This window comes from Ambystoma mexicanum, chromosome 9 (genome assembly GCF_040938575.1).
Source record: "Ambystoma mexicanum isolate Mex_15411 chromosome 9, UKY_AmexF1_1, whole genome shotgun sequence".
In the NCBI taxonomy this organism is placed as follows: Eukaryota; Metazoa; Chordata; class Amphibia; order Caudata; family Ambystomatidae; genus Ambystoma; species Ambystoma mexicanum.
Genome location: NC_090931.1, coordinates 1,413,096,962 through 1,413,169,050, shown reverse-complemented (window position 1 = coordinate 1,413,169,050; position 72,089 = coordinate 1,413,096,962).

The window sequence follows — 72,089 nt, the reverse complement described above, 5'->3', positions numbered from 1 at the left end:
CACAAAAATGTTGGAAAACGTATGGGTAAATGACAAAATCTCTAAGGTAGCTGAATGCTTTGTTCAAGAATGTATGATCTGTCTACAGCATAATGTGGGAAAGGGCACGTCAACTCCTAGGGGAAGTTTTGGTCCACCTTCTGTCCCCTTTGAGGTTATACACTTTGATTTTATTGAGATGGAACGGTGTAATAATCTGAAGTATGTGTTAGTTGTCATCTGTGCTCTCAGCAAACGGGTTGAGGCTTTTCCTGTTAAAGACGCTACAGCCATGACTACTGCAAAGACTATGTTAAAAGAGTACTTTCCAAGGTTCGGGCTACCAAGAGTCATCTGGTCGGACAATGGTCCACATTTTATCGCTGCTGTAATTCTGCAGATATGTGCATGATTGCATATCGATAAATGGCTCCATTCGGCCAGACACGCTCAGAGTGCCGGACTAGTAGAAAGACACAACGGCATCATCAAGAACAAGCTCGCTAAGACGTGTGCCGGCACCAAACTAAAATGGCCGGACGCCTTACCGATCGTGTAGTTATGAATGTGTACAACCCCTCAAACTAAGAATGGGCTCTCTCCCTTTGAGGTGGTTATGGGGAGGCCTGCTAATATCTGGAACATTCCAAAATGTTGTTCCTTGAGAAATGTTGAAAATGTACTTCTTTCAGATTGCTGTAGCCAGTTGACAAAAAACTTGTATTTATCTCCAGGTGCGAGAGGCTTTACCTGTACGATACGAGGGCCACGGTCACAGCATACGACCTGGGGAAGTGGGTCCTCGTAAAGTCCTTCGAGCGATCGTCTTGCCTTGCACCTCATTGGCGGGGTCCCATCCCGGTCCTACTGGTCACACAGATGGCGGTGCGAGAGTCAGGCCGGAAAAATTTGATCCATGCGACGCTCACCAAGGAAATTCCACACCCAGTGCCATACGATACAGAAGAAGCAGAACCCCTCATCAGTACTGCAACCAACGAACCCAAAACAGTAACTGGCATCGAAAGTGTGTCAGGGATTCTCGCTGATCCTGTGAGGTCTGGGGAAACAGCCATTCCACCCCACATTCTCCAACCATTTTTTTTCCAGAGGCGACCCACAATTGTGCCTCTAACCTTACTTCCATTCATTCACCGCTTCCAGTGGGAAGTGACGACACATTGTTCACGGATCAATCAGTACCTGTCATGATGCCTACCCCCGGGGATCCAGACCAAGTCCAGCAACCCCGGAAGCAGGCATCAAGTTATTTTGGTCAAGCCCAAAAACCCCTGCTAGGGGCTGTTTGGGTGTGGTCCTGGCACCTATGGCGCCAGGCTCATATGGAGAGTCAGTCCTGGCGCCACAGGTGCCAGGCTCATAGAGTAGAACCTACCTGATGCAGACCATGCTGCAAGCTTACCTGATGCAGACCATGCTGCAAGAGCGGCAAGCCAAATGAAGCTTGGAAGGGACTATTTTACCTAGGGACTATTTTTTACTCGGGCGGGGCTGGGGAGGAATATTTACCTGGGACTACTTTGGAGGCTATTTAAACCACGCCCAAAGAGCAGCACATACTTTGTGTTATTCTGCATCCAGCAGCGTAACGCTCACCGTGCCTGCAAGTCTGCATCCAGCCTTCTGCCACGCCCGCCTCGAGTTTGGAGCTCCTAGAAAAAGGGAGAAAGAAGGAGAAAAGGTTAGAACAAGAGCAATACCTTTGATCCTTACCTGAATTCCCGATCCATCGCGCCTTCGAGCTGGAAGAAAGAAGTTATTTTATGCACGTGGCCTCGCCTGCTGCAGCGCCGTGCTGAACTCACCGGCCTTCGCAGCATCTTCACATTCCACCGCATCCTTCTGCATGTTCCCGCCACATTCCGGCACCTAAGGAGTAGACAAGAACAGCAAGGTTAGCCAAGGGAATACACAGAGGAATATTAGTAACCCCCCCATAGACTTACCTGATTTCACCACCGGGGGTACTATTCCTCTTCACGGGTCGGCGCAGCTTCCACTGCATCTTCGCTGAACCCCGGCCCCTAAGGGGAAACAAAAGGACAGCAAGGTGAAAGAAAGGGACTATCAAGGGGAACCCTCCTCACCACATTAGACTTACCTGATTTTACCGCCGGAGGTATTATTCCCCGAGACTTCATACTTTCTCTCAGTGCCTGAATAAGGGAGAAAGCAACAGGTTACATATTGACATTATTTATCGAACTGTGTTGGAAATACAAATCCTTACCAGAATATTACCGGTTGCCACGAGGAACTCTTCACTAGGGTCAAGCTGCAATCTGCAAGGAATCGGACAAGAGTGAAAGTCAGGCATTTGAACTCTTACGAACTACATACTTTTCAGAGTCAATATTGTTCTGGAACTCACCAATTCCTTCGAGCCAGTGAAGCAACTGGTTATCAACGCGCCCCTGCACTCAATGCAGGATGGAGAGCTCATCTTTTCAAACCATCAGAAGAATATTCCTACAGGCCAAGTGAACGAAGCTAGGTGGGCCAGTCCAGTCCGTCATCTCGGCCCTATGCGTCACATTGGTGGAGACAGCAGCTGTCCAGTTCAGATTGACGCCTCTGTGGGAGCCAGGTGAGTGTAACAGAACACAAAGCCTACCCACAAATTCCCACCCGGGCGTTATGGATACCTCAGAGACTGACCAATTGGCCCAATTACTAGGGGAATTGAGGGCTGAAGTGCATTCCGCCCTTCAATAAACCAATGCTCTTAGGAGAGAACTGATTTTGTCAAAAGAGTGAACTGATGACCTTGCTAGGCAACTATTGCAAAGCCAGGCTGGACAAGCACCCCTACCTGGTTCTGGGGTAAATCCAGCTCCTGTGTTATCGGGTAACCCTGTGCAAATAAACCTACCAGGAAATATTCCATTAGCTCCACCCGAACGCTTTGCCGGAGATCCCAAAAGGTTTGCCGTGTTTATGAACCAATGCTGCTTGCACTTTTTATGCAGACCTGGAGCCTTCCCAAACGATCAAGCCAAGGTAGCCTTTGTATTGTCATATCTCAGCGGCACTGCAGCTGATTGGTCAATTCCACTAGTTACTCAGGATGACCCAATTCTTCGGGATTTTCAGGGCTTTCAAACGAACATGGAAAGACTATTTGCCCGGCACTCCCAATGACAGGCCCTGGATAATGAACTTTTGTCCCTACAACAGGGTAACCAGGACCTTCTATCCTACATTGCAACCTTTAATAGGTTGATAGTGGAAACTGGATGGCCGGAGGTAAAAAGAATCACGTTATTTCATCTAGGGCTTCGAGGAGAACTCAAGGATGTCTTGGCTCAAGTCATGAACCCACATCAAGACTGTGCTGAATATATACTTAGTGGTCCAGTTAGATCACAGACTTCAGAACAGAAAGGCTGATCGAGCCAAGTTTGGTCAAAACCCACGCTAACCCCAAAGGTGCAGATGCTTCAGAACCCATGCAAATCGGAGGGGTTAAAGGACCCTTAACCAGAAGGAAAGAGAAAGGAGGCGTCAAATGCAATTGTGTCTATATTGTGGAACTTCTGGGCATTTTCTACGGGATTGCCCTGTAAAACCACCCAAGAAGGTGGTAGGAGCTGCTGATAAAAGCTATATGGAGTCAGACTCGGGAAACGACCACGCCCGACAAGCGTAGAGGTCCGCTTGCCGAGCTTGAAGAAGGATACTCAGACCTCGCATTTCATCATACCAATGGTCCTCATAGATCCAGGGCAGCCATTGCGTATGCACGCAGTAAGGGCATACATTGATAGCGGGGCCATAGGAAACTATGTGGACTATGAATTGGCTTCCAGGATGAATCTACCTCTCTGCTGAAAAACCACCTCAGATGTCATCACCACAGTCGATGGAACTGAAATTGCCTTTGGGCCTGTAACTCATTCCACCACAGAGATGACACTATTGGGTCAGGATGGGCATCGAGAGACTGTTGTGTTTGATCTAATCAAAGCCCCACAGTTCCAAATAATACTGGGGATACCTTGGTTGGAAACACATAATCCTTGTATTGATTTGCGAGAGAAGAGACTAACTTTACCGGATTGTGCAAAAACCTCTTACCCAAAGAAAAATCAGAACGCAGGCCTGGCCACAGTAACCACAGCAGTCATGCAACTACCTCCAGAATACCATGACTTCCAGGATGTCTTCCAAAAAGAACAGGCAAACTCCTTAGCTCCTCACAGATCGTACGATTGTGAAATCGATCTCATACCCGGTGCACAACCCCCTTGTAGCAGGATTTATGCCCTTACGGAACCTGAGAACCTTCACCTACGACAATACTTAGACCAGTACCTTGCCAATGGCTTTATTCGCCCATCCAAGTCCCCTGCATCTTCAGCTTTGTTCTTTGTGCCCAAAAAGGAAGGTGACCTCAGAACGTACATAGACTACCGTGCATTGACCAGATAACTGTTAAGAACCGATACCCATTGCATCTGATCTCTGAACTACTAGACCAAGTGAAGGACGCTTGTATATACACTAAATTAGATCTCCGGGGGGCATACCATCTGGTACGTGTAAATGAGGGCGAAGAATGGAAGACTGCTTTTCGCACTAAGTATGGGTTATTCGAATACCAGGTGATGCCTTTCGGGTTGTGCAATGCACCAGCAGCCTTCCAATACTTCATGAACGATGTCCTACGTTAACTCATTGACGTTTGTGTTGTCGTATGTATCGATGATATTCCAGTATACTCCTCTTCAGAATCTGACCATATGAAGCACGTCCGAGCAGTCCTTGAGAAATTGCGCCAGCACAAACTATATGCAAAACTAGAAAAATGCATTTTTCATGCCACAGAAGTTGAATTCCTTGGGTGTATCCTGACCCCAAAGGGAGTCCGAATGGACTCACGAAAGGTGGATGCAATCCTTAAGTGGCCATCACCAAGTTCAGTTAAAGGAGTACAAAGCATGCTCGGCTTTGCCAATTTCTACCGCAGATTCATCCCAGATTTTTCACATGTCGTAAATCCCATCACAGCACTCTTGCGAAAAAATAAACGCTTTATGTGGACTGAAAAAGCTGAAAATGCCTTCCAAGAGCTGAAAGCGAAATTCACGTCTGCACCTGTATTAAAGCACCTGCGCCCTGACCTTCCATACATTGTGGAAACTGATGCATCCACTCTAGCCATGGTAGCTGTCCTGTCTCAAATGGACCCTGAAACTGGCCAGCTTCACCCAGTAGCATTTTGGTCCAGAAAGTTCTCGGCACCAGAGTTAAACTATGCAGTTACCAACAAGGAGTTATTAGCCAGTAAATCCGCCTTCCATGCTTGGCGGCACTACCTTCTCGGTACCAGGCATACCATTACTGTGATCACCGATCACCAGAACTTACAGTATTTAAAAACAGCCAAGGCCCAATCGTCACGTCTACTCCGATGGGCATTGTTCTTTGCCGAGTTCGATTTTGTGATAACCTATCGACCAGGTTGTAAGAATGGTAAAGCAGACGCCTTATCCCGAATAGGGATGGGAGAGGCAGAAGTGAACCCAGAATCAGTACCTATAATTTCTGAACAAAGGATTCTTGGCATGACTACTCTACAGACACTAGAGGACATTCAGATAAATATCCAGCAACTCTTTGATCCTACAGCCCTGCAGGACTGGGTAAAAAAAGGCCCGGACTACTCTGTCACCAATGATCTGCCTTATTACCAAGGGCGGCTATTTCTGCCACACAAAGAACTACAAGAGCTAGTCATATCCCGTTATCATGATACCCTAATGGAGGGGCACCCAGGTATTGCAAAAACTAAGCTAAAATTAAAAGACAATTCTGGTGGCCCATCTGGCGAAAGGATATTAAATCATGTGTGATGTCTTGTGGCATTTGCACCCAAAACAAAAGTCAAAAGAAAAAAACAGCTGGACTCTTACAACCTTTAGACATTCCGCCTACACCATGGCACACCTTATCGTTAGACTTTATTACTGATCTACCTCCTTGTAATGGATTTAACACCATTCTAGTTATTGTGGATCTTTTTTCCAAGATGGCCCACTTTATTCCTTTAAAAGGATTACCTTCAGCCTCAATCCTGGCCAAAGAATTCCTCTAAAACATTGTTCGCATACATGGATTTCCGTCTACTTTTGGTCTTGCTGATCATCTTAGCAATTCTGTTGCTCCTTTGTTGCTGTATACAATGCCTTCCTGGTATATGTTCGATGTTAGGAGGATGTTGCGCGCAGGCGATGGGTACATTAGGATGCAAGGTATACGCCCCAGACAAGAACTCCAATGAATATGTGCTGAAAGAAATTCTAGTGTCCATATAATGTCAATTGATATCTCCGATGGTGATTCAGGGTGTATGGACATTGGGACGTGGAGTTATTCGTAAAGTGACTAGAAGTAGTTTAGCGACTGGCTTAGGCCAAAAGGAGGGTTTTTCGAACGGGAAATCATATCATGCCTCCTTTATTGTATATATTGGCCTAAGCCCAGTCGCTCTGCAAAGAAATCCGTGTTGCAAGGTCCTGACCTTAGATCTGTGTTAGCCGTCATTTTAGGTTCATCCGCCATTTTAGATTATCACTTTAAAGTCACCTGTGTTCTAAGATGGTGGACAGTGTCGTTTTGAATGTAACACGGCCGTCTTGACCTCTGTTTACAAGTTAATGTGTAAACTGCCTGCAGGCCAAATGTTAGGGTCATGTACTGAGACCTTGTCCTTCGTTGACCTGTGTATCGAGGATTACCTGTGCCAACGATACTAATCCATGAACATATATTGTACACAATATATGTTTGAGCATCTAATGTGAACACTTGTTTAACTATATTGTATAAATGTGTACGAAGGCTCAATATGACATCCAAAGACACACTGTTGCTATTGTAACTTGTTGGAGAATGTATTAAGGATAATCCATAAATGTACAGATGCATAAATTAGAAGTGAACTCGGCACGAACCCTAGATCCGAGATTCATTAACTTACAAGTGGGTTGGACATCATGTTTTGGATTGCATAAAAGGTCTGACTAGTCTGATGTACAGTCCCACTCACTGAACACACCAAACAGGGCTGGTATTTGCTGTGTTGTACTGAGGGCCTGATAACTATCTGTTGCTTTGTCCTTTGAAACTGTTCAGTCACAGAATAAAGATCTGTGTATCTTTTGAACCCGCGTTTGGTGTATTTCCTCTTGGGGTACTCAGCCTCGATATCTTCTTTTTGCTTTCACAAGCGGACATCAAGTACAACCCAAAATAGTTGTCCAGTGGAGGTAAATGAGGGCATTAACCGGTTACGAATCAATGAACATCATATATGCATGTTGAGTAATCGGCTAAAGGAAGGAGCAACAACAATTGCCGATAAGCAAAATTACACACCCTTATTGATGCAATTCTGCATTAAAAAACAAAAAAATATGTTTACAGTCTACAGGTCAACCAGGAGAAAAAACAAATGCATAAGAACATAAGACAAATAAAAAGGAAAAAAAGCTTACAAGCTGACACAGTAGGAGCCATCAAGAAATGCAAAATGAAATATCGAAATTTGTTAAAATCCTTTAAAATAATAAGAGAGCAAGAACGAGCAGAACTAATGCTTGGACTGATTGTCCAACACAATTCCTGAGAGATCTGGAAAATTCTAAATATGAACAACAGCCATGAGACAAGATTGGCTAATGGAATTTCCATGATAACCTGGGAAAATCATTTAAAAAATGTCTTCAATGATTCGACGGAACATGTTGAGTTAGATCTTTCACCCTGCATTGAAAATTGGGACGTATGTGAACCCTGAGACAAAATCATCACATTGATAAAACAGCTTAAAAAACTCTCATGCTGCAGGGCCCGATGGGTTGACCAATGTAATGTTAAAAGACAAAAAGCAGCGATGAGTTGTTTGGTCTAATATCACGGTCCAAAAAAATCCCAAGCTCATGGAAATCTACAGTAATCATTCCCATTTTCAAGAAGGGCAATGGGGACAATCCTGCCAACTATCACCCTATTGCCCTATTGCCCTATTGGACGTAATAGGTAAAATATTTGCCACCTGTTTACAATGGAAAATTGTGGCTTGGGCATCTGTTAACAATCTACTGGACTGCTGCCAAACAGGCTTCACTAAAGAGGTCGGCACTGAAGTAAATCTTCTAATTGTTACTCTCCTGAAACTTGAAGCAATGAAGTCGAAAAATAAATTATTTATGGCCTTCATAGATATGAAACAGGCTTTTGACAGAATTAACCACACAAAACTCTGCAATAAACTGTCAACATGGTCCTGTCCACCCTCTCTACTCCAACCTCTTATGGCCTTGCATGATGAAACATCCATCAAAGTGCGTATTGATAACATCGGTTATCTGACAAATTAAGTATTAACAACACAAGGTGTAAAACAAGGCTGCCCTTTGGCAGCTCTTCTGTTCAAGTTGTATATTGCCGACATTCCAGAAGCCTTGAAGCATGTCCGTTGCTTTCCACCTAAATGAAATGAACAGATGATCAGCTGGGCTATTTATGCTGACGATATTGTGTTGGTTGACCAAACTGAGATTGGTCTACAACGACTTTTGAACTCCTTAGTACACTATCTACAAGCCAACGATCTTGAAATCAATGTAGGGAAATCTAAGATCTTAGCGTTTGGCATAAAACAAAAGTCAACGATCAATTCATTCAAATGGTCAGCAGCTGGTGAAATAATCAAGTCTGTCACATCCATTCGTTATCTAGGTGTGCAAATAAATAAATCCATTAGAAACATTGGCAAATTCACCTTGATCATAATTAAGACTTTTTATTTACAGAAAATAATCCCTGCATTAACACATGGGGCTGAGGCTGGCCTAAACATTGACAATTCTATTTGGGCAACATTAGAAGGCCATTTCTGGAGAGGGGTACCTCTAATTTTTCTATTGTAGCCATAAGACATGAATTAGGCCTAGAGCCTCTAAATGGGATCATCCAATGGAAATCAATTGCACTATTACGCAAAATGAACATTAGCAATGTTGAACCTGCATATGAAATATTCAAAGCATCAGAGGATAATCCATATACTGGAATTCTAGGCATTTGGGCAATGAAAATCAGAAAGAGTCTAGCAATCACCGACATTTCTTGGGCCACAGTAATGGGCATGCCTCAAATCACCAAAAAGAAGTTAAGACGGTGGTACTGGATAAAAGCAACGAATTGCGGGATGCGATGCCAACTTTGCTCAACTTAAGTGTAACCTGCAATAGCCTAGATAATTTACCAAAATACCTTGCGAGATTTCCATCAAGGATACATCGTAACAAGTTCCTGAGGCTTCGTCTCAATGCTTACAAAACAAAAGCGATGATGTGGCTGACACACTATAAAGATATAACGAACAACACATGCAGGTTTTGAAATAATGCATTAGAATCTCTAAAACACATAATCACTGAATGCAGCAATGTATCCACCCAGCGATAATTTTTTCTAGAACATATTTCATCGGTCCATCAACAGACTGAAGATTGGTGATATACCTTAACATCTGGTAATAATGTTGCAATAACATGTGCTTTGGTAGACTTTCTTGAAAACATCTTAGAAGGAGAATCAATTGAGAGATAATGAACCAATCCTATATATTATCCAAATTCCGGTTATGAACCACTATGGATTTACAACTGAGAAGGTGTTAGATGAACTTGTGTTTGTAATTAAAGTTGTGTATATAACTAATTGTTACAATAAAAAAAAATAACATCAGTTTACATTTGCAATGCTGTACAATTTCCATTTTCCTGCATGCTTAATTAATAGCAGTAAATAAACACAGTGATTTAGCAGTGGGTTTTTCAGACCACCCGTACATTGGTCTGTGTCGGGGAAGTCTGACAGAAAAATTTGGATGATGTAACAATTTGGATGTCAGACCCCCTCCACTATAAGGTCCGTGTTGAGGAAGCTGGATGGTAAAAATTGGGATCATTTGAGAATTTTGTATGTCAGACCCCCCTCCACCTAAAGGCCTGTGATGCGGAAGCTGGATGGTAGAAATTGGGCAAAAATCAAACTGAGGGGCTATAGGGCTGTGAACATTTACCTCTCTGGAGCCCTAATCATATCATGAAAACACTACTGAGAGAGGAATTTTAACTTTATTTAGTAAGCAAATAGCTAGCTGTCCGTGCACAGACCCTAACTTTCCCTGCGTGTGAGAGTGTACTATCCCTGATCGGCGGTGGTGAGCTACTTATCTACGTGAAAGACAGGGAAAGGTTGCCCCTATCTAAACTGCTTCTAAATATTTTATTAATTCACAACTGCTCTGTTATCATCCTTTCTTCATCACTGTTGTATCAATCATTGTTAAAAAAACAAAATACAAAATTAATGTTAGAGTTTGCATAGAGAGGAAATAAACGTAATAAAAGGAAACAAGATGAATCATTGACAAGAGAAGAGGGATGCAAGTGGGTAAGAGCCTTCACTTGAAATTCTATTTTCTCAGCTATTTAGCTGGTGTGTGTTTTGTACCTTTCACAGAACCATTTGAGAATTTTGGATTTCAGACCACCCTCAATTTAAAGGGCTGTATTGGGGAAGCTGAACAGAAAGATTACCCAATTAAATTACAGACTATAATTTTCTGCGCATACTGGTAATGGGCTTTGTTAATTTTGAAATTTAACAACAATTACCCAGTGTTGTTGTGCCAGGGGGAATTCATTAAATTCATATGTTTAGTTAAATAGGCTAAGGATCTACACATAGCCCCCCCCTGCCCTCTATTAAGGCCAGCAGATGCCCCCACCTTTGGGTTGCAAATGATTCATGTCTACTTACATTGAAATCCTCTGTTTAATGTTCAGGAAAGCCAGCTGTATTTCAGCACCCTCTATAAGGACAGGGCAGGGATCTGGTCACTACACTCTCAAGGATGTTCCCCAGCTCTCCACCATAGGATCCAGTCAGCTTTTAGGCCTTCTCAGAAATGGACAGCTCAAATCAGATGCACTCTCAGCAATCTCCTCTGTTATTTCCTTGAAGCTGTCGGATGCTAAGTTTTAGAAGCTCCTTTCACAATGGTAATATCAGGAGCTCCTCTCCTTCCTCATAGTGCATGCACTTTATAAAGTAGCGATGACAGCATCAAGTTTACAATCTTGGGCAGTACCATGCAGGAGTTCTCACAAATAGGATTGTACAATTATCCTTCTCTATCCTCCCAAATCCAGCCTCTCTCAATGGACCAGTTTTGGAGCCTGGTACAGACATATGGCAACTTCCATTTGTAATCCCCTTTTGTTTCCATATTATTTTTTGACAAAAATAAGCTATGTTTTAAACACTTAGTGAGTTACTAGTAACTGCCATCATGTTTATATTTTCCCTTTCAGCTAATCACAGGCATTTAAATAAAATGACTGCCAGGTCCTTACCATTTTCCATTGCAGTTTGGCACATTTTCTGCAGTTTTTACAAAAAGCATAATGTAATTTATTACCCATATCCCTAACTTTACCCTCCACCAGCACACCAACTCTCACATTCAGGGCATGTTAAAAACAGTCCGGAACATATGTTAGAATGGCATTGCAATTCCCTAGTTGCAAGTACATGAATTTTACAACAACAAAATTGCCTGGAAATTATTGAGAAAATTACACATATATCAAGAAAGTTTGACTTAAGGTTGCTGAGAAAAAGGCCTAAATGACAAAGGTCCTTTTAAATGAATAGGAAATATTTGGGATATGCATAAATAGAGCACAGTAGAAGAATGGATTTTTAAATTATTTATCACAATTGCTATAGGAAAGAACTGAAGGGAAGGGGAATTGTTCTGATTAACGGCAGGGCTTTAAAGATTATCAGTCAGCACACAATGGGAAATCAGATTTTGAAAGGTAAACCGATTTTGGGACGTTTAGCACAATTTCAATGGGGAATGAAAAATGCAAATGGGAGTTTGTTTTTACTTCACAATGGGGAATTAGGAACAGAATGGGAAAGTTGATTTGTGATGATGAGCACAATTTAGGTGGGGAAAGAAAAATGCAAACGGGAATTCGTTTTTACCTTACAATGGGGAAGTAGGAACAGAATGAAAAAATTGGAACAATTTTGTTTTTCCTTAAATGTGACACACATGTAAACAGGGCTTTTTGAATTCAATTCCTTTGAAAATCTTTAGGACTATACCAGCTCACAAAACACTGGGAAAAGATTGTTGGTTTTGAATTCCACCAATACAGATCGTGTGGATCTTACTGCTGGGATGTTTCTCCAGATTTTGACACCAGTTCACCTCAGGGGTTAATGGAAATAGCCCTGCTCTGAGGCGGGCTTACTAAGTTATAGCGCAAATGATATCCTTAATGTGTCATAGTTCCTGCAGAAGGGATTGGTTACTGCTCCAGTGCCCCACTCTCGCCTGTGTGCTGATAGATCCAGAAAATGTAGGAGTGCTTTGACAGATACAAATGCATTTTTTAAATAATCCTTGTCAGGTGTCTGTACATCATTCCTGTGCAAAGATACTGTTTTTCTTCATTTACTCTAGAATTACATCAGTGAAAAATATGGCCCTTGGTGGGCGGAATATGAATCATACTGGACCTGCTTTAATCAACGTTGTATATCTCTTAACTTCATAAGGAGGACCACATGACGTTTTCATGAATAACTTTAGCTGTGTTGATCGAACAAAAATTGGTTTGGGAAAACCAGAAAGGGTTGACACCTTTCCAGAAAACCCACAACAACTATTGTGGGATACATATTATTGATTTTATACAATGAAATGCATTTCTCCTATTTTACACAATGGGCAGTCAAAACCACTCCTTGGCTCTGACCCCCACCTTCCTGGAGCACATGACATCAGCAGAGATGTCTGTGCTTAGATTATCCTGCTCATTCCAAGGACTAATGACCACTAATGATTTTTTATGGGTTTGCATCACCTGAAGTTCATAAATGCTGGGGATCCAGAACTTTCTTATCTTGTCCAGCCCATGGATTCGATTTCAGAGCCTCGTATTCTTTGTATTTTTAAGGAAAGGCCCTTATGTTTGAAGTTACAGGCCTCTCTAGGTCTCCAGGACAACCAAAGGAAGGAATGCAGTGCAAATAAATTACAAGCAGCCCACGGCCTTCCCACACTCAGTCAAAATTGCCTGTTAACTCACATTTTACCTTTAAATAAGATTTTTAGAATGCACAAAGTTACAATGATATGATATGATATGATTTGGCATTTGTAACGCGCCTATACACAAGTGTTTCAAGGCGCGACGAGGCAGGGGGGGAAAGGGGAGACAGACAACGATCCTACCAGGCCAGGTGTCAATCAGATCGCGTAAGGGTAGAGGGGACTGGGAAAAGTACAAGGGGAAGGGGGAGGGGGAAACTGCTGTACGTGGTTAGTAGAATACAAGATAAATAATAGGGCCTGCTGGTGGCAAGTGCAAGGAAAGTGCAGTACATGGTTAGTAGAATACAAGATAAATAATAGGGCCAGCTGGTGGCAAGTGCAAGGTAAGTGCCGAAAGAAGGGGCTGTAGGATACAGAGACAGTCCCGTAGTGCAGGTAGGCAGTGCAGGGAAGAGTGGCTGGGCCAAGGACCGAGATCGGTGAGTGGCCCAGTCGCAGATTCAGTGCAGGTTCAGTGATTTTAGCAGGGGAGAGAGGGAGAGAAAGCAGAGGCAAAGAGGAAGGTTTTGAGGTGCATCTGGAACCGGAGATGGTTCTCCTCAAGTTTCAGGGAGGCAGGAAGGCTGTTCCAGAGGGAGGCCCCTGCTGCAGAGAGAGATCTACCCCCAGCTCGTTGCCTGGAGAAGCGGCTGACCCTGAGGTAGTTGGAGGTGGATGAGCGAAGAGCTCGAGAAGGAAGATATTTCGGAAGAGAGAGTTGAACGTATTTTGGCCGAAGGCCCCAGAAGGCCTTGTGGACAATGCAGAGGGTTTTGAACTTAATCCTCGCAGCCACTGGGAGCCAGTGTAGTGATTTCAGTCCTGGAGAGATACGGTCCCTGGGCTTGAGGCCCAGGACAAGTCTCACAGTCCTGTTCTGGATGAGTTGCAAAGGGCGGAGAGTAGAGGCAGGAAGATTTAGATAGAGGTTGTTACAGTAGTCCAGCTTCGAGAGAACCAGGGCTCTGGAGACAGTGAGCTTCTGGGGGAAGGAGAGGAAAGGAAGGATACCTCTGAGGAGGTGTAGCTGTTGACAAACAACATCGGCTATACGCACGTGTCATGTTAACCCCAAATACATAGTATTTGAAAGGGATACAAAATTGACTACATGGAGGAATTTCTCGAATGACCATTGCGGTCTCAGGGCGCGAGTGTGCACATTTACAACACATATAAGGGTATACATGCTGTCAAGGAAGACATCATAATTATATTTTTTAGGGCCTTGATGAACATCTTGCTTTAAAGATTTTCAATTTGAGGCAGAACAACATATTCAGTCTTCTAATTCAATATAAAATCCCCTATAGAGGCTGTACACAGCTACACTGCCAGAAACCATTTGTGATAACTAGGCTATGGAAATTAATCTAAAGGAAACTGTAACTATGGTATGCCATAATAAATACAACACAAATGTCCCATTCATATTTAAAGGCACTATATATAGACAAATCAAACATTGTTACTAGGTTCAAGGCTGACCAGCACTGGTTCCTGGGCTAATCAGACAGAACGGAACAGTTGTATTGTAAGGCAACAAGCTGGAGCAGTCGTAGGGTTCCCTAATGAATGTGGAGAAAATGTATCAATGCAATCAATTACAGTATATACATGTCAGGCAGTCTCATCAGTACCATGTATGGAGTGGAGCTTTGGAGAAATGTACTAAGTAAAATTGAACTGTGAGAAAAAAGATGCTTAAAAGGGTTACTCTGCTTGGGGAGGTGATCCGTAGAGGGTACCCTCTGTAGGTCTCCTCTCCTCACTCTCTTGTGAGGCAAAAAACCTTGGTGTCATCTTTCACTCTTCACTCTCCTCCCTCCTCACATAGTGGACCTTGCCAAGAAGGCTTTCCCCCAGAAACTCAATGTCTCCAGAGCTCTGGTCCTCTCTAGACTTGACTACCTCAACCGCCTCTTCCTCAATCTTCCTTCATCCTCTCTTCACCCCATTCAACTAATCCTGAATAGGACTGCAAGACGTATCCTTGGCCTCAAGCCCAGAGACTGCATCTGTCCAGCCCTAATGTCTCTCCACTGTCTCCCAGTGACTGATAGGATCAATTTCAAAACCCCCTGCATCATCCACAAGGCATTATGGGGCCTGGGACCCGCTACATCAAACTCTCTCCCTCTAAATACCTCCCTGCTGGAGCCCTTCTTTCTGGTAACCCTAACTCTCTGCAGATCAGACGCTTCTCTAAGCAAAGAATGGGGGTAGATCTCTCTGCTCCACAGCAGCCTCCCTCTGGAATGGTCTCCCTGCCCCTCTCAGGCTTAAGCTGGATATCTTTAAGTTGCAGAAGCTCCTCAAGACCCTCCATTTGTCCTGCTCCTTCACTCTACCACTCCCCTGCTAACACCTTCTTCCTGCCGCAGTGACTAGCTTCTTGGCTTCCTCTGAGTAATACAGGGCTCTATGCTCCCCCCTTCCGGTCAACCCCCATTCCTCAAACTTAGAATGTGGACCCTCATCCCTGCAATCCCTGGCAGTTGCCCTCTGGCCTCCCATTAGCACTTGCACATCTCCTCTTCACCCTTTTCCCTCCCACCTTAGCACTTCACTTTTGCGTAGAACAAAACTTCCTCCCACCCAATCCCTTAAACTTTTTATTCTGCATTTGCACGTTCTGTTTGTTTGTTTATTCATTTATATTGCACGCCTGACCCGAGGGTATAAGGGTGCAGGAGCAACAAGGTTATTCTCAGCTTGGTTACAGTGCTGTACAATAATTAGAGTGTCTACATAGGTTAAAGCAATTGCAGTTGTAGCGGCAGGTTCTAAATGTCACAAGGCCTAGTAGGGCCGTTATTGCATCTGTTTTCCCTTGTTCCCCAGCCCTTTTTCGTCTGGTGACACCTTAAAACACTATCTGCCTCATCACGAGTTTGGCAGTGACCCTTAAATGCGGGGGTAACACTATTACTGCTGCATTTAAGGGTCCACCAAATCACAGGTTTGGCAGGATATGCCCCTAGCATTAAGCTGGGGCCAAATCCGCTGCGATTTTGCTGATTTTCAGCATTAATAGCGCTGAAAATTCCCCATTGGGCCCAATGGGGAATGGGGAATTCCCGAATGGGCCCAATGGGGAATGGGGATTTACCGTCTGCCAAACCCATGATCTGGCGCTAATAGCGCAGCGGGGGTTTGGCAGTAACGCTAATAGCCCCAGCGGTAATACCACCAGGGATACCACCCAACTCGTGATGAGGCCCTGTGTTGTATAGGTGCCTTACAAATATCCAATAAAACAAAAATAAATAAATACCCAGGAGTCCTCTCACAAGCCCTCTATATTGTGAGGTGGGCTAATTACCAATACAATATCAAATATGGATCAGACGTTTACACTTCTGGTTCTGTTTAACTATAAAGGAGGAACTAATATTGCATAAAACATCAGTATGGAATTGAGTGGCCAAAAAGAAGGGAGACATTGTAAATGGCCCCATTTTATTAAATGGTTACTGAAAGAGTTAAATCTGGTCCATTTATGGATGAGGGAGAGTTGTCAATGCAGAGCGCTTTATAATTCCAACAGGAAGACATTTAAGGTGTGGGCTTTGGGGCATGTTACTTCTAGTGCAAGACTGGACCCTTTTATGCATTGTGTATCTCTGCCTGAATACATGATTTGGGCTATGAACCTTATTCAGAGTGGATTACCTGCACAAGCAATAGAGCTTTGTATACTAATTGTTGATTACATCTCTTACCTCTAGCAGGAACGGATGTAAATTGGGACAAGATAAAATCAGATGTATGTTATTTTTGTAAAACTACAAAAGATTCCTTAAACCATTTTCTCTTCTGCTGTCCTGCATACACAGAAAACATACAGAAACTCCTACCCCCACCAGGAGTACCCTATGGCCCCAGGAGTTCTAATGCAGCTACTGTATATTTTAAGTGATCAAATTAGTAAGAAGTGATTTTAGAGTGTATGTTTTAGATGCCACTTGGTGCAAGAGGGAAATCCTGATCAAATGTTTCCAAGAATTTAAATCTTCCGTAATAGTGCCATGTATGTGCATTAGAGTAATTCATGAAACTCAGTTTTAATTTGAAAGTTTGTAAATTTTTTTAGGTGATTGATGAATTTATGTCTTAGTGATTAGGCGTTGCTTATTAATTATGAAATTAGTCTGTTGTTGTATTGTGATTAGACACTTTTCTGGATATATACATTGGGCCTCCTTCTAAGTAGTGCTACCAGCGCTGTTGCTACCGTACCGCCCTACTATGAGCTGTGCTTGCGGGTCTCGCTCTGCCCGCCAGGTCGGACCTGGCATGGCATTGCAGCACCCGCGAGCACAACTCGTGGATGCATCGGCACTGTTATGAACATTGCCGGTGCATCCAAGCTCCCCATTCCCATTCAGCCCTATTGGGCCGAATGGGGATGGAGAGTCCCTTATTGCCGGCACCCGCGAATGGGCAATTACCGGGTCCGCCAAACTCGGCATGACTCGGTAATTGCCCATTCCCGGGTGCTAGATTTTATTGCAAGTTTGGAGGTAGCCTGCCTGTATTACATCAGTGATGTCATCAATGACATTTGTGATGTCATCCTTCATGTCATGGGTGTTAGTCTTAGCAGTGCACGGTGGTGGCACGAGTTATGGTTGCTTAGCTTACCATAACTAGTGAATTTCTGGGGGTTTTCGGTTTTACATGTAACCACAATAATGATTGGTTGACATTACTACAGAGTAACTGTAGTGGGGCAACTAAACTATAATGTCCCTTAATTTATTTTTATTTATTTTATTCTAATGTGATACAGTTTTATAAAATAAAACTTTGCACATTTAAACACACATTATCATGAATAAAACATTTGTTACAGTTAATAAGTAAACAACAATGACTCAATTAATCAAATAATGATCCTTTCATATACATATCAAATTCATATATAACTAATAATATACTAATTATTGACAGAAAAACCATACACAGTACAGAAAAGAAGAAGAACACTTTACAGCTAACAGACGAATCACCCGAGGGTAATGTCCTATTAGTCCCAGTTTAACTCCTAGAGCTGTGTCTTTATTCACTGTCCTCCTCTAAGTTAGAACTTGGATACATTCTGTTAAAAATTCCATCATTTTGACTTGCATACCATCCTGAGGGTTTCCAGACTAAAGGTTTCAGAAATTGCCCAATATTAACTCTTTTCACCAGAGCCAGAGGCTGATAATTCCTCCTACTACCCTCAAATGCACATTTGTTTTTCTGCAATCAATCATATTCTAAAAAGTGCTATATGTAGCTTAGGGTTAAGTGTGTTGATAGAATAATACTAAAACTCAATAGACCCCATATGATCCGATTTGTGAACGTAACTCCTGAGATGTTTATTGTAGTGATTAATCATCTTGGGGCATAAGGTTAACACATGCCTTGCCATTTCAAGTGTAGACGAGTCACCACATAGTCTACAGTTTTTTCAGGTTCTGGAGTGGCAGAACACCGTAATCGCGTCACTAATATGGGGAGGTGATTAATACACATTAGCAGAATGAAGCTTCTCAGCGCTGCGGAGGGACACAAATTAAGATACAGTTGGCTCCTTTTAAAGGTATAGAGAACATAGGACACAAAGGGGTACATTTTTAAGGTTGCCAAGTGCACATAATTATTCTGCCAATCCCATAGAGCTATGGACTTCTGTAGATGATATAGCATATTTTGGTTATCTTGGCCCCATTGCGGGGTCCACCCACTTGCCTCACTCAAAATTGCCATAACTCTCTCCATGTTGGATTGCTTAGTGACTCCCATAGCTTCTTTAACACACCTCTGTAAAGGATTGGATGGATTATTCTTGATCTTAATATATAGCTCCGCTCTCTTACATAGCACAACAGATTTGAGGGAGAGAATCCCTAACTCAAGCCTCAGGATTGCCACAGGTATACATTGTGGAAGCCCCAGAATGCGTCTCCAAAATGTCCCCTCCAAAAGCTGCAGCCAATCTAAGTTCATGTCGATCAAAGATTCTAGGCCATAGGTGACCATGGGTACAAAGCATTGTATGTAAAGTTGCAGTGCACCCCATATTGAATAGCCACTCTGGTCTTGCGTAAACCTGCATATCAATGCCGTTAATTGAGCTGCTTTTACTTTACGTGCCTGCATGCAAAGTATATAGTTCCCCCTATTTTCAAACTCCAGTCCAAGATATTTATGTATAGGAGTGCGTGTAGTTAATTTCGAGGATACCTATATGCATGGAGGGGCGTGCTACTTTACTAGCAGTGTACAGGAGTACTTCAGTTTTATTATGGTTGATAACCAATTTGTTTACCTCTGCATACTGCCAGAGTTTTTCAGCCGTCCTCTTGAGTCCACTAAAAGTTTGATCAAAAATCACAATGTCATCTGCATATGCCAAAATCACACACTGGGTCTTACCCACTTTCAGAGGGAAATTCCATGTTCCCCGGAGGTATTCGGGTAAATCTGAAACAAAAAGGTTATAAAGCAGGGGAGCCGTAACACATCCCTGCTTTACACCTCTCAGCTGCATAACTGGACGTGTTAAGTTGCCAGCATTGTCCAAGCACAGCTGCACCGCGGTGTTTGTGGTAAAAAGCTCCAGATAGTAAACAAGAGCAGATGGACAGGACCAGCTTTTGAGTTTACGCCAAAGGAGAGCTCTATTGACAGTATCAAAAGCTGCCCTAAAATTGAAATAAAGTGCATAAAGAAGGCGGTTGTTAGGTTGCAGTGCCTTACTCCTAAGCAAATCCATGATAAGTAAATTGTGTGCTGTTGAGTATCCGGTCCTAAAACCACTCTGAAAGTGATCTAGGATCCCTATTTTATCCACCCATGCTTGTAGAACTTTTAACAAGAGGGAGGCAAACATTTTCCCGGCACTGTGCAGCATAGAGACGAGACGATAGTTGGCGGGGTCCAATTTGTTACCCTTTTTGAAAACTGGGTCCAAAATGACCCTTTTCCATGTTGTTGGTATCCTACCATCCACTAGGACTTTTTCAAATAGTACCTTCATGAGATTCGCCCAGAACTGCAGATTATTTTTTATAACTGCATTAGAGAGACCTTTAGTACCCGGTGCACGAGACGCTTTTAATTTCTTCATTTTGCTTATTAACTCCTCAGTTGTAGTGTCCCTTAGACAATGTTTGTTCATTGAATTTGATAGGTCTTCAGTAGTGTAACTTAACCATAATGTCCCTTTAACAACATTTTTTCACTGAATTTCATAGGTTTTTAACAGGTTACCCTTAGTTTGTAAACATGTACCGTACAACATACTGAACCCACTGCCACTACGTTAATGCGCACAGCAGTCGCTTAGTATGCGTCTGGTCGCAGACATCGGGTGGCATCCAATCTGCTTAGAAAGGCACAGGTTCTCATACATAGTGGTACCATTCAACAAACACAAGGATCATATACAAACAGCACCATGTACGTGAATTGCAAGGGAAAATAGAGCAGGTCTGGAAACTGTGTACTCTTGAAAGAAACAGAACAAAGGCATCAGTAGTGCACCATAATGTAATGCACCAATAAAAGAAGTGACGTCTGACTTCAACAATCTTACTGCACTGCTGCTTTACATAGGAACAAAGAGCGAATGGCCACAGCAAGGACTGGAAAGTACTAAGCCCAGAACATCACTACAATTTAGTAAGGACACTAAACTTTATCTGATAATTGCACAGGTGGTGCAGTATTCAATTGTAGATGAGCATAACGTTTCTTTTTGTACACATCAATGGCAAGCACCTTAGAGTGGCTGGAAAATAATTTCCCTCATGACAAATCACTTACGCTAGTAACCCCATTGGTACTCGCCGCAGTCTGAAATGTGAAATATTTAATATGTATTGCTTCATGTACACCTAACAGATTTATTTTCTTTAAGAGATCATATTGGAAAGAAAAGCAATGCAGCACAAGCGGCACCCCTTCCACAACAACATACGGACACAGGAAATGAAAGAAACTCTGTAGATACCAAACTGGACAGCCTGGGAGCCAAAATGGAAGAATTGGTGAACAATTTTGCTGCCTTAAAATATTATGTACACAGACATAATATCAACAAAATAAAATACCACTGCCCGACTTGCACGTGTACTCATTTCATAGCCCGTCATCCTCTCAAAATCTGTGTGATCAAAGACGTTACAATGATACTTCAATCCTTTGAAATCCTCTCATGACTCAGTGGCGCGCAGTACTGGTGGCAATGACCGCAATTAAGCAAAAGGGAAGTGTCCCATGGACACCGCACCTGCCTGGCCTATCCGAAATCACAATGGAGGCATCTGTACTATGCCAGTATGAACTGCATGTCCGCATCTTGTCAACCACCTATAATTAGTTGTGGGAGCGGACGTTTGTCCGTTGCACAAGTACGCACATGCGTATCTCTTCCTCTATCTTCTGGTAAGACCGCCCCTGTCCAGCATATGCAAAGAAACTTGTGACAAACTTTAAGTAGTTCGAGGCACCCACCCACGTCCTACAGGTAGCTGTACACATAAACATCCCACCTCCTATACCCTACAAACACCCAGCATGTCCCAAAATGGTCGGCGCATGTGTGTCGCACTATTAATCAGTGCAGAGATCCCAAAAGTATGCATAGGACATCTATGCACATGCACACAAAGTATTCTGCCCAAAACATGTCCTGCAGACAGCCGTCGAAATCGAGAACATGTGAGACATCACCATGGGACCGCACCCATGCTGTGAGTGGGCGCTTATGTCGTGGACACAAACCGGACCCTCGAACAGTGGAAAAGTGGAATAGTGCAATGTTCTGCGATCTATGGAGTGTTATTGGGAAATTACATGCTTACAAACTTCTGACAATGTGCCATTGCACATGTATGTATTTGGTTCACGAAGTAGGCCTCTTTGCCGGTTGCAAGGTCTCTGCAGCAGCCCCACAAAAAGTCACTTCCCAGATCTGCTCGGCTTTCTGTTTCTAGCTTTTCAGAACAGAGTAGCGGCCCACATAACTTTGAGCTTTAACTGAGTTTTGAACAATTTCTGCTATGCTACATTACCTTTGAAAGTAATGGCAATCATGTCAGCCCAGCTCACAATGCACAGCAATGGAGAGAAATATGAATGCCCCTTCCTGTGAACCACACCCTCAGTACCGATAATGCCCACTGCCCCATTCCCATGGGCAGCATCCTGACAACGCTAGTGTGTGGCACATGCGCTTCCCCAAGTACCGTGAGGGCCGTGCCCCAGTAAAGCTGTAACAGCCCTTCTTCCCTTTCCACTATCTTCTTTCCAGCACCCCCTCATTCGGTACTGATAAATAGTCACACATGCATCCACCAATCACAGTAAAGAGCTCTCCATGTAACCCTATCAGTTCTGAACAACATTCCTCTGCGCGGACACCACACCCAGAAATGTTATTGCGCAATCCCTTATCCTCCACAGTCCAAGTTCCATGCCCGCCATCCTCAAGAGCCCCAGATGTGGCTTTCGTGCTGTGTGCTGGCGTGGGGGAATACATTGCAACCAGGGTAGGGGATTTCATCTTCAGTGGTGGCTCTGAAAAGACCTATTTTTAGATGCTTCTAGAGAAACACCTTTATTTTCGTTTTTTATATGGTTTTCTATTTTCTTTGCCTCCTCACTTTCTTACAGTAAACTTTTCAATGCCTCCTGTATATGGGCAAACAAAAGAGCATCACCAATGCTGGATAAAGAAATGTAATTTGCATGGCAACACACAGCTTTTCGAGAATGAATACTGTCATTGTTGCAGAAGAACATCCAACAAGCGGACAAAAAATCACACATGCTTCTGTTGATGAGGCCCTTTTCAGCCTCTGGCTGGGAACAACATACATTAGGATAGTCCCATACTCTTCTTGGTGTTATGGCAGAGAAAATTATCTGAGCAGTGGGAAAAAGCCTCTTCACTGTCTTCAACAACCTCTTCAATTGATGGAACAAAAGTAAACAAGGCATGTAACCCTAATGCATGCCGCCATACAGGCTGAGGTCGCAGCCCGGCAATGGCACTTAGGTTCCAACCTAGGGATGGACCACAATAGAATAGTCACTCTCTTTTGCCGACCGTCCATAGGCATTTACAATGGAGGCCTGCTCCTAGGGTGCTAGTGGTCCGCCTAGACCACAGAATCAAGGACGACACCTGTTTTACTGCCTGTTTACTGCCGTGACTGCCTACTGCCAGACCACCTGGCCGTTTGTGTTCGTCCTACCACAAGGTAACATCGGCTACCTTTCTCTGCATTGTCGCCAAACACTTATGACATGGGTCAATACTCACCATCACCATTATTGCCTCTAACTGCACATGTTAAAATCACACTCTGACTGCCCGCAACTCCGCACTGCACAGACCTGCACTGATTTAATGTAGTGATTTAATGCTCTGTCATCCTGTGTGAATACGTTAATTTCAACCTTACTGGATAAAACGACACTTAGAGTGCCTGAAATCTGGCCAACTCTTAAATGCTTATCCATGCATATTAGCCAAAACGCCATATTCCGCAAACTTAGCTGTTCACCTTCTGCCTTACTGCCCCATATTGAACTTAGCGGCTTGCTCATGTATTTTAGCCAAATTGTGGAATTTCGAACCTAGCTGCTAACCCTATGCATTCTAGCATTACTGCCTTATATTGAATTTAGCGGCTTGCTCATGTATTTTAGCCAAATTGTGGAATTTCGAACCTAGCTGCTCACCCTTTGTATTCTAGCATTACTGCCTATATTGAACTTAGTGGCTTGCTCATGTATTTTAGCCAAATTGTGAAATTTCGAACCTAGCTGCTCACCCTTTGTATTCTAGCATTATTGCCTATATTGAACTTAGCGGCTTGCTCATGTATTTTAGCCAAATTGTGGAATTTCAAACCTAGCTGCTCACCCTTTGTATTCTAGCATTACTGCCTTATATTAAACTTAGCGGCTTGCTCATGTATTTTAGCCAAATTGTGGAATTTCGAACCTAGCTGCCCACCCTTTGTATTCTAGCATTATTGCCTATATTGAATTTAGCGGCTTGCTCATGTATTTTAGCCAAATTGTGGAATTTCAAACCTAGCTGCTCACCCTTTGTATTCTAGCATTACTGCCTTATATTGAACTTAGCGGCTTGCTCATGTATATCAGCCAAATCACGGAATTTTGAACATAGCTACTCTACCTTTGCTTCTGGGTTAACTGCCACACTTCAAAGTTAGTTATTTTCCCAGGTACTGCGCCCAATCCGCCCGGCCTCATTTAAGCACTAACTCAATGTATGCTGACCTCACCATCTAGCATGTCTCTATTCATTACTAATATGGTTGTCTACCTCCTGATTAGCCTCAATCTTGCATTACCAACCAAGATGGCTCCATACTTATCCAACTTGCCAGCCTCTTCCAGGCCTATTACCCAAGTACCATACCTAGACCAAAACGACCCTCAGCCACTGTTTCTACCCAATCACCCACACACCACTCTAGAAAGGAACCTAGGACTCAGAGCCAGACTAGCAAAAATCCATGAGCCGCTCGCCCGCTCATTGCCCTTCACACAAAATTCTAGAACGTCATCTCTCCGACTCAATCCCCCCACACAAATTAGTAACCCATTACAAAACCTCTACTCCTCACCTATCCATAACTCCTCCACCCAGAGCACTCCTCATGGACCTACACATGACAAGCGCCATTCCACCATTTCAAAATATTCAGTCAGTACCCCGAAAAACCCAGCCTGCCCTAAAATTAAGGGACCCTTAATCAATGCAAGATCGCTAGTAGCTCATGCTATAGAAATTGCAGACTTAATCCTTACTGAAGACCTTGACTTCCTGGCCGTCACTGAGACCTGGTTACACCCAGCAGCAGTTCCTATGCTCATGCTGGCAGTCCCAGACAATTACTCTATCCTAAGACAGGACCGCCCCAATTCCAGAGAAGGTGGTGTCGCCATCATCCATAAGTGCAGTCTCGCCATGAGACTAGCTACCTTTACTGATGCCCCCTTGTGTGAAACACTAGCAGTTAAACTACCACTCACTAACACCCAAACTCTCAACATCTACCTTATCTACCGCCCACCAGGCCCTATTGGCACCTTTGAGGAATATCTTAACCGTATACTATCGAATAACCTCAAAAGCTCCACCCAAGTTCTCACATTAGGGGACTTCAACCTGGGCTACAACGACCCGAATGACCATCTTGCCAGCGCCACAGCTAACACGCTTACTGAACTAGGCTTCGTGCAAAGATGCCTGACACCTACGCACATAAAAGGCAGAACCCTCGACTGGGTGGCTGACTACAACTGTCTAGTGAATCTCATAAATACTTCACCCTTAGCCTGGACAGACCACCACCTGGTATCATTCATGCTCTCCACTGACAGACCTCCACCCACACCCATCACCAAGGCCCCACTCACTCTCACCAGAAACAAGAAGAACATGACAGTAGAAAGACTTATCCCTAACTTACTTCCCTCACTTAACACACTTCCTGACAGCCTGGATCCCGAATCCCTGGTCGAAGAATATAACAAGATCATGGCCACCTCGCTGGACCGCATCGCCCCCCTTAAACTTAGATCTAGCAAACCAAAAACGCACCTCAACAAATGGTTCACACCGTTCCTTAAAAGTCTTAGGCAGCAAAAAAGAAACTGCGAGGCCATTTGGAAAAATTCCCCGTCAATCTCTAACAAAACCAAATTCTCCAAACTAGTTGCACTCTACAAAAAAGAAATTTACCTGGCCAAACGAGCGTCCTTTGACTCTCGCATATCTCAAGCTAAATCCAACACAAAAGAACTTTTTTCCATCCTTAAAGAAATAGAAACCCCCATAGCACCCCTTGACACGTGCATCAAAGACAAAAACTGGTGCTCAGAAATACAAAGTGCCCTAGCGAATAAGATCGTGACTCTTCAAAGTAAAATCGCCAGTAAAAGAGCTACCCTAAATGACACCCTCAACTCAAAAATTCCGGATAAGCCCATGCCCATAGACTCTACCCACTTAAAATTCTCTAAAGTCAACATACTGGAAGTCGAAAAAATGATCTTGTCCTTGAAACCGTCTAACTGCCAGGGCGATCTGTGCCCTGCACAGTTTATTAAAGATGCTGCCCGTGATCTCTCCCCTTTCATCACTAAATTAATAAACGCCTCCTTCGCCACTGGATCCGTCCCCTCCAATCTAAAACAATCTTGGGTACTCCCACTACTGAAAAAACCTACACTTGACCCAGCCATACCCACAAACTACCGTCCTATAACAACTGTTCCCGTCTTACTTAAAATTCTGGACAAGATTGCCTACGTACAAATACAGAAGCACTTGGAAGAACACAACCTCCTAGGATCCAGACAATCTGAATTCCGTCCCCAACATGGGACCGAAACTGCCCTCATTGACCTGAAAGCACAGATCGATCTGCTCAGAGACAATGGACAAGCGGCTCTACTCCTCCTCCTCGACCTATCTGCAGCTTTTGATTTGGTCGATCACTCTATCCTATGCTCACACCTCCGCACCTCAGCTCACTTTTCCACTGAAGCCATCACCTGGATTACATCCTTCCTTAATGGTAGGACCATGAGGGTCTTTTCTCCCACAGCGGCAGCTGACCCTATACCCATCACCTGCGGTGTTCCTCAGGGCTCTTGTGTCTCCCCTACACTATACAACATATTTACCAAGCCCCTTTCCTATGATTTGGATCATCTTGGTATCACCTACACTAACTATGCAGATGATACCCAGATCCTCCTTCCGCTTTCAGGAGATTATGGAAAGGATTTGGCCTTGATAAATAGGGTGTACATCATCATCCAGGCATGGATGGCCACTCATGGACTATGCCTGAATGATGATAAAACTGAGCTCATCATCTTAGGCACCACATTCAGTATTTAGAAACTTGGCCCTGCCTATAATTCCTTCATGATTGATGGGAACAACATCAAAGTCGGACAGGAGGTCAAAACTCTGGGGTTCTACCTAGACTCTTCTCTTTCCCTCAAAAGACAAGTGAGCTCTCTTGCATCCGCCACAGCTTATATGTGTAAATTAATCTGCACAGCCAAACCTTTCCTATCTAACTCCAGCTGCCTGACACTTGCCAGAGCCCTCATATTGTCTCGCCTCGACTATTGCAATGCCATGTATTTGGGGTCCAGCAAGGCCACCACCAGTAAACTGCAAACCCTCCAGAACAACGCTCTCACAGCAGCACTGGGCATCTCCAGAAGAGAGCACATCACAGGATTCAGCCAACAGAAAAACTGGCTCTCCACTAGAGATAAAAATTCTCTTAAAAACGGTATCTCTCACCCACAAGTCCCTCAATAATGCTGTCCCTATCTACCTGATCAATAGATTCCACAGACAATCCTCCTTAAGACCTGTCAGAACTATCTATAAAGATTGTTTAGCTGTTCCCCACTACAAAGGGGCCACCACAGGGGGTAACAGTTTCCCGGTAAGAGCTGTCAAGCTTTGGAACTCGCTGCCCCCAAACCTTAGAGCAGACCTACCCTATCAGAACTTCCGATCCAAGGTTGTCTCCTGGCTGAAATGAGGGTCCCACTAGGATATGAAATGCCCAGCGCTACCTGCACACACTGTAACCACGTGTGCCTTCTTGCTCACTTGTACATTACGGTCCTATAATATGACTGCTGATTTGATTTGATTTGTATATAACTTTATGTACCTACTTTTGTATCATGTATATTCTCTGTGTATTGTAACCAAGCTTTGAAATTTCTTAAATGCTGCGCCCTGATACCTGTTCACTAGCACATTATAAATAAACAAACAAACAAACAAACAAACAAACATGGTGCACGACAACAATGTGCACTTTAGCAAAACTGGCCACTTGTCTGCAAAGGTCAAGCATAACACCGAAACTGCGGACATGGACAGCGCACCACAATGCGTCCACTCCTTCCAAACCAAAATCGCCATCAACATGTCTTTCCTGGGCATTCTTGTGCAGATATACCACAAAGGCACCACCCAAAACCAACACAATGTGTTTCTCCATGTCAGTCGTCCTCACTACGCAGAGTAATGAAAAATAGTATTACCTCCCTTTCCTGTGAACCACACCCTCAGTACCTGATTGGATAATCCCCACAGTCCCATGTCCATTGGCCCACTTGATGAGTAGCACAGACTGCGGCACGTGCGCTTCCCCAAGTACCGCGAGGACCGCACTCCAGTAAAGCAGGAGCAGTCCTTCTTCTCATTCCACAATTTTTTACCCAACACTACCTCATTTGGTACTGTTAAATAGTCACACACACATCCACACACATCCACCAATCACATTGAAGATGCCAGCATGTAATACTGTCAGTTCTCTACAACACTTCATATATACCGTTACACAATCAGAGTGCAAGTGGCGTGTGATTCGAAAGCACCTCCAGTAGAATGTTCTGTAAAACTATCCAAGATTTCTGCATCCACATTCATCCACTTGGCCACCCATTACCGCAAAGTACAGGTAGAAATATTTTCTGTACACTATTTTTACAACTCTGTTAAAAGTGGCTCTGAGCAGGCTGTCTGCCACTGAACGTCCACAACGTACTTACAAGACATACTGTTCTTTCTCTCATCACCTACCATCTAGTGCCACTGCAAAGGAACATGCTTTCAACGTTTTCATTTACCCATATTAGCCATTCTAATATCCAAACAGTAACTGTATTCTTACCTTTCGACAATGCTACACATTATGTTCCGCACTTACCCATCTCCTGCAAATTCGTAAAAATATTGCACAAAAGCAGCATTCAATGTTTCTTAGCAACGTACGAACAAGAGCATACAGTGCATGTATACAGACAGGATGCCTTCCCCTTACCTTGCACACTTCAACCATATCCTTCTGCAGTTCTCTGTACAAATAGACTTTCTGCCACAGTTTTTGTGTACACACCACAACCAGAAATCTTATTGAGCAATGTGTTAACCTCCACAGTCCAATTTCCGTGGCTACCATCCTGAAAAAGGCCGGATGTGGCATGTGCAATCCTGAAACTACCATGGAATCTGTGGAGTTACCCTGCTAGGAAAGGGAGAGGGGACAAGAAATTTGAAACAGGGTAGGGGATTGGGTCTGTTTTACGTGCTTGCAAACAACCATTTTTTTCTCTTTATATGAGTTTCTGTTTGCTTCTCCTCGTTACATTTTTACTGAATTTTGGTCAACGCTTCTTGCATAGTGTAAAAGAAAATAGCATTGCCAATGCAGGTCAAATAAATGCAATTTTTATGGAACAAGTGCATATTTTGCAACCTCATAATCTCATAGTGGGTGGAGAACATCCCAGCAGTGCACATACATTCACACATGCTTCTCTTTATAAAACACCTTCCAAACTCTAGCTGGGGACAAATTACAATGCCATGGTCCCATATTCACCTTGGTGTTATGCATGAGAAAATGACCATGGCAGTGGGAAAAAGCTGCATCACTGCATTCAGCCACTTCGTCATGTGACGGGGCAAAAGTCCACAGGACATGTAACCCAATTATAGACTTTCATAATGCACCGCAACAACATAAACAGTAGCCACAGAGGCCACATATCTGCAAAGGCCAACCATTCCACGGAAACTGCTCTGAGAGAGACTGCCCCACAAAGCGTTCACTCCTTCCAACCTGGAAATGTGCAGCAACGCCTCTTTGCACGGCACACCTGTGCAGATGCTGCACAAAGGTATCGCCAACGATCAGCACTGTGCGTCTCTCCATCTCTACCAACCTCACTACACAGAGTATTGGTGAAAAATAGTACCACCCCTTCCTGCTAACCACACCCTGAACACCTGATTGGAATCCCCACAGTTCCATTTCCATGCCCGCCATGCTCAGAATGGCAGGATGTGGCACATGCACTTTCCCAGCCAAAGTGAGGGCTACACCCCAGTAAAGCAGGCCCAGTACTTCTCCCTCATTGGGTACTGTGAAATATTCACACACGCAGGCACCAATGACATCCGAGACCTCTGTATCCAACACTTTCATTTTTGTATAGCACTCCATATTTACAGTTAAACACTCCGAGTGCATGCCGTGTGTGCTTCCAAAGCCCCTCCAGTAGAAAGTTCTGCAAAAGAATTCATGATTTCAGCATCCAAAATCATCCAGAGCTGCACCCATCAGAGCCTAGGCCTTGCCCACACCCAGCACAACATAATGGAGCCATGCATGCAAACATTTGGCCTGATACCACAATCCACAAATGTAGCATAGCCAGTGGCACTTCTACCCAACCCCCTCACCATAACACAATGATGCATGGAAACATGTAACAGTTAGCAGAATCCACAAGCATACCACAGCCTCCAGCCATACACCGAAAACCGTAGGATGTTCTAACAATGACCACACCAATGGAACCAACAAGCCTACAGCCTTTGGCCATGCACCCGATAGGCTAGGCCTTGGACACACCCACCGCAATGTAAGGCAACAATGCATGCCAACATGTGAACCAGTACCACAATTTCCACAAACGTACCGCAGCCACCTACACTCCTACCCAACCTCCCACCGTGCTACTGCTATACATCTAAACATACAACAGTTACCAGACTCTACAAACATAACACAACCTCTGGCAGCCCTACCCACTTTAATTCACATACTATTTTGTTACTGGCAACCGAACCAAGAAATTGTTCCCAGCAGTGGCCCTGCTCCCAACACTCTATTCAGTGCACAAAACCAATACTTCACAGTGCAGTACAGTAGTCAGCACTCCGCACAATGGACACTACCCAAGCACATACAATATGCAGTTCAACACTATCCACTTCTATGCACACACTATTAGAACATTGCACCGCGATGACACACTGAAGTATCCAAGCACATAGAAGATGCACTTCAACCTTACCCTCTTCTATACTGACAGTATTCCAACACTGCACCCAGTGGGCGAACTGCAGGACTTGTCACTGCACCATCTCCAGCCATTCACTGAAAACTGTAGGATGTGCTAACAATGACCACACCCATGGAACCAACAATATACGCATGTCAGCTCGCTTCTGGTGCTCCCATCAAACCAACAATGTATGCAATGCTGACAAACCACACACACAAGGCAACAATGTCAAACCTACCTGCACCAGGGCCCATAGTTGTTGGTGCAAGGCCTCCAGCCATGCATGTAAGGTGCTACAGGTTTACCAGACACAATACAACATAGCACATGCTATTTTAGAAAGTTTATTTCATGTGCAATGCACTCCCCTTCTGCAATTGAGCTGCCACCAGTCACCACGGTAAGAGTTTGAGGCAAAAGCTATCGTGCCATAATGAAGGCTGCCTGCATTGACCACACATAGAAGTCGCCTGTGGAGGGACCCGCTAAATTGGCGCAGTATGCCCGGATACTGCAGGCACACCACCGTCTTCTTCCACCTAATAACATATCACAGATGAACCACTTCTCACTCCCCCACCCTTTGCATCCCTTCTTCCCACCACTACATGGCATAAAGTATGTTCGCCAGGCTCTTTCGACGCCACATTGTCCTCCGATACACCATGGCGGCGTTTCCCAAAAATGTTGACACACCGCACGCTTCCCGCCAGCCAACCACCAACCGCTTCCAATGTTTGCCGACATCACAGCGTACTGCAAGCCAATTAGACCTTTGTCCATGTACCAAACAGGGAAATGGGTCCACAGAGCAGAGCCAGATACCACACATTTTTTGAGATGTACATTTCAGTTCTCTGCAACACAAATACTGGTCGGATTTCCACCAAACACACAAAAGCACATTTTTGGAACCAAGCCCCCACTCCTGCTGCAAACTTGGTTAAAATCCATCCAGCCTTCAGCCTGTAGGCGTGCGCAAAGTTTTTGCCCATTCAGTCTATGGAAAACAAAATTGGGATCCCCTGTAACTTTGCCCCCCGTACACCTCCATGAAACCTCACACAGCGGGTCAAATATTTTTTGTTGCAAAGTTTGGTAAGGATTGGTGCAGGGGGAGCAAAGTTATAAACCGCCCAAAAAGTGGTCTTCCTATGAGTTTAGCAACTTAACCGTAGCTACACGGCCACTACCGCGGGCCATTGTCATTTGTGAAAGAGTTGAAGAACACATGTTACCTGTACTATATTCTATTAGATGCAGATCTTGATGAAACTGGAAATAGAAATCTTTGACAGCTGTTAGAGTACTTTTTTAATGCAAGAGTTGACGTGTACACAGGGTTAGGAGTAGAGGTTTTGGATGTGGTTGGTTGATGGATATCTGACTCTTTGAAAGCAGCCAATGAGGAAGTGTTGATAACAGAAAAGTTGAAAGGGTAGAAGGGCTGCCCCTGTGATACGGGATCCGCAGAAACCGTGGTAGACCACGGATGGCACGTGCCACGTCTGGGTCTTTTGAGGATGCCTGGCATGGAAAGGGGACTGTGGGATTAGTCAATCAGGTTTGCTGGGTGTGGTGTACAGGAAGTGAGGGTAGTGGGAGTCTTGTTTGCAGGAGTGTGAGAGTAGTGACAATGGCTATGGCTATGTGTTGGAGAAGGCATACTGTGTGGATTATGGGGAACTCTTCAATTCAGTCATTCAAGGTGTATGCTGATTATTATGGCATCCTTGGAAATATTGGAATTACAGAAGTGGAAGTTTTTGGGCATGCAGTTTGTGGCTTAAACTGAGCAAGCTTGCTTTCATTCTGTGAGAATATGGCTCACGTTAAATGCCCAGAAATTGTGATTGTGCATTGTGGAGAGGACAGTTTGGGGTTTGTGACTCCAGTGCCTTTGCAAGTTGTGCTGTAGGATTTCTTTAAAAGCCTAATGAACTGTTTCTTGCTGCGCGCATGGAGAAGTCCAACACACTGTTTCAGTCCTTAAATTGAAGAATCAAGGCAGATTGTCAATAAAGGTGTAACTGCTTTTGTATATGCTGCAGTAATGTCATCTTTTGAAAATGATAAGTAATCATGGTTTGTATATTTTTTTTGTCCAGGTGGAGTTCACTTCACAGATGTCAGAAATACAAGTTTCCTTTACAATCTTAGGAATGCATTGAAGAAATTCCTTTAAGGAAATTGTAAAGGAAGGTGTAGAGTGTACAGTACCACTGTACATAAAAGCAAACAAAGGAAAAAGTATTTGTTAACAAACCCAAAAAACAAATGTTCTTTTCAGAGCCACCACTAATAATTAAATAATGTATATTGTGTTTAAATCCCCACCCCCCGTGACTTGCTGCAATGTTCGCAGACCCAACTGTAGTCTGCGGACACTGTGGTCTGCCACATACGGCACGTGTCACATCCATATCTTTTAAGGTTGCCTGGCATGGAAAGGTGACTGTGGGGATTAGCCAATGAGGTGCTTTGGTTGTGGTTTACAGGAAGAGAGGGCAGTACGTGTTTGATTGTTGTGTGTAGGGAAGTTTGCTGTTGCTAGTGATCAAGAAAAGCTCATTGTGTGGATCATGGGAGATTGTTGGGTGAATAATTTGAAAAGGTATACTGAGTTGTGTGGCATCTCTGGTACTATTGGTTTCGAGGAAGTGGAAGTTTACTGGTTTACAGTGTCTGGGCTAATCTGGGTGAGTCTACTATCGTTTAGTAATACTATGGCTCACTTTCAATGCCCACATGTTATTGCTCTTCATTGTGGAGGAAATAGTTTGGAGTAAGTTACTCCACGTTATCTGCAGGTTGCATTAAATATATATATTCCGATGCTTATTGGAACTATTTCCATGTGCATGTTTTGTTTTCAGAAATGCATCCAAGGGAAGTGTGGAGATGCCCAAATGTGTTTTGTGCACAAACTAGAAGAAGGTAGGCACCTTGTAAATACAAGTGTATGTATTTTTTTGAATGCTGTGGGCATGATATCTTTTGAAAATGAAAACATCAAGGTGAATGCTGCAAACAATTTTCTGAGTGATGGGGAGAATTGTACTGATTATGGGAATCAGATGTTCCTTCTGAATATTCAAAATGCACTGAGAAAGTGTATGTCAAAAAGATGTACAGTGACACAGTGCTGCTATACATGCACATATGCATTTCTATCTTTCATCACAATGCTTGTAAATAGAAACATTTTGAAGTGCAGAGAATTGTAATTGTTTGCTGCTTCATGTGAGCAGGTGATGAATGCTGCAATGCATGTAGTTTGCTAGAGTGGTTAACAAATAAATTATGCTTATTGAGAAGCTTATTACAGGGTAATGCCAATGTCTTTCAGCAGGCAGAGTGTTTTGATTTTGTAGGACTCTTGGGTCCATTGGTTGAAGGTGTATGTTGAGCATTGTGGAATTGGAAAACCTTTGGATTCCCTGAATTAGATGTTTTCTGGTATGGAGTACAAGCCATGAAATGGGTGGACCTGCTCCCAGTAAATATAGTTGAATTGAAACATCTGGACATCATTATTGTTCATTGTGGAGGGAACAGTTTGGGGAACATGACTGGAATTTCATTGCAGTTTGCAAAGAAGGAGACACTGGGAAATTTGATGGAAATGTTCGCTTGTTCGAAATGTATGTTTGCATACATTGCCCAGAGACAGATGTGTATCCACTCAAGTTCATTTGGTCTGCAAACGGAAAAGGCAAGTCGCAACATCAATTTGTATTTGTATTTATTTATTTGTAAAGCGCATCCAGGCCCAGATGCATACGGGCGCATAGGTTAGATCTGGTTACAGTTACAATTTTAGTGTTCCATAATTTAGAGGCTTGTACAGGGAAGCTGGTACCACCCGAGTTGTGAAGTTTGAATATCGGTATGGACAATGTTGTTAGCTTGTGCTGCTCTAAGTGGTCTTGAAGAGGTGTGAGGTGTGAGTTGGTTGGTGAGGTAGGCTGGTGCGAGGTTGGCCCTAGCTTTGTGAGTAAGGGCCAGAGATTTAAGAGAGATTCTGTGCTTGACCGGGAGCCAACGTAGTTTGCGTCTGGTCTCAGAGATGTGCAGCTTTTTAGGGATGTTGAGGGCGGCCCTGATGGCATTGTTTTGTATTATTTGCAGTTTGTTTATATTTTTGTGGCTAGTGCCTAAATAAAGGGCATTACAATAGTCTATCTTGGATAGGACTAATGCTCTAGCAAGAGTAATGCAATTGGGTGAGGAGATGAACGGCCTACATGCAGTGATCATCTTACAGGTGTAAGCGGCTGATGATGCTACTGCATTAGTTTGTTTGGTGAAGGATAAGGTGGCATCGATGTACACACCAAGGATTTTGGTGTTATTTGACACAGGGATGAGATTGCCATCTATGGTGAAGGATTTAAATGCGGGATTGAGTTTTTTGAGTTTGGCGTGAGTGCCAAGGATGATCAACTCGGTCTTTTCGTCATTGAGACAGAGTCCATGATGTGCCATCCATGCTTGGATTACTGAGTAGATTTCATTAAGAGTTTTGCTGTCTGTTTCATAGTTGCCCGAGATAGGAATTGGTATCTTGGTTTCGTCCGCGTAATTGGTATACATGACACCCAGATAGTCAAGGATATCAAAGAGGGTCTTTGTGAATATATTATAGAGTGTCGGGGACACGCACAAGCCTTGCGGGACTCCACAGGGTACTGGTGAGGGTTCAGCAGAATCAGTGGGAGAGAAGACCCTCATGGTTCTGTTCGCCAAGAAGGAACTGATCCAAGCCGTGGCTGCGTCTGAAAAGTGTGCTGCAGTTTTCAGATGGTGACAGAGTGTTTGATGGCTGACCAAGTCAAAAGCTGCTGACAGGTCAAGCAGTAAGAGGAGTGCAAGTTTGCCATTGTCTTTCAGGATTTGGATCTGGGTAGTGAGATCAATTAATGCAGGTTCCGTGCCGTGTCTCGGTAGGAAACCTGATTGCCTAAGTCCTAGGAGATTGTTAGATTCTAAGTAGGCCTGTATTTGTAAATAGGCTGCTCTGTCCAGTATTTTTAAAAGGAAAGGAACCGTTGTTATCGGCCTATAATTAGACGGGTTAACTGGGTCAAGAGTCGTTTTTTTAAGGAGTGGGATGACCCACGCATCTTTTAGGTTATCAGGTACTACTCCAGTTTTGAAGGAGGCATTGATGAGTTTGGTTATGAATGGTGCCAGATCGTGCGCAGCAGCTTTGAGGATCGGTGCAGGGCAGGCATCACCTTGGCAATTTGAGGGTTTAAGTTTCCTGATGATGTTTTCTACTTCCCAGATTGAGAGGTGTGAGAAGCTGAAAGGTTTACAGATTGATTTGAAAGTTGGTGATTTATTAGGCAGTTGTTTATAGTCCGGATCAGCTAGTAGTAGGGATTTTTTGCATTGATTTTAGATTGTAGACAAGCTATTTTGTCAAGTAGAGCCTTCTGGATATTACTACACCATAGTGCATCTGTAACACATTTGTCTATGGGCACAATGGGGGATTCTAGTTCTTTCAAAATCTTAAAAAGTTCCTTAGTATTGGATTCCTCTTGTGTAATCCTTTTATTGTATGTGTCTTTTTTAGCAAGAAAGATGGCTTCTTTGTAACTAGAGGAGGCTATGGTTAGCTCAGTCTTATTGGATGCTGTGGGGTGTTTTTTCCAATGTGCCTCTGCGGTTCTCTTGGATTTGCATAGTTCTCTTAACTGCGGCGTGAACCAGGTGTTAAGGTGACGCTGTGGTTTGGGTTTCCGCAATTCTAGAGGGGCAATGGTGTACAGTGCTTTGAGTATAGCCTGGTTGTAGATATCCAATAAGACTGTGGGGTAAGCATCTGAGTCGATATTGTTCAGGATGGGAAGTAATATGGGTAAGAGTTTATCAGGTGTAATATCTTTCTTATTTCTCGTGCTGGTGGCTGGGGCATTGATAGGCGCCAGGTGAGGTGTGTTGGCTTTGATGGAGAATGTTATTTTGTGAGGATCCGACCAAATGCATGGGTCGTTGGATAGGAGGTCAATAGAGCAATTGAGGTGAGTGAGCCAGTCCAGTGTTCTGCCTTTGATATGAGTGGGCTCGTGAATAATGTGCGTGTGACCCAAGTCAGATAAGGTGTTGGCTAGGTCATGGGCGTTAGTGTTCTTAGGGTCGTTAAAACCAAGGTTAAAGTCCCCAAGTAAGATGGTTTGAGAGTTGGGTTTGGTATCTGTGGTTATGAGTGATGCAATGTCCTCTATAAATGAGGAGATGGGACCTGGTGGTCGGTAATTAAGGTGCATAGTTGCTGTATGGTTGGGAGATAGAGGTAGCTTGATAGACAAGGATTCAGCAGAGGGGATTTGAGTGTCCTGGATGACTTTAATGTCGAATGTTTTTCTGAATATGAGGGCGAGTCCACCTCCCTTAGTTTGAGAAGTGTTTCTGTCACATCTAATAATAGCATAATCATTGGGTATAGCAAGGGCAAGAGATGGACCGGAGGCAGCATTAATCCAGGTTTCCGTGGCTGCAAAGAGATCGAGCTTTTCATGAGATATAAAGTCAGCGATGTCGAGAGCATGGGCAGGAAGAGACTTAGCATTCACCAAGGCTGCTTTAATGAGTTTGTCTTTTTGTGGATATTTTTCGAGTGGTATAGGTAGGTCATGCAAATGGATCTGGGCTAACTTGTCTGGGTCAGTGGTCGAATTGGCAAGGTTGTGGTCAATATGCGAGTGTTTCATACTGCGGGCTCTTAATCTAAAGTTTCTAGTTAAGATGCTAGGGTGGAAAGGGATCTGGAGTTCAGTCTAATGTTTCTGTTATAAGTGCTAGGGTGGTGTGAGCATGGAATGAACGGTATGCTAGTTCTAGAATTCAATCTAGTGTTTCTGATAGCAATAGTACAAGGTTGGTTAGGTGTAGGTCTAGTGGCAAAGTGGCATATCTAGAGTGCTGGATCATCCAAATACAGGTTAGCAGGTGTCATGGTGCTAGGCCACGAAGTGAGGGTGGTGGTTATCATACGTGAACAGATGTAAATGTCTGGATTAGGATATGGAATCGGTTGACTAGTCCAGCGTCTAGTGTGGATATACAGTAGGTGGATGAGAGTAGGTAAGCACCAATACATGATGTGGGTGGTGTTGCTAATAGGCAAGGGTTGCAGGTGTGGTCTATTAGCGACCATAAGGCACAACACAGGTCAATCAAATGTGGTCTGGAGACCATGAGGCACGATACAATCAATCAAATGTGGTCTGTAAGTGACCAAGTGGCGTAGTATACTAATTGTGTAGGTACAATCACCAGTAGGCGACCATGAGGCACAACACAAATCAGTCAAGTGTGGTCTGTAGATCAAAGGCACAATACAGTCAAACACATGTGGTCTATAAGCGACCATGAGGCACAGCACAAATCAGTCAAGTGTGGTCTGTAGACCATAAGGCACAATACAATCAGACAAATGTGGTCTATAGGCGACCATGAGGCACAGCTCAAATCAGTCAAGTGTGGTCTGTAGACCATGAGGCACAGCACAAATCAGTCAAGTGTGGTCTGTAGACCATAAGGCACAATACAATCAGACAAATGTGGTCTATAGACGACCATGAGGCACAGCTCAAATCAGTCAAGTGTGGTCTGTAGACCATGAGGCACAGCACAAATCAGTCAAGTGTGGTCTGTAGACCATAAGGCACAATACAATCAATCAAATGTGGTCTACAGGCGCCCATAAGGCGTGCATTGCAGTGAGCAGAGACTGGTGAGGACGGTGATGAGCGCTCTAAACATACTTAGTTTACATGGCCAAGTATTCAGGCAATAAATCTGTGTGTGATTTTGTGCAAGATCTTGGCATGACATTGTTTGATAATGAGAACATTAAATGTGATAGTGACAAAATGTTTTGGGGAGATGGAGTCCATGTAACTGATGTGGGTAATCAGATTTTTGTGGAAAACATTTAAAATGCTTTGAAGCAGTTTTTTGTGAAAGTGAGAAGAAATAATTACATTCAGTAAAATGTTTTCTTAGTTCAGTTTGTAAAACCAAAAATTTAACAAAAAATATAAAAGCCAAAAACACAAAATAAAGGTTCTTTTAAGAGCCACCTTTTTTTTTACACAAAACAATTAAAATAATTTCAACTGTCCCACCCCACACCTGGAATCTTTTAGATGTCCGCAGACTACCTGCGGACTACGCAGGCTGCACAGTGGCCCGTGACCTTTTTCATCACGTCTTTTTTTTTAACTGTGATAGGTGGCTCCTAAAGCAACGTTTTTTTGTGTGTTTTTTCAATTCTGTATTTTATTTGAGAGGGGCACGACCCACCGGGATGAAGGGGAAGGTGGAGAATGGAAGATGTTGGGCGGGCCTTAATCAGGTTGGTAGTAGTGTTTCTCATGCTCCTTGACTGCAGCCTCGAAAGAACTCTGAAACTGCACCCCCTACTGATCGGTGCTTCACAGTACATACATAGCACTGTGACCCGTGAAAGGTTAGGGTCAACAGCATTCTGTATGGTGTGTGAATCCTCTGCTGGGATCCTCTACCCCAAAGGAGTATCCTTTGTCGTGACATGAGCAGATGAAGATGATCGAGTGGATGAAGTCAACCTGCTCTTACCTGAGAAAGGTAGTGCTTTTCTCAGAGCAGTCGGGTGACTCGATTTGGTGTGGAGCCTCATGGAAGTAGTCCCATAGGAATACAAGCAAGGTTTCTCCCGACTGAGTACAACTTTGTACTCAGTGCATCAAACGTTGCTTGCATGAGCCTTTGGGACATTTCCAATTGTCATAGAAAATTGCCACACCCAGGACTCACTCCGAGTACTGGTGACATGGACTTCCTCCACCTCATCCTCTTGATTCTCCTCTTCTACCTCACAGTGCCTGTTCCACTCTCCAGTCCCTCCAGATGATGATGATGGTGGTGGTGCTGGGGGGGTTGGGAAGTAGCGATAGCCATAAGAAATTCCATGACTCCAACAACAACTTCTGCAAAACAAATCTACACAGCAATGAAGCAGGTGCTCTCTCCCGGATAGCCAGATTGAGAATGAGGAAAATAAATGGATGTTTCCTTTTAGAGGAATTATCTCCGGACAGTTGTAATGTCTGTGGACTACCGAGTCACAAACAGGCCTTGAAAAGTTGTAAAAAGTTGCCAGATCAACGCAGAATGGGACTGGGAGGTGTGCAAGGGTAGACATTCTGCTTGAAACACCCCAGATTGAATGTAAAAGCACCTTTAAACTGTCCGCAGCCACGGACACTGTTCGCGGGCACCGTGTCACGCTGCACAGGTGCAGTCACATGTTGACCTCCGCAGCCGCCCCAGACAGTTGTAGTGTCCGCGGACTCATAAAGGGGTTAAAAAAAAATCACACAACAATGAACAAAGCATTTATAATAATAACATATATATATATATATATATATTTGTTTTATTTTTTTTAATTTTTTTTAATTTGTGTTAGAAAAGATGAGGTATCAGAATGTGAAACATACATGAGGGGAGGAAAGAAGTGACGTTTCTTCGAAGGGTCTTTGATTACAATTTTTAGAATTTGATGGGGATGATTGCTGGGGACAAGGGGGGCACGTGCAAGAAGCACAGTGATAGGGAACATTTTTCTTGTCATGAATTTTGACCTACTGTAAACATTCATTAAAATCTTTACTCAGTTCAGCCAATATTTTAGACAAGTTCATAATTTTATTATTTACAGTTCAGGATAGGACTTCTGTTTGTAATTCTTGGGATTGTGTATAATTACATGGGGGTGTGGTTTCTTCATGAAAATGATGTACTGTAAGAAAAATAGAAATAATTATTTTAGTAAAGTGTGTACAAAATACATTAGTTGTTTATATTCAAATATGTATTGTATACCGTTGAAGATGTTATCATCACTCATTTTTTTTCTTTTGGGAAGATCTAATCTAACCACTTAAGTATGCTTGCCATTTCTGTGAGAAAAAAAAATGTCTTCCGTCTTATACCACATGTTTATATAATAAAAGCTAATAATAGAGAAATCAATACTATTTTTTTTTTTTTTTTTTTTTTTTTTTTTACTTAGTTTAATAATAAACTTTTTGAAATACACTATTTCTTAATCGTTTCCCTAATCTAAAGCTTCAGAATACAAATCCCCAAGTCCGGCCTGAGATCTTATACATCGAGCATGTCGATAAAGTTTATCACTGAACAAGTTAAAAATACGGAGCTCCCACTCAGTATTCTTAGCCACCATTCCTCCATGTTTCCATTAGTCGGAGCATATTTGCTCAGATGTTTCGATCTAATTGAATTCCGTTTGGTGCAGCCAATTATCAGATGTTTTATGGTTTCGGTTTCCTTTAGACAAAATCTGCACCAATTGTCACAGATCAAAGGGGCTTTTCGTCTTAATAGGACTTCTTTTGTTCGTAACGCGTTCATTCGCAAATAGAGAAAACGGTCACGATGATGTCTTGAAGGGAACTGAATGAGATATCTCGGCATCTTATTTATTGTGTTAATAGTAGGTCCCAATTTGGGTGCCGACACCATTTTTTCCAGACGCTCGATGTTTTGTGTCCAAGCCCATTCTTTTAGTTTTTTCTTTGCGAGTTGAGGCCATTTTACCAGCGTTCCGTTGCTTATGTTGGCTGCTCGCATGATGTCGTGAATTCTTGTGGCCCAGATGTTTAGGATCGTCTTAGGCGGGCACACGACGTCTGTTGATAAGATTTCGTAGGCGGGTTCTTTCTCTGTTATTATCATCTTTCTTAGTAGTGCTATTGATTTCCAGACTTTCGGGCGCGCGCTGATGACCTGTAGCTCTCGCGTTTGCAGCTAAAAAAACGACATTTGAAATGGAAAATACACTCAAAAGTGGGGAAAACTCACTGCAAAAAGGTTTCATTCAGTGAACAGACTAAGCCTGTATCTTCTTCATGCAAAGCTTCTGGAAAATCGACGGGAGCTGCCTCTTCGCGGTATAGGAGTACAAGGGGAGAGAAATAGGGGACTCGATTCCTTGGTTCCATGAAGAAGGCTGTGACCCATTAAGGCCGAAACGTCCTGGGACTCCCTTACCCGTGAGGTGTGGTGGGGTCCCCCATAGATCAAAGTAGAGATTTACTTCAGGGACGTCGATCAACTATAATTCTTGGTCACCCTTTAGCCTGGCTTAGTTAGACCTATCCAAGGACTTTTACCTTTGAGGATATCTTTCTACGATTAGAAAAATGAAATATAGTAGCAGCAACAGAATGACGTTATACTCCTGTTAGCATGCACATGTATGACTTTGTCCTATCTTTTGCTACATGTCTTTTCTCTCTTTTCTACAATTTTTTCTAATTTAGTTCCATATTTGTTTATATTTTGTATGTGTGATTTTGGTGGAAAAATGTACACCTGTATATTTTGTATTTATAATTTCTTTACAAAAAATATGTAAAAGAATAAGGACAGCCACTTAATAAAAGCTGTTCTTTTACAAGACTAACGGTCTAGCACAAGTGGATTATTATGGTTCTCTTATGTACTGCTATCCTTGGTAAATACACAACTGGTGATATCCAAGGATAACATATTGTCGTTAAATCTAGGCTGCAAGCAATAAGTAGCAGCCGGCTCAGACCTCTCCAGTCAGGACACCCCTACTTCTTGTACACAATTGATTTCCAGACAACTATTGTGTGTAGAGCATCCAAGGCAAGTTCATGCCTTATTATTGCCATTGAGAAGCATTTTGGTAGCTTTAAGACACGTCGCCAGAAATAGCCTTCCAGTTTTGCCCATACGTTGTAGTCAAGATTCCAACCGGCCTCTGTTCCATAAGTGACACAAGGAATTACTTTTTGCAAGTAAAATATTCGAATAGGGATCATGGAAAATTTGCCAAAGAGGTTATGTATTCTGGATCCTTGGCAGGCCAGGATGTTCATTCGACATCTTAACTGTCTTGACCAGCTCTTCTCACCTATCGAGGAGGATATCATTATGCCTAGGTATCTAAATTCATTTACTTCCTCAAGAATCGTATTTCCAATTTGCCACTTAAAACATTTTTTCTTAGTTCCTTTTTGCGTTCCAATTTTCATGATTTTTGTTTTTGACGTATTTATCCTCAGATGATTTATATTCATGTATTGGTATAATTTGTGTAGTAGACGTTGGAGGCCGATTGGCGTGGAGTCTATTAAAATTATGTCGTCTGCATATATTAAGCAGTTTAGGTGGTATCCATTCAGTTTTGGTGGAAAACAACGCACCTCTTTCAGTGCTAATGGAATATCCGCAATGAATAATTTAAACAGGCAGGCTGCAATCGGACATCCCTGTTTTACACCTCTCTGGGTCTTCATTTTGTCCGATAAAGTCCCGGCTTCATTTAGCCTTATCTGGAGGGTGGTGGCTGTGTGTAATGCAATGATGGGGAACAAAATCTCCTCTGGGCAATTCCAGTTGATTAGTTTGGCCCACAAGGTTTCCCGATCAATGCAGTCAAACGCTTGATGCAGATCAATGAATGCTATAAATAACTGTGTTTTTTTTTCTATAGCATTCAGCTTGAGTATGTTTAACAGGGTTAGGTTGTTTTCAGTTCCCACGCCTTTTGTAAAGCCTGTTTGTCTGGGATCGGTGATTCCTCTCGTGTCGGCCCACTTCATTATTTTTTTTTGCAGAAAGTTCGCAAAGACTTTGCCGATGGTGTCCAGTAAGGCGATAGGACGATAGTTTGCCGGAACAGCTCGATCGCCTTTCTTGAATATGGGAACTATAATTGCAGATGTCCACGAAGCCGGTAACTCTCTAAGTTTTTTAATGTTGGCAAATAAAGTTTCAATTAATGTTGCCCATTCCGCTTTATGTTGTTTAAGCATAACGTTGGAAATGCCATCAGGCCCAGCAGCTCTCGAGTTGTTCAATTTGCCAATGGCGGCTAGGATGTCGTCCTTGGTTTCGGAACAGTCCCAATTTACAGACCTTAGGTTTCTTTGTTTGCTATCTATTTCATTATCACCTGAGAAAACCTTGTGAAAATGTTTGTTCCACTCCTCTTCGGTGACCACGTTTGCCATTTTGGTCGCTTGGTCGGCTGTACATTCGTTTATAGTTTGCCAGATGTCTCTGCATTTATATGATCTTATCATGGACAGCATGACTTCGCCTCTTTCTTGGTCACGTTGGAATTTGAATGCCTTAGACCAATTTCGATATATTTGAGACCTTTTTTTTATTAGGTTGGCGCTGTTTATACCTCCTTGTGCTTTCAGCTTTCGTATATCACTCTTTAGACGCTTTTTTTCTTCATTGACTCTTGTGCTCCATTCATGGATATGTTTTTTCTCGGAATTTTTCTTCCACAAGGTCGGTAGACTTTTCAGTGGTAACAGAGCTACATAATCTACATTGCACATAGACATGCGGTCTACAGCATCCAGTTTCACATTTAGGCTGATTATCTGAGCAGTAGATAATCTTAACCTATTTTTCCCATTATTTACTTCCAGAACTTGAGTCACTGTTGACTTATTTGTTCCTAGTTGTATCTTCAGATGTAATACTAACGGGTCATGGTCACTAGTTTTTGTAGGGGTTACCTTCAGTTCATGAAGAGAGTTCCAGGCATGTTTTGAGGCCCATATATAGTCCAAGACCTTTGTAGAGCCCATGTTCTGCCACGTATTTTTGGGGGGCCTGTCTCCATCAATTTGACCGTTGACCATGTCGCAATCATACGCCTCCATGATATTGTCCCAGATGCTCCTTCTTTCTTGATTTGAGGGGCTATTGGCACAGTCATTAGATATTCGCGCGCCCTTCTCTGAAAACCACGACAAGTTCATGTCGCCGCATATAAGAAGTATGGTATTATTCTTCTTGTGCATGTACTTATCCAATAGCTTTATTACAGTGCCTGTAAATCGTTTGGTGGTGATCATCGCCGGATTCCAGTATACATTTAATACTAGGAGTTGTTGTGGATGGTTCCCGTCGCGACTTTTTTGTTGCATCAGCGTACATTGCACAAACAGATTTGGGTTTTCGCTTTTAAGCACCTTCCAGTCACATCCGATTTTCAGCATGGTTATCAAGCCGGAGAAAGGGCGTCCACGAGAATTTTTTCCTGCCGGATTCAGCATTGTGGCATAGCCATCTTTAGCAGGAGCACGTCTTAGCCATGTTTCCTGTAGACAAATTATAAGATTATCACTCAGCTCGATCGGGAAGCTTTCATAAAGATGACGGAAGCCTCTCGTGTTCCAGGAGATCAAGGAGGTTAGTTTCATCTCTTTATCGCAGACTAGTTATTTAGAGCCTGCCCCAAGTTTATAGGTTTCCTCAGATTGGCGCATGGGCGGTTCAGGTCTTAGTTGTTTTCTTAGTTCACTCCTCCGTTGTTCTTGCGAGGACACTTTAGGGCCGAAGCTGTTAGACGGATGCTTTGTGTTGGCTGATCTATGACTTGCAGGGTCAGACAATACTTCCCTTTTCTCAAAGCCATACTGCAAAATTTCATCCTTTGCTGCCAGGATTGTGTTGCGCACTGCTTTGGAGGATATGTGGAGATATACTTTGTCAGCGTATCTCTCAGACATATATTCGATGATAGCAATGTCATTAGATGTTACAATTCTTAGAGCCGGTATCGAGTTTAGAAGGCGCATTACGTTCCTTCTGTTTAAGTTCACATCAGTATCATCTTTATGGATGTTCGTGATTGCAATTCGTGGGTTTCCATCGACCTTTGATTCCTGGATTTTAGGCCGCGTCTTCACCGCCTGATGTAATCTTTGACTGGCTGTACATTTGGGATTTAAACTTCTCATGTTAAGGGGACTTCCACCAGAACGATGGGTTGAGGATCCCACATCTGACAAGTCGCCTCTGGGCATTTTTTGGTTTTTACAGTCCGGTTTTGGCCGTTGCACAGGGGCCTTCGAGCGAGGTTTGGCTTTTAGTGTCCAAGGGTTTCCCGCCCTTTTTCCATCGAATATAAAGGATTCGTTTTGGTCGGAAATGAGGGACTCATTTGTTTCCAGGCTACTTGTCGAGTTATTTGAAACATTTGGATTGTTTGTCTCGCAGTCATCTTCTATTGAATACGTAGATAGATTGCACAGATCAATAGACGAGGTTTGAGCAGGGCTTCCGGCTTCTTCCGTTTCCACTCTTTGGCGTTTTTTGGGGTTACCCTTTTCAGCTATAGCTTCTCCGCCGTCTTTGCTCATACTGGCGGTCTCTTTGGACGGCATTAGTGCCGTTTTTTTTTGGGTTCTTGAAAAGAAATTCGGTTTGACTGGTGACGTCAGATTGCGTATAAATTTTCTAGATTTGTTGGTTTGATTGCGGGGTTCGCAATGTTTTTTCTTTTCTTTCTGTTTCTTTGGGGTGTTATCAATGGCCGGGAGCTTTTTTGATTTCTCAATATTGACTTTCTCCACGGTAAGATTTTTTCCAATTCCTTTAAAAAATGTTGCTGCTCCTGTGAAAATCCCGAAGGATGAGCTTGGGCGGGCTTGGGTAGCACATTTTGAGGTGTCTTGGGACTTGGGTGCACTTTCATCTTGTCCTGACTTGGAGTTAGAGGGTAAGGGAGGCAGCTCCATGGTCTCTGCTAGTAATGCTACCTCATTGGTCACGACTGGTTCATTCGGCGTCAAGTCTATTGTATCGGGAAGAGGTGTTCCCGTGGTTTCTTTTGCTTTAGGAGTCGGTGTTGTAGGCTCCATTAGACGCATCAAACTCATTAAGATGATTGACTGTTTTAGACAGGCAGCAATCGATGTTATCAAATCATTCTTCTCCTGCTTTCCTTGCGCCATGCCTTCATTTATTTGTTTTTGTATCTCAGACAGCGCTGTTTTTTCGTATTCACGGTGAGCTTGCAACTGTGCAATTTGTTGTTCTTGTTTAACTAATTTTTCCACAATGTGGGATAGTAGTCCTCCATTTGATTGCAACGCCTCATGTAGGTTTTCGTATAATTTGGTAAAAGGTAATAAGGCAACCGAAGATGCAGCCAGGACATTGTTGTGAATTTGGAGCGCGGCAGCAGCTGACAGATTTGATTTGTAAGCTGCGGCTGCATCACCGTCTGTGTTGCCGTCAAACAGGATCAGTGGGTCCTTTTGTTTCTTTTGCCCCAATTCTCCAGGTCCGATCCTTTTGTTACTCGTGGGTTTGTAGTTTAGCGGGGTTCTCGGAGTGGAACATGTAGATACACTCTTCGTCGATGAGTTTTGATTTTTGCTGGGGGCGCAGTCACCCCCTAGGTTCTCTAGCCGTGTGAGTCTATTTCTCTGGGGAGGGGAGTCTATTGTGGCATTGTAGGGGCCGACGGTGCGCGGCTTTCTGATGTGGATGTCTAGGGTCTCCATTTCTGTTCTTGAAGGGCCAATAGACAATCGTTCTTTCATAGTTTCAAAATCGGCTTTCAGGCGTTCGGCGAGTCTGGCTTCACGTCCTGCTAGATCTAACACCTGAGTTGAGTTTAAGCTACATGCAGGTGAGTATGCAAGTGAGTTTTGCAACTCAGCAGTGGCACATCTCTCTTTCCAAATTGCCTTGGCTTTGATCAAGTTTATCGCAATTTCAGCGCTTGACCTTGGTAATGTGTTCGAATCTTTGTTTAAATCGGGACGTAATCTCACTTCCATGTCGTCAGAGGGTTCAGGGCTCAATGCGACCTCAGATGTTTGCTGGTTGCAAATATTTGCCAAAGTCGTTAGATCGTATATTTCAGCATCAGAGGCGCCCAACACCATTTCTTTCTCATGCTCAATGAGTTCAAGGTCTGTCACATCGCGTTCGTGCAGCGGCCTTTCCCTTAATTCTTCGTTCGCATAGTGAGGGGTATTCATGACAGGGACGGAGGCATTTGTCTTCAGTTTGTTGTGATCGTTGATTTTGGAGGCAGCCCCGACATCGTCATGCGTGGTTTCCTTCCATCCGATCATGGGGACAAGTGGATCTGCCGCGGACAAAGCCGTCGCTGACGGTGTATGTGACACAGTCGGGTGAGGAGTTTCAGCCACTTCGAGTTCTGATGGCGACACTGGGGGGCTGCTTTGGGGCACAGGCGCCAAGTCGGGAGCCGAGGACTGGCACCGTACCTCAGCGGCGCAAGGACCACAAGAGGAGCCACGGGAGCCGCCTGTCGTCAACGGATCGGGCAAAGAAAGGGAGCATGAAGCACCCGGTGGACTGGAGGAAGAGGCCCCTGGCACGGGAACTGAGACTGGACCACGGAGTACTCTGCCCACCATTCCAGGCCCGCTCTGCCTCAGCTGCTCACAGCCGTGACTCCTCAAGGGGCCATCTGACGGACATACCTTAGGCCCACAGTTTCTCAGGGGGGGGGACACAATCAATGGAATCACATCCCGCGAGACCGCCACATCCATAGACGCGGTCTCAGCTGAATCGGCGGACGGGGAGCCCTCCGCTCTAGGGGAGTCCGTCTTGCCATCAAGTTGTGATGTCTGTCTAGACATAGCGCGAGTCAGGGGCCTCAACTCGGCCATGGGGCAGTTTCCTTACCTTCTCTCCGGTGGGGCTCCCACTTCACCTCAGCGGCGTACGGCGGCGTACGGCTGCGGACTGCCGCAGACTGAACTCAGCTCGAACTCCGCGCGCGCTCCGCGCTCTGGATGAGTTTTTAAAGGGAGTTGCGCTTCTTTTTTCTTAAAGAAAGAGTTTATCCAAAATAGGATCTCCAAACACTGGGTGTAGCAGCAGCTCCTCACAGCATCCAACAGCGACCAGTGACTGCCGCAGACTGAACTCAGCTCGAACTCCGAATCAATACTATACACTTACTCTTTAGTGAGAATATGTTGTTCAATAAGCACCTAGGGTTTCTCATTCTGTATGCAGAGTTGTAGTGAGGAGATTATGTGACAGGTACAGTTACGGTTTGTGATTGGCGGATTCCATTGTAATGTGTGCTAAATAAAAAATAATTAGAATTTTTTTAACCTAAGTGTTTGTACAAAAAGGTATATTTGCATGTTGTAAACATTAGTTGTGATTGTATGTACATCTGTTTGTTGTTTGATGGGTACGGACTCCATATCTGCCACATTGGGGGGGGGAGTATATTATAATGGACTTGTAGGAGATTAAAGGTGCACTAGTAAAAGCCCATGAAATTCACTGAAAACACTTAGTTAAAGGGACGTTATGGTTACAAGTAAAACCAAAAAACCTCAGAAATTCACCAGTTATGGTATGTTAAACTGCCATAACGCACGCCACCGCCGTGCACTGATAAGACTAACACCCAGGACATCAAAGATGACATAAAAAATGTTATTAATGACATCACATATGAAATGAATTAGTACTTGTGTGTGAAATGTATGTGGTGTACCCATTAACCCCCCTTTCCACCTCTAGATAGAGCCTGATATATATGACATAACTAAAGTCAGACCACAGAACCTAAAGAGATTCTCCCTAACAACCATCTAGCCTGGAACTCTCCTGAGGAAAGAGTGGGGAGACTGAAGCTTTGGTTTCTCTCATTTGAATGGTAAGGGTGAAAGGGCCCTAAAAGGTTGGACAGCCCAGAGAAGTGAGGAATACCAGGTTCATTCACAGCTGTAATGGCACTAGCCTAAGAATCAGGGGAACTCCCATAAATTCAAAATAATAATGGCAAATAGCTGGAGCAATCAGGACCCACAAACCTGGGTTCACATAGGATGAACCTGGGTGCTTGGCCACAAGCCTTCATTATTTTTGGAATGTGTGCTGCAAGTATAATTTCTTCCACCGAGGCCGCTGCCATTAACTTGTTCCAAGGCAAGATGAAAATCGTACTGATATCCACAGATGTACATTTAGTAGTCTAATTCTGACAAATTTACCTTCCCATTTATCAAGATATCCTCTTGGATAACTTTCAGTTGTCCTCAAACCACAAGTTATGCCCAGTCATCCTCGCACCCAGTTCCTACCCATAAGGTATGTTGTCAGAAGTTCTAGAAATTATTCAGTGCAAACAACTGCTGGTGGCACAGATGAAAGAGACTGAAAAATCTCGAAGACTAAAGATGTAACCACCCCTTGTTGTGTTGCTTTTAAAAGCATAACGATAAACTGGGATTAAGAAACAGAGTGTATTAGGAAAACATGATACAACCCACGAAGAAAGATGTTTTTGAAACTTAGGATAGTTAACCCTCTACCTCTTCAGTATTTACAATAAACATATGCCAGGCTTGCTCTCCTGTCATCCCATTGCAATGAAACATTAAAATGAACAAAAAAATTATTATTATTATTATTATTATTATTATTATTATTATTATTATTATTATTTAATTTTTACTACAGTCCTTGGTTGATTACACACCTTTTACATACCATTAATAATATGTAATAATACATCACAATAATTTACAATATGATAAAACTTGATGAACATTCATTAAAACAACAGTACATTTTTTGCAAGATTGCCCAATACAGTTTAAAACATTTCACATCAATACCATAACTAACAATATGTTCCCTACCCCACAACTGCTATTTAAGTGATGTTACTGTAAGCATGTCTTCCAAAAACTGTATTAAGGCAAAGATCAAAGACAAATGTTCCCCAGCCAAATATATAAAGCACCATTCTTCTGCTGATAAACAACTTGCCCTTACAAAAAATGTCCCAAATATTGAGGTCTCAGTTCCGTCAGACCTTTGCGAAAAACCATAATATGTTTTAGTGTTTCCATCTCTTGTTTATCGAAACAAAACCTAGATGTTGTATCCACCACTCCACCTTGCCTACAGGCCATTAAAACCTCCTTCGTTAGATACAGATTCATGTGAAAATGCAAAAATTGATTGCGGTAATGACTACTAGGACATTTAGATAAATACGAGGAATCACATTATATGGCCTCTTTTCCTTAGTATTTTATCCTTTCCACTTGTGTTTGACTCCAATCCAACCGCCCCATTTTCAATTTTACACATACCGGATTGGACACCAGGTTCTCGTCCGTTGTTTCTAATACATTTAATATCACTCTGCAATTAGATTTCCATTGGTCAATAATCCACTCACAACCACTGTCAGGTGTTTTCTTAAATAATTGGAAAACCAAAGGGGCTTCATCCATTATGCATTTACAATATGTTTTAGGCAACTAGGCACTGAAACTTAAAAAGATGGTTACAGGTTTTTTTTAAGGCCTCCATAGAAAATGCATATACATAGTAAGAACATAAATCTGTTACACAAGAGAGTTACATACAGAGAACAGCTACCGTTATGATGGCTAAGTATACTTGGTATTTGTCCTGGTGGCAGTGGGTTCATCAATATGGACGCTGATAACTGAAGGGCATGGTCTCTGTAAAGGGAGGTCAGACCGAAATAATAGGGTTTATAAGTTTTTCCTGAATGACCAAAAGGATGTGTCGTTTCTAAATTGAGTGGGGAGCGTGTTCCACAGTTTTGGTCCAATCACCAGAAAACTTGAGCCTCCCGCTTTCTGTCTTCTATATCTCCGGGGTGATAAGCAGGTTATTGTAACAAGACCAAGTAGGTCTATTGGATTGATATTTACTGATCAGGTTGCTAAGGTAGGCAGGTGCCTTGTTCGAGATACATTTGTGTGTGAGAATGAGAATTTTAAATTTGATCCTGTCTTGGACTGGGAGCCAGTGGATATTTCTCCTAGTGGACAAAATGTGTTAGTTGATAGGGATATTCAGGGCTGCTCTGATGGTGTTCTTTTGTACAGTTTGTAGTTTATTGATATTTCTAATGCTGGTTCCAGCAAATAGTGAGTTACAATAATCAATCCTGGAGAGTATCAATGCTCTGGCCAGGGTAATAGAATTGTCTGGGGAAAGGAATGGTCTGCTGGTTCTTATCAGTTTAGCTGTGTAGGCATCAGAGGATACTATGGCGTTGACCTGTCTATTTAAGGTGAGGGATGAGTCATTGGCGACCATGGTGGTATTGCCATTGATGTTGAATGATGTATACTCTTGTGGGAGATTGCTTAGTTTATTTATTTATTTATTTATTTTGCATTTGTAAAGCGCTCACACAGCCTGTGGGCATCGAGGCACTGTTACAGGAATTGTGTTTTTTTTTGGTTGCGTAAATGTTTTTTTATCTTAGTTGCACATTTATAACATGCTTAAATACCCAGAGGTTTCTAAGCGCGGACCCAGAGATCGAACCTGTGTTGCTTCGTGTCGTCTTGCTTCCTAGGCGAGAACATTGCTGCTGAGCTATCCTCCTGAGATAGTTAGTTTTGTTTCCGATTATGATCAACTTGGTCTTGTCGTCATTAAGACACAATTCATTGAGAGCCATCCAGACCTGGATTGCAAGGTACATTTTCTTTAATGTTTCGAATCTCTGTCATAACATCCAGTAATTGGAATGAGTATTTGTGTATCATCCGCATAATTTGTATACGTGATACCCATTTTGTCAAGGTTGTCTAAGAGACGCTTAGTGTATGTGTTGTACCGTGTTGGTGACACTCAAGATCCGCATGGTACGCCGCAGGTCACAGAAACAGGGGTGGCTGCTGAGGTATCAGAAAAAACTCTCATTGTCTGATTGGAACGAAAGGATTTGATCCATTTAATGACTTCAGGAGAAAAGTGGGCCACCGTTTCAAGGTGTTGGCATAGGATATCGTGATTGACCAAATCAAAAGCTGCAGAGAGATCTAGCAGAAGGAGGATACACAGGTCGACTTTGTCTTTATATTGATATATCTGTGTTTTCAAATCTAGTAGGGCTGTTTCCGTTCCGTGACCTGGTCTGAAGCCTCATTGTCTTAAACCCAATAGATAGTTGCATTCCAAATTTCTTTTGATCTGCAGATAGGCGGCATGGTCCAGAATCTTTTGTAAACATGGTACTGTGGTGATAGGGCAGAAATTAGTAGGGACTTTGGGGGGCTTTTAAGTAATGGTAAAACCCAGACCATCTTTAAGTCTTTCAGGATAGTGATAGTGACAAATGGGCTATTGATAAGGTTGGTAATGAAGGGTGCAATTTCAGTTACACATTCTTTTACCAATGTTGCAGAACAGGTATCAACCTTGCATCTAGAAGGTTTAAGGCCTTTGATAATATTACTGGTGTCTAAGATAGACAGTCGAGTGAAGGCAAATGTATTATCCTTGAGGCGTTCCGATGAAGGAGGTGTCATTGGGACAGGGGGATTGAGATTGAGTTTAATTTTTTTTATAACTATTTTTTGTTGTAGTAAAGATACTTTGTCTTCTAAGGCGTTTTGGATATTGGAGCACCATTGTTCATTTTTGATGGTATGGTCTGGGGTAGGTGCTAGGGATTCTAATTCTCTGAGAATTGGAAATAGTTCTCTGGTATTGGACTGGACATTTGAAATTCTTTTGTTGTAGTCTTCGCTCTTTACTTTAATGATCTCCTTTTTGTAGTTATTAGCTAGTGTCTGGAAGAGGGCTTTATTCGCCAGTGTTGGGAACTTTAGCCAGTTGTTTTCTGCCGATCTGTTGTTTACACGCTTAATATGGAGTTCAGGGGTAAGTATGAATTCAAGGTCTTCCTGACCACCAGACGTAAAGATAACTTGAATTGGGACCCCATTTGCAAGCGACGGCACTCATCTCCAAAATATGCCCTCCAAGGTTGGCCATATGTCACATGAGAGGGTAAGCGATGCCTCTTCACCATAGGCCAACATTGAAACAACTTTCTATTTATAAAATGTCATTACAGGAAGGTGAATAAATCTCCCGTATCGCTTCAGAAGTTCCATGACTTGGGAAGATCGATTCTCTGCCGTTACTCTTCACTTTATTTCTCACAGGTGAGCATTCACAATAGAGGTAATACAGCACCCTAATAATTAAAGGCATCAACCCTTTCAAATACCTCCTCATTCATGGACCACTTAAAGTGCATCTTTTGTTTACCCTCTAAAGAGTTGAGTACCATAGTTTGTGTTTTTGCCACATCTATTAACAACCCATTTTGCACTACATACTCCTGGAGTAAGTTGACCTGACGCTGCAGGCCAATGGTTGTCTGGTCAAAAAGGACCAATTTGTCTATGTATAGCATCCAACCTCATGGATTCCCATTAAACGTAGGCAGGAAAAATCACGCTACCTTTAAGTTGTCAGCCAGGTGTGAAATAAATAAATAAATGAAAGAGGGCAGGAGCCAAGGGACACCCCTGCTTCAGGACATTTTGCCCCATAAAAGGTCGCTGTCAATATTATGAAATGCCTGTGGTAGGTCAACAAACGCAAGGTAGATGTTTGAATGATTTTTAAGTGCTCTACATTTCAAGATGTTAAGCACAAATATATTTAAACCACTTCTTAGCCCTTTAGTGAACCCAGCCTGGTCAATGTGGTACTGCCCAGAGTTCCTCACACATTTTGCTAGATGGTTCAAAATCAGGGATGCAAAAACTGTACCTAACACATCCAGAAAGGCAATAGGGTGATCGTTTTAAGGATCAGCCCTATTGGCCTTTTTGAATATATGGAGGATGATGGCTGCTTTCCACGTGTTTGGAACCTCTCTTGCTCTCATCACCTGTCCAAACAGTCGAAATATAAAATCTGCCCAAAATCTGGTTCTTCCTCGATCATGGCGTTTGTCAGCCCATCCAGGCCGCGTACCCTGGAAGAGCTAGCTTTCTTGATCAGAGCTACAATATCCCCCCTTCCTAATGGAATGGACCACCCCCCTGAGATAGACTCTTCCCCCACTGTTTTAAATTTATTTGGTATAGAAAATAGAAAACGTTCTGCCCATATCTGTTATGTTTCAGCATTAGCTTAAAATGCCAAGTCTGGAGTTCTTTTACTATTAATAATTTGCCAGATTTGTCTAGTATTTCTTATACAGATCACTCTTAACATTCTTTCCAGATCTTGCTGCAACATATGAGCTTCCTACAAGAGTCACCAATTCCTAGTGCTGTTTCCTCTTTTTGATAACTACAACCATAGAAACATTGGATAGAGATTTGATTTGTCTATTGTCTGCTCTTAGCTGCCTTCTTCTCATAACAATCTCAATATCATAACTATGTTTATGGTGGATGGTTTTGGTTCCCATAATTATACTCCACAAAATCGAGGAAAAAAGATGGGCAATTCAATATTCTTTTTAAGGTTTCCCTATTCTGATTACCCAAACACTCTTTATATCTATCAACCAGAAGGCCTCTATCTCAGGATTTCATACATAGTTGATTCCTTCCCTAAGTTATTTCCATATGCCGAATACTCCTTTTCTCCCTTGCAGCTTTAGTGACACTGCAAGTCATTTTGAGGCTATCATGATCACTATTAACAGAGGGGATTATCTCCATTTCTTTAACCAGAGCAATGATGTTCCGTGATACAAACATGTTATCCAGAATCCTAGACTTTAATCCCCTATACCATTTTGGTTGGCCTGCGATGTCCCCCCATGTTTGTCCAGTTGGCAACTGGCAAGTGCAGTTCTCTCAGATTCATTTGTCTGAGCCAATCGAAAACTCTTTCCTCTGCTGGAGTAGAAGAAGGAGTTGCTTCCTTCACCACATTGCTTTTTTGTCAATACAAGTTATGATCAGATCACAGCAGAGAATTATCTCAGGATTAGTCATATTGATATGGCAACCATCAATGAAGTCGGTTACACACGTAATAAATTAATCGTACCTTATAGCAGCTGGGTTCCAGTACAAGTTAAAAATTACCCCCGGGTTGCACACTGCATATCTTTCATGGTCCCATCTCATTTTAAGCATTTCCACCTAAGGGTTTGGTTTCACAATTTCCAAAGATTCTAATCCTAACCCATTTCTGACCACTGTCATGAGACCTGCAAACAGCGTTCACCTTGGACTCTTGATGGCTGCATTCAAATAAGCACTATAGCCAGCTAGTGTCAGGTTTGAGTGCAGCCATGTTTCTTCCATACACAAGAGGTCAAAAGTTTCAAATCTAGATTCCTCTTTTATAAACAAGTGACCAAAGCCATCCATGTTCCAGGATCCTAGGACTAAACCCTTAGAGCAGGAGATCTCATTTTATTACTTTCTATTACTCACAACCAATGCCTCCGCCATCCAGGCCCAAGAACCCTTATGGGGTATATTAGGCTTATCATCGTGCTTCAGAGTCTCCTTCTTTTCGGGCCCCACTATACCACCAAAGGTTACTCTTAAAGGAAGGTGACTAGTTATTATATCATCCACCATCATATTTCCATCTGGGTAGTTTACGCTGACACCACTCCATCTGCATTATACAAATAATGTGCCAAAATATTTTTGGCCATACCGAATATGGCGTCTTTGCACCCTACTAAAAACCTGACCTACATTACTCTGACTAATGAGAGTAGGGGTGCGAAAGTGTCCCCTGCTCCCTTTTGTAGTAGTAATAGGGGTAATGGGCAACGGGGGGGAGGGTCCCCTCCTGCTTTCATTAGATGTTAGTGGGGGACAATAAAGACAAGAAAGTAAAAAAGACAAGAAAAACAAGAAAAACTGACCCTGTGGCGCCAGTTCCGACCCACGCTAATGGGAGAGAACTGACACTGCAGGGATAGAGGAGAGATGGCGGCACACACAGAAGTTTGCCACTGAAATAATATGTGGCTAGTATGTAGGCGGGCAGGGGCATGCAGGCTACAGTGATATACGGGATCACTGCGCTGCGTCATAATGGAAGTCGATTTTTTGAAAGTCAACATTATGGATGGCGCAGTGATCAAATAGGTCCTCTCAATCTAGCACCCCCATCTTTAAGAATACCTTGTAAGTGACTCCAATCAAGCAATCCCACTAAGTCAGTGCCTTGTCTGGGATGCCCAAGGGAAGCCCTTATTTATATATTTGTATGGCAAGTTATCATCTGGATGATGAATCCTAGTATAACACCCCTCTCTTAGAATCCCCCTTGACCCCACTGATCCAAGAAGTAGGCTTGTTTTGCAAATTTAAAAGGTTTATTTGAAAAATTAAACAATATATATATATCACACTTTTATAATAAATTAATCATTGATATCACACTTATGAATATAATGTTGATCAACAATGGGTAATCTGACACTAGCACACCTCTTTACAATCAATGAGTGTTGGTATAGGATGGATAAGGCAGCGAAAAGACTTTTATGGTTTCAAGGGAAAAGCAATGAGGAATGAAATGCAGTACAGAAATAACTTGATATGATTTTAGCAAAAGATAATATAATCACTTTTTCTCTGGCAATTCACCCTCCCCCCCACCCCCTATGCAATGTAAGAAATGGAAGGAGGAGCACACAGTTCTCAGGAATGCAATTAAAAATACAATATGAAATTCAGTTCCCCCCCAGCAAGCTTAGAGGAAAACAGGTAGAAGTTTGAAACACAGGCCCCAAATGCTTTGAATGTGATGACAATGAAGTGAGAAATGTGCTAAAAATGCTTTTAATTCCCTCTAGATCTAGTTTATATTAGTTCAGGCTCACTTTAGCAATGCTCTATGAGTAACTAGCAGGTTAAAACGAATTTTAGCAAAGGAAAGCAAGGAGCTGCTGATTTTTACACATGGCTGAAATTGTGCAAAATGTGAAATCGCCGCAAATGTAACCGCGTGCGTCGAGCGTGATTGTGGAAGCACTATAAGAAGTGACAACATTTTGCACTTTTTGATCGGTTTACCAATATCGGACATTTACCAAAAATTGCACAAATGTGCACAAGGAGTATGGACATTAATTGATGAAGTGTCAGAGTTTTAACATGCAGACATTTGGAGTAAGACCCTATTTTCTGCTAGCAACCCCCCAGAATATACCACAGGGTCCTGACACCTCTTAAAATGTGCACGGAAAAATCCCAAGAATAATGATATTATTTATATAATTTTGACCAGTCCGCACTATGAGTTGTCTATCTTTTTAAAATTATGCCCTGGTCAAAATGGGGTGTGGCTTCCCACAAGCACATGGTGGAGTTTCTGGTTTGTCCACTTCCCCCAAGCTCAGCTTGCTAGCAGAGGCACTGCCCCTCCCAGTTTCTCCCAAGAGGAAGCCACTTTACGGCCCCCCAATATAACATTTGCCTGAGTCCAGGACAAGGCTTTGTTCAACTTCCTGCAGTCCCCAGGTGCCCCTCCCCTAACCCAATCAGAGAGGTGTCATCTCCTTTTGGCAGGGGCAGCAGGATGCAGCTAGGCCTGGGAAGAGTGGCTGAGCCGGTTTCTCCTGTCAGGGGTAGTTGTCAGGCAGAATTCAGCTAAATGTCACTTTAGTTCCCAGTTTTCTACATTCAAATCCAACTTACATGCAGCTATTTTTTATATATACATTGAATAATTACTTCCTTCAAGTCATTTCAGAATATAGTTTTACATTGTATCCACCTCTCAGCAAGTCTTTCCTTGGCCTGGTTTGGGTTCATCTGTTCAGTTTTACACAAAAGTCTGGTGGTTTTAAACGCTGGCTTTCTGATTGTGGTGAGCACCGGTATTGCATCCATTTTTGACATTAAGAAAATGAATTCCCCACAGTTCTGGGTTGCTTTTGGCAATCAGCATTGCCATTCCCAATGGTTTCAGGCTACTGTGTGTGTAGTGGCTTTAGGCAGTGCCCTCCTGTTTCCACAACATAGGCAAAAATGGGTGGCAGCCTATTCTTCATGTTTTCCCTGTGCACTCTCTGGGAGTTCTGGCCATCATGATGTTTTCCATGCCAGTAACGCACAGTTTTATGGTAGGGCTTGGATGCATGGGTGAAAACATCCCACAAGCCCCCCTAGGCTTATCCTTTCTCCTCTCTATTTTGCTTAATTGAAGTCAGGCTCTCCAGTGTAACATCTGTTAGATCAAAGCCCAAGGGCTGCAAATGCGTCGAAGCCTCCAGCAGGAATTGCTTGACTAAATGTGAATCTTGAGGAGCCAATCTAACTGTACCTCACTTAGAAATTCCACCTGTTTTAAGTCACTTGAACCAATAACTCTCACTGCAGGTATATGGTGAAACAATCTGAATACATAGGTACGATTCAAAATTAGGACATCATCCACAAACATCAATCATTCCAGTAGCAGACAATTCTCTAGGACATTATTACTCTGATCCCGTGGGCTTCTTAAATTTACCCACCCTGCCTGTCACAGGAGGTTTATTTATAATGACGTCTATTTCGGTTTTTTGTTTTAACTCAGCCACCTGTCCATTTTGGTCCAAGGTTAAAAATCTCACTGGAGATTTACCATAAGAAAAATAAATCGATCCATCCCGACACACTGGTTCCTTTACTGGTTGGTTTATGTTCAGTTTGGGCCCAATGATCCATATCTTCTGCAGTGTATCCTGACAAGTTCAATTGTTCCTCCTGGATGTTTATTGACTCTTCGCAATAATTATCCTCCTCTGCAAAATTTTGGCCGTTAACTTCAGACAGCATTTGAGTTTTAAGTTGAATATTTTTGCTTGCCTGCTTCCTGCTAATCTACTTTTCAGCCGAAAGCATATGGATGGCCACGCTATGCAAAAATGTCCCTGAGCAATTAGACTTTGTTTTTTTCCCTTGAAGCATTTAGTTAGATTTCTATGTTTGCTCCTCATTGCCTTTCTTCTTCTTCTTTGTCCGATTGAAAATAGAGAATTCTCTGGGCGGGTTACCGCTCACCTCCCCTCCCGATGGGTGGTGTGATGAGTGAGTTCCCTCTTCCCTTGCCACTATCTCTAGCTGCACAATCGATCTATCCAGCGGCTCAGAACACTTGTTGATAATGGATGGATTATGAGCAGGAGATGCCCCCTTCTCAAACGGATGCTCATCCTGACCCTCCAAAGTTACCCCATCACACTCCGAAGGAGTTCCTTCCACCCAAAAGCCCTCTGCATCATCCGCACGTCTGGCTCTCAGATCACAAGAAACTCTTGCTGCCGCCCTAGAGTTGGGCTTTCATAAGTAGCCAGTCTCTAAGATATTATTCATCCATTCCGTGGTTCCACCATGGACCTTAGAACAGACAATGCTTTATCTATTCATTCTAAGACTCGCTGTTGAACCAGGTTGGTCGAATCAGATTTGCGGCCTAATCTTGTTTGCAAGTCTGCCATAACGCCCTCCATATCAATCAATTTGGAGTGCACCATTGCCAGTAACGTGGCATGGTATTTGAAGTTGTTGTTAATTGCTTTGTACAACTTTAAAAAGGGGGCTAGTGAGATTGCAAATGCTGATATGATGTTGAAATGGCCCTAAAAAGCCATGTTTTAAACTCGTCATCTCTGCTTGAAGCCAAAGCAATGGCAGTAGGCACTATACAGATATAATATAGCAAAACACAGCATCCCATGCACACTCAATCAACATACAAACAGCTACCTCACTCACATGTTTACCAATACACCATAACAGTTGAACTGCACTCTCATTCACATGAGCACTTACACAGACAAAAACCCTTGCAAGCATACATACATAAAAGCACATACAGAACCCTTTTTTTTCTGACCGGTAGCCCCAGACCCCATATGCTACCTCACACACCACCCCAATAGCTCCCTGGCTCCAGTACACAGCAAACAGGAACCAGGAGGCGTGGAGAGCTTCCTGGTTGCTGAAGCACCACCATTCCACTGTCCCAGGTCCTCTGTGTTTGGGGAGAGGCTCAGGAGCACCCCCTAAAAATATTCAGCCCTACAGTACTCTTGCCTGCATTTCCAATGGGTTATGCAAGACTGGGTAAGCAAAATACCCTGGCCTTGCATACCCCACTGGCCATGAACAGTGGGGTACTGTGCAGTCAAAGGTATACCACATTTCTCTGCACAGTAAGGCCAACCCAGTAGCTCATCTGCAGCAGATTTCTGAACCCGAAGGACTGCTCAATATGTTCTCTGGGGTTGCTTGGCTCTTCCATAATAGCTGCCCGTTTGGCGCCCCTTTACAAACGAGCTGCATCTGCCTCCAGAATACAAAACAGTAAATGGCAATGCTGCTGTGAAGACAGAGCAGTGCACTGGCATTAGGGTAGCCAAGCAAGCGCCATGTGTCAGAGGAGAAGACTGCACGGTAGGTGCTAAAGACATCTGCGACCAGGCCACCATCACTGTAGGGGACCCTATGGGAAGCTAGACAGTGTGACTGGAGGGCAAGGACAACGGCAAGGCAGTAGGGATGCATACAAGCAGAACCCCCTGCAAAAGGGCCATGCATGCACGTCCTGTTTCAGAATACTCTATTCTGGCCTCCCCAGGTGTAACAGCTGCTGCAAGGTTGATAACAGGGAAGTTAGCCCTTCGACTGTATGCAGGAAAGCAGCTGCGGAGAATAGATGGTCTAGAGGGATGCAAACATGCCCTACAAACATGGGAAGATGGCTCCACTGGCACTGTGTTCTGTCTGCAGGACAACGTTTCATTTAGCAGGAGGGGTAACTGACCACATCACCCTCACGCGATCAATAACACTGTGCACCATTACATTGATGATCCATTGACCCTAAAACAGCACTGAAAGGCAGGGGGATTCTGCAAGAAACACTAATTAGCAAAATGATGCTTTTATTATTGTTGTGCAATTTTAATTCACCAAGGGAACAGGAAGCGGCATTCCTATGTGGGTAGCTATCAACTAGGGGGAGGTGTTCTCAATGACATCATCATCAAAAAGAGGGACTCTCGGTTTCTTTATGATGTTTCTCGGAACTGTGGGATGGAAAATACCCCCTACCCGTCTACAGTGTCGTGTTGGGCAGTGTGCTCGCTTTGCCGCCGCTGCCTGTAAAAGCCAGCTGTGTCCGGAGGCCAGCAGTGCGGGCCTCCTGCTGCTGTCTGACCACTGACAGCTGCCGCTGGAAATGCGGTGCGCAGCCAGGTCATGAGAAGGTGGCTGCGGTCAGACAGCACTTAAGGAGCTGAGCCCTTGACAATGTGTCGAGCTATTTTTCTATTTGCCCACCGGTAATGGAAGCCGATTTCAGCTCCTGGGACCTGGCTCCAGGGCAAATGTTGCTCTGACATTAACATCAACAGAAATGGTGGAGGTCAACATAAAACCAGCACTTACATATATATTTACAACACACAAGAAGCTAATGACATAACAAATAAATTCATTTCAGAATTAATATATCAAATGATTAACCCTGAGAGAGAGGTTTTAGGATATCAATGCTTAATTGATAAGAAAATAAGTGTCAGGGGCGAAATATTTTCTAGCACTCTTGTGACAATGCTGGCGGGCAGTTCCCAGACAAAATAAATTCATTTCAGAATTAATATATCAAATGATTAACCCTGAGAGAGAGGTTTTAGGATAATCAGTGCTTAATTGATAAGAAAATAAGTGTCAGGGGCGAAATATTTTCTAGCACTCTTGTGACACTGCTGGTGGGCAGTTCCCCGACATTGCTGCCACCATCCACAGCTGCTCCCCAAAGTGGCGACACACTTGAGGTTGATCTACAGCTCACACCTGCTCATTGGGGTTGATGGGTGCTCTGGCTGTTATTACTTCATAATCAGTCTGAGTCTGAGACAATAAGTGCAGGGGCTCAGAAATAAGTGCCAGGGCTGAGCCCCGGCAAACACCCCCGCAAATGAAGCACTGAGCATAATCTTCGAATTTCGAATACCCATCCTCACATGTAACATTGCACATTCACAGCCATTCTGGAACTCTTTGCCCTCATACTTACATAACATCCCATATGTACATGGAGACACTCCCCTAGGATGGGCAAGCTAGGATGGGTGTTCAGTTTTCTGTACTTTGCAGATCCGGGCATACATAAGGACCAAGCCAAATCATTTTTCTAAAAATGATTCGTCAATCACTTTGCACATATAAATGGGTAAATCAGCTATTTTTGCCAGCAAATTTGCGGACATTAGCTTTATGGATGTCCATTCTAAACAGTGCAAGCTATACTGGTTTTGCTCCCTTCAACTCCATGTTAAGTATTGTTGTAGCAACAGATGTATAGGGTTGAAGCTCTGATTCAAAACACACTTCTCTTGTTATTCACAATTATGTTTGCTGCTATTTACCTTAAAAAATCCAGCGGGCCCCATCTAGATTTGGGTCCCTTATTTAACCTTGTGAATGGAGAGAAATGCTATCTGCTCATGAACTCTCTATGAATAAGAACATTTCACTGTTGGTGGCAGGTTGAGAATTTATTCGATTAGTGCCACAAACTGCACGGTGCGATGTGAAAGACCATGGAGGGTGACAGACCTTCCTCCCTAACCCACCATGCAGATCTAAGGAACAACTAGAGCGCAGGATTGCGGCGGAAGGGCAGAGGATGGCATGGATGGACATCCTCAGGCTGCAAGAGAAAATAAATGAAAGGTATCGGTAGAGTTTTCTATATCAGGCCAATACCCCAACCACTAGAAGCATCCTTCAAGAAGGCACAAAGCCCATAGACCATGTGACGCGTTCCCAAAACCGGGAAAAATGAAACTAGGCCTGACTGGGGCGTCTCAAGGACGCAAACTACAAGATTCACAAATACTCCAAATGTAACAGTTGACAGGTCGAGAACCAACAGTACAGTTACACGGGATAATATACGGAGAGGAAATAGGACACAAGTACAACGTTCAGGTTTTTCAAATCCAAAAGAGGTCCAAAAGAAAATCCGAAGAAAGGAACCAAATATCGATTCCAGTGAGTACAAAAAATACCAAATCAGAGTGAAATCCAAGTTCAATCCAGTAGAGAAAAGGAAGGTTGAACACAGGTAAAGCGGTAATCCAAAAATGCCAAGACAGAAACGGAAAGGCAGCTCAACGTCAAAAAATGAAGGTGATGTCCACGAACCAGAGGGACACAAAACAAAGTCAAACAGCTCATCAGACAGGTAAAGAAAACTGCTTTGAGTCGGAGCCGTAGAACACAGACAAATATTGATTGTCGCAGGACGCCAAGGAAGGCACCAGCCTTTCCGCTTCCGTTGTCAGCCACGGAGTGGAATCGTGACAGTTAACCGTGCTACCAAGCCCTACCCGTATTAATCCACGGAGAGTTATTTTTTACAGTCTATTCTTCACTGGTCACTGTAGGCCTGCAGGTTTGGCAGTTACAGATCATCCTTTGGTTAAAACGCTAATGTAAGCCTAAGCATTTAATCCACCACACACCAAGGTTCTACCCATGCACATCTGAAGCCAATCATGCATGAATCAATTATCGCTTGTACATGTCCTATTCTTATTTCAAATCTGATTAACATATCCAATCCAATGTATTCCAATCAGGTTTGCATTTACCTTTATCTGCATTATCTATCAAAGATCCACCTTACAGGGCCTGTACGCTCCCAGGCGACCACAAAACTTGGTTTGCTCCTCTGCATCCTTTTTGGCACCCGCTCCCTCGTTCTCATCCTCGTATCTTTTCCCCATTCGATGGGAAAGATAATGGGGAGTCTTTACATCTCTACTGGTCTGGAAAATAAAGTGCCGGTATTTCCGTATACCAGCACTTTTCCAGCCCGGCAGAGTACAAGTTTGCCGGTGGGGAATACCTGATTTAAATCCAGCCAAGCACGGGAGTTATATCAGGCACCCACTGCCAGAAAACAGACAGTATTTCTTGCACCGGTGTGACCGGTGCCAGAAATTCCAGCAATTCCCCTCATGTAGACCTACAGGACTCGGTGGGATGGGGGAATTACTGGTTTTTCCGCTGTATGTAATATCCTGGTAATACCGGGATATCCGGTGAAGGAAACTGTAATATCGTTTGCTGGTATCTTGCCGGAATAACCGGTAGGATACCATCAAACATATAATGACCCCCAATATCAGTTTCCATTCTCTAGCAGCACATGATCCTTCTGACCTTTGCCTCTGGGTCTCCAAGTGAGACTCACTACCGCTGCATGCTAAGGAATTTAGCCAATAATTGGAAGGAGAAACAAAGGTCACTTTGGTACTGTATGGCCCCCCGTCACTTAAAGGCTGTGACACTTGCACCCACAGGCCACACTTCTCCTCCACAGAGCGCTAGGGGCACATTCTGTGGCAGTCTACACCACTGCGTGGCAGTCTACACGGCTCTCCGAAACAGGGGCTGGAAAGTGCAGGGGCACAGTGAGATGGAAGATTCTGCCATGCAGTCTACTGCTTTACTCCATACCCAATGCATGGGTGAATGCAGCTCAGCTCTGCAGACTGTACCACCTTGGTGGGGTTGCCAGTTTAGTATCGGTAGCAACATTCAGAAGGAGTGGATTTAAGGACTGGCCTACGTTTTCTGCTTTTGGAGCAGCTCTGCGCCTCTCAACCAATCCAATAAGGATGCCTATGTTCATCCTTTTTGCAAAGACATGCATTATAGCCTGGCACTTAAGTCGTGTATTGAACGACGTCAATTTAAACATTTTCTTTTTGGCCTTACACTTTTGTTTGACCCAAAATCGAGCAATTGTTTTGTAGGTATATGTATTTGTGCATGTGGGGGCAGGGAAGTAGGAGGGTGGCAGATAGGGGTAGGTAGGGTCGAGGCGGTGGAATCCCCCATACATAAATAAATAAAAAATAAACTGGTCGAATTCTGGTCAAACAAAAGTGGCACGACCAAAATGAAAAAGTTAAAAATTAAGTTTTTGAAAGATCTCCACACAAAATCCTATGAGAACATGCACATATCATAGTTGAGGTGATTTACCATTTTTTTTGCTCAGCCTGAAACCCATCTGAATTATCCATCCATAGTTATGCGCTGCAGTGCCGTAGTGGGATGTGGTTTAACTGGCAGGCTATCATGTGTTATTTATTTATTCATTTATTGGTTTGTATTGCGCAGTAAGCCTGCAGGCATCGGGACGCACAGAGGACAGACATATAAAAAAATGAGACAGTAAGGTCTGTCTAAGGGACAGGGCGAGCAAAATGAGTCAGCGGCTGCACTTAAATAAGTGTGTTTTCAGAGCATTTCTGAAGGTTATATAGTTTGCAAGTCTATGCAAAAAGGACCAGGATACTCGTCCTTGGCACTTAAGGGGTTAAGTGCTGGGTGCAGGGATGCTCGCAACTTGGCCACATCCCTCGTGTGGTTTGGGCAATTGCTGCATACGTCCTTAGTGCACCCATACGGCAACTAGTAATCAACTATTACTTTCAGCTTTGTCCAGTGTTATAGTTTGTTTAAGAACACATTGTCGGAACCAATTTTTCACTTTGTGTTATGAGTTTTTCCAGTCTTACATTACAGATTCTTTCCATAATTGGGCAAGCAACACACATTGCACGGCTGGATGCACCATCCTGGGGTGCAGTGTTTGTGATAAGTCCTTTCAGTGCAGGAGAGATCAATGGCAGATATTCTGCTTCTAAGGTTTTTAATACACTCGACTGCAGACTATGTATGGCCCACTTTGTGTTAGTGGTTTTAATTATCTGAACATCTGACCCAACGACCGCCTGTAACTGAACTTGAGGCCCCGAGAAAGCCATACTTTCCTGTCTCAATAGCACAGCCCCCCTGAAAGAAGGGAGGAGGACAGCTTAACAGGTGCAGATTGAAGAAAGAGCCTACAGATGGGAACAGCCTTTAAATCACTTGCCTCTTCCACTGTTATGATGCATAAGCAATCAGAGGAAAGAACAGATGTGGCCAGGGCGCATTGTTAAATTACGATGTGTCTCATAAAGGGACAGCGGGGCAATGACCCAGGCACAGGAAGTCGATGGCTGCAATGGGACGGGGCCTTCATTAAAGTGCGCAGTGTAGGAAGGAACTTGGGCTGCTGGAAACCTCATCTGCGCCGAGGGACGCGACAGAGGAATGCAACAGGTTCACATTGGCGTGAGTAAAGGGCGTGTCCCAAGTGGCAATCTGTAGCACGTCGCACAGAACTACACCTTGGCTGAGGTCAACAGGAACACAAGTTCTCCCCAGCATTCCTCTATATTGGGGACTGTGAGTCACACCGCAGCAATGATGCAGACTCTGGAGAGTTTTGCAAGGGATAGGGGCGTTGCTAGGGGGGGGGGGCTAAGGGGGCTATAGCCCCTGGTCTTTTGGTTGTAGCCCCGGATAGAATCTCAGGAGCTACAGCCAAAAGGCTAGCTAGCCCCCAGTCCCAACATTTCCGACATCAGCTTAGCCCCGGGTCTTTTCTAGATCTAGCAACTCCCCTGGCAAGGGAGTAACTTCTTCAGCATTTTAGGAACAAGAAATGGATGCCCTATGGCCTTGTCAGGGGGCCATACTGAAAATGGCTGTCTTCAGATAGATAGACATCATAGACCACGAGCATAGAAGCACTATTAGCATATTCATTGGAATGTTGGCAATGGGACAGGCATTCAGGTGGTAATTTATCAAAATGCACAATCAAAAAGACAGAATGATGCAAATGTCGAATGCAAAATCTAGAAAACACTAAAACTCGATTTTCGAAATTCAAAATGAACAGGAAAATTTAACTTTATAATAAAGAGAGACTGCAGAAAAAGAAAGAGGGGGTGGCATCCAGGAGCAGTATTGTTGGACAGAGTTAGGTAAGTGTAAATGTGATCCCCATGGGAGATAAACACTCTTAGAAAGAATCTGTTTTAAAAAGTATGTAAAGTTGGTCCCAATCAATAATCGATAATCAATAAAGAAACAAACTCAAGAAAATGGAGTAATCCAAGTGCACAATAACACCCAGCTTTGTACAAACATGAATCAGTCGGGAAAACACAAAAAAGCATTCTCAACGTTACAACGTAAAACACAAGCTTCTAAGTTCACAATATGTCACACATCACATCATATTGATAAGAAAACCACTTCTAACATTGGTTAAGGGCGGATAGTACCTATGCATCTTACACATGACGTCTACTAATCTTAGATTTTCTTTAACGGATGGCTCCTCCTAAGGTCAGCCTACTAAAAGTGTTTACGCTCTGTTCTGCGACCTTATTGGTTGGCACCATGCTCCGGTGGCTGACCTAATGGACAAAGTCCAAATTGGCCGGCGGTTTGCTCATCCAGCCTTGGATACTTTAATGCGATGCCAGGATGCATGGTGGAGAAGGAGAGATGGGTGTGACTGCTATAATTCAGATTGAAGAAGTCAACTCCCTTTCCTATTCTCAGGCCTGAGACCTTCATCTACCAATTTGCCTGTGGCCTTGACATTGCCCCTGTGTCTGGCTGCACCATGGAAATAGCAGATGCGCTGTCTAGTTAAGCCAGGAATGAATGGTCATTGTTCATTTCATGCGGTAGGGGATCACTACTTCAGACCTAATTTCCATCTATGTATTGGTTTTTCCCCCATTCTAATCTATATTCAATGTTATGTGTATTTATTTATTAAACACCGATTGGCACAGTAACTTCTTGGACCTAGGAGATCAATAGCTATCTGTATATTCTCACTGCCGCCAATATAAACTAATTAACTTTTAGAGTTGCGTGCTGTGCACTTCTAGGAAATGTTATCAAGTGGTTTTGATTCCCTGTTGGGGCTACCCTGTTTCATAACCTTGACACCCAAGCGTCTGTCTCAATATTGCATAGCTTGGGGCTGTTTGTGTAAAGCAATTTTGATGTCAGGATTCAGTATTTCAGAATGAAGGCCTTTCTTAGTTCTATCTAAAATATTGGTGCATTGGTTCACTCTCCGCCATGTTAATGTTCTTTGTGTCTATTACATGCAATCCGCCATGTCCCTGCCCATGTATCATGCTATCTACCTCTTACTATATTCATGTCTATGCTACTTTGTGTAAGCCTATTCTTGTTTGCTCCAATCTTTTTCAAGCTTGTATATGCTTTCTGCTTTTAGGCCCTACATTGTGTGGCACAACCTATTCTACTCTTCATGGAGACTGCCATTCCCCTAATGTTTAGACACATTTTTTACAGGTCACTCGTCATATTTGTCAAGTTATACATTTGTTCACCTCTGCGGACGTGATTTGTCCTCTTCTCAGCTCTCACTTTAGGGATCCTCACCCTAGAGACCCCCTCACCCCCCACCTTTGCCTGCTCCCTTGTTCCAAATATTCCTCTGGGCCACACATTAAAAAACATTCTCCATCTCCTTCTCAATCCACCCAATGCTGCATATACTTTAAGGATCTTAAGGATCTAAGAAGGATTCAAATCTTGTACCACGAGGCCCAAGTGGCCTTTCTATGACATGCACACAGGTTTTCTTCTTATTTGTTTGGGTGTGAATATGCATTGCATTATGGTCACCAAGCATAATTTTCAACATGTGCTTCTGCTCTATTTTCTTCCCTGCTCTTCTGCATTGTTTCAGTATTATATCTAGGACACACGGACCAGTCAGTACTAACACTAGTACTGCTTTTAGTATTGTAAATGCAGTACCCAGCCATGTAGGTTTCACGGTTTTATTACACGGCACAAGCAAGTCAGGGATCTCCTTCCCCTACAATGAATGTGGCACATAATAAAAACGCTTTTTACTTCTACGACACAGACTCTTTCTTGAGAAGGCCCCCAACCCGTCTCGCACCCAACCTCCACAAATACCCTGTGTCACAATGGACTAGGAAGCAGGCCGGTGTGTATCAATAAGATATTTATTAATGTATTATTTAATGTCAAATGAGAATCAACAAATTACAAAATCCACCAATGTTGTGGCAACACAAAACGCTGTATCCTTTTTGATGAAACAGTACACTGAGATAACTCAAAATATACAGGACAAGAATTTACTTTTGCTTTCAAAACACACCAAGAAAATCAATGCAAACAAACAGGAAAATGCAGGCGCGCACAAATTAGGCTTGAGTCCCAGCAGCCCTCACCCCCCCCCCCCGAACATACACTAGGCTTGTCAGTTTTAGATGAAAGACAGTGTCAAGGAGTGGGAACACAACGTAAACATCGTATTTTGGATCTAGTTCATAGACACTATATGGAGAGCAAGCAAAGAATGGGAAACATCTGTTTTTAGTGCACAATTAGTGATGCTATGGGAAAGCATAGAAAGACAGGCAGGTTTTTAGAGAATACTATCCAGCACGCAAGGGGAAAACGGTTTTAAGATATTCAACACATGGGAAAAGGGAAAGAAAAGCAAATGGAAATTCATTTTTACTCACAATTGGGAAACAGGAACAAAATGGGAAAATTGGGGATGTTAAACACAATTTCAATGGGAAAGAAAATGCAAATGGGAGTTTGTTTTCACTGATGCTTAAAATGACAGGCAAGCTCTGGGAATTGCGGTAGCTCACAAGAGGAAAATCGGTTTTGAGTTGAAATGAGAGATGAAATGGGAAAATACAGTGGCAAATGGAAATTCGTTTATCAGGGCTCAATTTAAACACAGGGTCACATTTGTACGTCAGATCACAATGGGATTATGTCTTTTGGGTAACACTTTATAACTATAACAATTTGCAAGACACTGCGAAGAGACGGTTGGTCTCATATTCCAACCCTACAAATCCAGTGAAATAAATGGGGAAATTAATTGATTTACTTAGAAAAACATACTAAGGATTTAAACAGGCAAACATGATTCTTCAATGGGCAAATGACTGAAATACACTAGCACACAAGACATTTTTCAATGAGAAAATGACTGAAATGCACACGCAATGAAGGGAGGGGATTTTTCCATGGGGGAATCTCTAAGGCAATGCTGAAAGAATATAGGGCTTATGCAATCTATGACTTGGGGTATTTATACTTATATGAGAGGTCTGCAATAGACATCAGGTGGCGTCAGGACACTGCTGGGACAGCCAATGGGGTCAGTCAAAGATTCCCTCTTTCCTCCAAAAGGTCCCAAGGCAGCTTCTAAACGTCCTGGCTCCACTGAATGTTAAGCCTCACTGTACTGGGGTGGTTCTTCAAATTTTGCCAGTGGCTCACCTCAGGATTTAGTGGGAAAGGTACTGATTTGAGGCAGGGTTAATTAGTTATAGGGCAAATGATATCACTAATGTATCATGTTTCCCGCGGAAGGGATTGGTTATTGTCCAATACTCCACACCGACCTGTGCACTGGAAGGTCCAGCAAATGTGGGAGTTCTTTCGACTGGCTAGGATAGGAGACCCCTCCATTATCTTTCTTTGACAAGGGGCTTGGTCTGATTCAGGGACATAGAAATCTCCCAATAAGTGCCCTTCATTTTCATACTTTTACACATATAAAGGCCTATATGAACACTAGATGTTACTGCCAGTCAAATGACACTACTTAGAAGTATGTGTGTCATTCCTATGAGGAGCTACAGTTTTTCCTCACTTACTCCAGAACTAAATCCATGAAAAATATGGTGCTCGGTGGGCGGAATTTGAATACATTTTACATGTTTCATCACATTTTCATATCTCTCAACCACCCAAGGAGGGTCCCATGATGTTTTCATAAATAACTTGAGTTATGTAGGTCCCAGAAAGGCCTGTTGGACACCTTTTAAGAAATCCTACAGCGACTCTTGTGGGATAAATATTCTTGATTTTATATGATAATAACCATGCCTCCCATTTTACACAATGGGCAGTCAACTTCTCCTCAAACCTGGCCCCCACCCTTACCATGTGCCTGTTCCTGACTGTGACGTCAAGAGGGGTCCTATGTTGAGATTAGCTTTCACATTCCAAGAGCTAATTGCCAGCTAATGCAAGTTTTTTAGGGCAGCTTGCGGGGCCTAGCGTCATACAACTGGAATGCAGACCCATCCTTATTTTCGCAGCAGCGCAAATTAGATCTCTACAAGTATTTAGACTGTATTTTAAGGGAAACAGTCCTGTTTGAAGTTTATGGGCCCCTCTTGGTCTCCACGACAACCTAAAGGAAATAATTCAGTTTCACATATGAGGAGATCGTAAGCAGGCCAAAGCATTTCCCCCTCAGCTGAATTTGACTTTTTACTTGCATTTTAAATTGACATGAACTCTTGAAAGGCACTCAATTAGTATGCTGAAATATCACTGCAAAGTTGTTCCCTCCATAAAGTGATTACAGGAGG